Raw genomic sequence first — 72,089 nt, 5'->3', positions numbered from 1 at the left:
CCATACTGAGATGTCTGTCCCCACTGAGCATTGATGATTCATCATGTAGAAGCCGTAGAGAAGCCAGATATAGACATTGCATATAATTGAACAGTTTCATTTCACACCATGCTGTTCATCATAATTATTTATTTCAATTTACCTGTTTCTAGCAGTTATTTTTGGGGCGGTAAATCCCAGTAAATCTTGGTACCGGGTTCGTGCCATTCATCCCTAGTCTCTTGAGTGTAGTCTGGCCTGGGGGTGTGAAGGTGAAAGGCAAGGCACTGGAGTGATGAACGGCCCTTGCTGTCTCTGCCTGGCCGGCTCCCCTCTCTCCACCGGGATTCTCTGCATCTGACCCTATTACTAGTGCTCTCCCATGCCGTCTTTAGAAGGGGTGTGACACGTTGCGCAAGGCTTTTTTTGCTATTCTGAACTTGAGTGGGATGAGTCACTGACGTGAGCTTCCTGTCCAATTTTGCGCCCCCTCGAGCTCGTGCGATGGGGGAGACTATACTCAGCCTTGTCTCAGACGCTGGGCCAATTGTGCCTATGTAGTTCAGCCTGAGTGAAACAATGCAATAGCTCTATTTTAGACAATCATTGAGGGTTATAGAGAGAAGAGAGAGAGAGAGAGGATGGGAGAGATGAAGAGATTGAGGATCAGAGTATGGAGAGTGCATTCACCACAAATATTTGCCACTATCTTGCATGAGGATCAATCATTGATCCCATACCCAATTAAAACCCTTCAATGCCATCATTATCACATTATCATTATCAAAAACATTGGTTACTTACAGTTGGTTGAACCTTTCTATTAGGACCAATCTATGCATCTTGTCTCCACGGTTACACTACATGAATCTAATGATTATATCTATCCTTTATTACACAGTTTACATGCTTATAGTTTTCTGCTCTTGGTGGTGATCAAATATTAATGGTTGAATTATGTTTCTCCTCCTTTTAAAAGCAGGTACTGTGAAATGATGATCCTTATTATTTCCAAGATCATATTTCAGCTAGGGAAAAATAAATACCTAAATAATATGATTCAGAATAAAAACAATTACCCATAGCAACAGGTCTCAGAAGCCTTGAATTAAACTGCCCTTATCTTCTGCCATCAAAAAGGCCATATAGAGTAAATGGAAAATCTACAGGTAACTAACAGAATAATGGAAACGCTTGAGTAAATTAGGGATACAAACTATATTGAAAGCAGGTGCTTCCTGAGTTAATAAAGCAATTAACATCCCATCATGCTTAGGGTCATGTATAAAAATGCTAGGCAGGTCATTATTTTGGCTACCATGGCTAGGATGACAATGCCCACATTCACAGGGCACAAGTGGCCACTTAATGGTTTGATGTGCATGAAAAGTATGTAAAAAATATGCCATGGCCATCTCAGTCACCAGATCTCAACCCATTTCAACACTTATGGGAGACTCTGGAGTGGTGTATGAGACAGCGTTTTCCACCATCATCAACAAAACCCCAAATGACGGAATTTCTTGTGGAAGAATGGTATCGCATCCCTCCAATAGAGTTGCAGACACTTGTAGAATCTATGCCAAGCTGTTCTGTTCTGGTGTTTCCTTTATTAAGGCAGTTACATGGATATCCACTTTAATCACCACTGCCACCCTACATAAACCTGACCAAACTAACATTCCTCCTCTTTGTTCTGCAGTGCATGGCGTAATGACACTATTATGCTGTGCTTGTCTGTAATGTTCTTTTGAAAATGGCCATGTTCTGTAGGAGTAATAGTATGTTTGATAGGACTTTAGTACCTGCTGAGCCAATCCTTCTTTGAACATTTTGAAGGAGATCTGACACTGGTGACACTGACTGTGTCCTGGTGACAGGAGAAACTGAGAGCTCTAAAAGTTTTGGTCTCACTTTTTTTTTGTTGGCATAATGCAAAACGTATCATACTGTGAGACTTTCTGTATTTTGAAAGTTTTATATCTTGAAAACTTGATTGCTGACATGCAAAACATTTTGGGACTGTATCAACAGCGGACTAATGAAACAAATAACAAATGTTGTTTTTGAGTGGTATTGCCCTTTAAGTCATTAACTTTGATCAGAAGGATTTACATGTAGTCCATGTATCGTCTGTGTTGAAAGATGTGACATAAGATTACTTTTACAGTAAATATTCAGAAGTATAATAAAGATAGGGTAGAACTCCTGGAATATGTTTGATTTGATTTTGATTTTATTAGGATCCTCATTAGCTGATGCCATGATGAAAGCTGGTCTTCCTGGGGTCTGACAACAAACTGACATTACAGACAAGAAGACATTTACAATTTACATTTATATTTGCTAGGCTTTAAAGATGTGATAAAACCATAGATAGCACAAATTCACTTTCTTGCTTCCAACATTTATTCCAGTCAACTTTCAGACTCACACATGACAGAAAATCATCATTATCTTATTCAAAACACCCAAAAACTGTCTTTCAACAACATGCAGTGCAGTTTTCATAATCTAAACTTTGGATGCCACTTCAACTATGAAAACTTTTAAACCAACTTAAAGGGATACTTCGGGATTTGGGGAATTAAGAATGAACTCATGGATACCATTTTATATCTCTGCGTACAGTTTGAAGGAAGTTGAAAGTAGCATATCGTTAGATTAGCACAATTGCTGGAAGTCTCCAGAAACTACTAGCCAGTCTTCCCGCAATTGCACTAAGCTAACAATATAATACCTTCCACTTCCTTCAAACTGCACTCAGAGACATAGAAATGGCATCCATGAATTCAACTCTGAATAGAAAGGTTTTTAATTCCAAAAATCCTGAAGTATCCCTTTAATTTGTCATAGTTTGACATTCAAGGCTATTAAACCATTAAACTAAAGTAAGGAAGCAAGGTAATGGTGCTTTTGATCAAAAGGTGATGTCAGCTCGACCTTTATCACCCCCCCACACACTCCCTAACACAGTTGGCCCCGGCAACCCAGCTCTGTGTGCCACTATCAATAATTAGCCAGGTTTCACTTTATTAAAAACATTGGGGGTTTTTTTGTTTCAAAAAATCATTACAATCCACAGCTATCATTCAGCAGCCTAAAGCCTACAGCCATTAGTGCTGAATGGTGGGGAGAGAAAATGAGGGGGTTATGGGGTTCAAATGAACAGGCCATTACACAAGCACACATGCACACTCGTACAGAAGATGAAGGGGTTCAAATGAACAGGCCATTACTTTGATAAGGACAAGGGGTCACTGTAATTAAGGCAATGGTGGGTGGGTCCTGTGTTTAGAGGGAGAGACACACACACACACACACACACACACAGAGGAGAAGCAGTCCGGTAATGATGTTTCCTCTGGTCTCAGAGTGCTGGATGTTCTAATGGGGCTTTCAGCCCTGATTCTTCCCAAATTCAGGTACACTAATGACTACAATTAAGAAATTATATAAGGGAGAGTAGGAAGTGTATCCTGCTTACTGCTTTTCTATAAAAAAAACTATTGGTGGCTATTAACAGTCTAGACTGGGTTGAAGACTTGAAGCAGTACTGTGTGTAGTCCAGAGGAGGCTGCTGTCACGTTCCTGACCTATTTTTATGTTATTTTGATTATGTTTAGTTGGTCAGGGCGTGAGTTGGGGTGGGCATTGTATGTTGTGTGTGTTTTGGTTAGTCTATGGGTGTTGTATGTGTATGGGATAGAGTTTGTTAGGTTGTCTAGTTATGTCTATGGCTGCCTAGATTGGGTCTCAATCAGAGACAGCTGTCATTCATTTGTCTCTGATTGGGAGCCATATTTAAGGTAGCCATAGGCAGTAGGCTTTTGTGGGTAGTTGTCTTGTTTAACGTTTGTTGCTTGTCTGGGCACTTGCGTTATTTAGCTTCACAATCATTTGTTGTTTTGTTTGTTTGTAATAGTGTTTTCGTTTCATGTTCATCTTCGTTCGTTTAATTAAAAGAAGATGGCTTATTTTCCTCAAGCTGCGTTTTGGTCCGTCTCTCCTCCACACGATCGTGACAGCTGCTGGGAGGAGCTATAGGAGGACAGGCTCATTTTAATGGCTGGAATGGAATAAATGGAATGGTATCAAACACATGGCAACCACATGTTTGATGCCATTCAATCTATTCCATTCCAGACATTACAATGAGTCCGTCCTCCTACAGCTCCCCAGCCTCCACTGATGTACTGTTGTTCTTTCCTGTCTACTGCTAGGTTTTCCCCCTCATCCCACCATGTACAGTCGCTAATGAAAGTCTACCTTCAAATGTTATTTAAAAAAGGAATATATTGTATTTATTTTCCAATCGAATTTAAAAAGTGTACTATAATTTTTCTTTCACATGTAAAATGTGGAGTAAGTTGTGTACATCGGTATGATTTTTTTTTTTTAGTAATAAATGTTTTGACTTTCACTAGGCACTGTATGTCACTGACATGTCATGGATGGTCTTATGAAGGGAAATATTATCTCTGTCACGGTTGTCGTAAGAACGAGACCAAGGCGCAGCGGATGTTGAGTTCCACATATTTATTGCAAAGTGAAACTTAAAGAAAAAACTATAAATCAATAAACAAACAACTAAACGTTGTTTAGTTGACGACGTGGTGCACATGACGACGTGGTGCACATGCACAAACACAAAACAATATCCCACAAACACAGGTGGGAAAACCACAGGACCCACCCACCAATATCTACTTAAATATGATCCCCAATTAGAGACAACGATTACCAGCTGCCTCTAATTGGGAATCATACAAAACACCAACATAGAAAATATAAACTAGAACAAAACATAGAAATTATTAACTAGAATACCCCCTAGTCACGCCCTGACCTACTACACCATAGAGAAACAAGGGCTCTCTATGGTCAGGGCGTGACAGTACCCCCCAAAGGTGCGGATTCCGGCCGCAAAACCTGAAACCAAATGGGGGGGTTAGGGGGGTGACTAGTCTCGGTGGCAGCTCCGGTGCGGGTCGTAGCCCCACCCCCCAGACCCCAGAACCGACCATGGCGCCGGGCTGAACGCCGTGCCTGAACTGGGCACTGGCGCAGAGGAGGGCTCCGGCCCTGGGGCTGAGTTGGACGCCGTGCCTGGACTGGGCATCGGCGCAGAAGAAGGCTCCGGCCATGGAGCTGGGATGGACGCCGTGCCTGGACTGGGCACCTGCGCAAAGGAGGACCCCGGCCATGGAGCTGGGCTGGACGCCGTGCCTGGACTGGGCATCGGCGCAAAGGAGGGCTCCGGCACTGGAGCTGAGTTGGACGCCGTGTCTGGACTGGGCATCGGCGCAGAAGAAGGCTCCAGCCATGGAGCTGGGCTGACCGCTGTGCCTGGTCTGGGCACCGGCGCAGAGGAAGGCTCCTGCCTTGGAGCGGAACTGGACACCGTGCCTGGACTGGTCTACGGCGCAGAGGAAGGCTCCGGCCCTGGAGCTGAGTTGGACGCCGTGTCTGGACTGGGCATCGGCGCAGAAGAAGGCTCCAGCCATGGAGCTGGGCTGACCGCTGTGCCTGGTCTGGGCACCGGCGCAGAGGAAGGCTCCTGCCTTGGAGCGGGACTGGACACCGTGCCTGGACTGGTCATGGGCGCAGAGGAAGGCTCCGGCCTTGGAGTGGGACTGGACACCGTGCCTGGACTGGGCACTGGTGCAGAGGAAGGCTCCTGCCATGGCTCCTGCCGTTGACCCTCGCTGGAGGTTCCGGACCATTGACCGTAGCTGGAGGTTCCGGACTGTGGACCGTCGCAGGAGGTTCCGGACTGTGGACAGTCGCAGGAGGTTCCGGACTGTGGACCGTCGCAGGAGGTTCCAGACTGTGGACCGTCGCAGGAGGTTCCGGACTGTGGACCGTCGCAGGAGGTTCCGGACTGTGGACCGTCGCAGGAGGTTCCGGACTGTGGACCGTCGCAGGAGGTTCCGGACTGTGGATCGTCGCAGGAGGTATCGGACTGTGGACCGTCGCAGGAGGTTCCGGACTGTGGACCGTCGCAGGAGGTTCCAGACTGTGGACCGTCGCAGGAGGTTCCAGACTGTGGACCGTCGCAGGAGGTTCCGGACTGTGGACCGTCGTGGTGCACATGACGACGTGGTGAACATGCACAATACACAAAACAATATCCCACAAACACAGGTGGGAGAAATATCTACTTAAATATGATCCCCAATTAGAGACAACGATTACCAGCTGCCTCTAATTGGGAATCATACAAAACACCAACATAGAAAATATAAACTAGAACACAACATAGAAATTATTAACTAGAATACCCCCTAGTCACACCCTGACCGACTACACCATAGAGAAACAAGGGCTCTCTATGGTCAGGGCGTGACAATCTCCTGGTACATGACATGTTCAAAGGGAAAAGACAAATTACAGTAGAGATCAGTTTATGAGACAAAGTGCCCAGACAATGAGGTGACACTGTATTGTACAAAACTGTCACTGGCACTGCTGTGTTGTAAAAAAAACAGGGGGAATAGACACTGAAGCACCATCGATTACGACAGCACAAGGGAGAAATTGCGATGTAGATATTGGGGCGGAATGAACAGTAGATGGGTCCTCCCTGTATTTTTAAAAACATTTTACATGCACATTTTAGTCATTTAGCAGATGCTCTTATCCAGAGCAACTTACAGTTAGTGCATTCATTTTAAGATAGCCTGGAGGGACAACCACGTATCACAGGCATAGAAAGTAGAAGGGGGGGTTGTCAAGTGAAGGTGCTGGTTAATTTGTGTTTTTTTTAGGGGGGAGGGGATTGAGGTGAGGAGGAGGATTATTTAAAATACTGTTTGAAGAGGTAAGGTTTCAGATGTTTTCGGAAGATGGGCAAAGACTCTTCTGTTCTAGCTTCAGGGTGAAGTTGGTTCCACCATTGGGGTGCCAGGACAGAGAAGAGCTTATACTGGGTTGAGCGGAAGCTGCCCTCCCGTAGGAGTGGGAGGGTCAAGAGACCTGAAGTGGCAGAACGGAGTGCTCGGGTTTGGGTGTAGCGTTTGTGCATAGCCTGAATGTAGAGAGGGGCGGTTCCTCTTGCTGTTCCATAGGGAAGTACCATGGTCTTGTAGTGGATGCGAGCTTCAACCGGAAGCCAGTGGAGTGTGCATAGAAGCGGTGTGACATGAGAGAACTTGGGAAGGATGAAAAACAGGCGGGCTGCAGCGTTCTGTATAAGTTGCAGGGGTTTTATGGCACAAGTGGGGGGCCCAGCCAACAGTGAGTTGCAGTAGTCCAGATGGGAGAAGTGCCAGGATTAAGACCTGCGCAGCTTCCTGTGTGAGGTAGGTTTGCATGAACCTGCAGAAGTGGGTCACTGCTTCTATGTTTGCAGAGAACTTCAGGGTGTTGTCCAAGGTTCAAGGCACTCTGGGAGGGTGACAATGTGGAGTTGTCAACCGTGATTGAAAGGTTTTTGAGGGGGCAGTTCTTTCCCGGGAGGAAGAGCAGTTCCGTCTTGTCGAGGTTGAGCTTGAGGTGGTGGGCCGACATTCAAGTTGAGATACCTGCCAGGCACGCAAACATACGTATCGCCACCTGGGTTTCAGAAAGGGGTAAGGGGTTATAGCAATAATAGGAGGGACCATGTGATGATATGACGGAGCCAAGTGACTTGGTGTATAGAGAGAAGAGGAGAGGGCCTAGAACCGAGCCCTGGGGGACACCAGTAGTGAGAGTATGGGGTTTAGACACATATCCACTCCACGTCAAATGGTAGGAGCGGCCTGGCAGGTAGGATGCAATTCAAGAGCATGCAGAGCCTAAGATGCCCAGCCCTGAGAGGGTGGAGAGGAGGATCTGATGGTTTACTGTGTTGAAGGCAGCGGATAGATCTATGAGGATGAGTACAGAGGAGAGAGAGTCAGCTTTGCCAGTGCGGAGAGCCTTCGGTTGAGTGATCCATCTTGAAGCCTGACTGGTAGAGTCAAGAAGATAGGTCTGAGAGAGATAACAAGAAAGTTGATCAGAGACAGCAAGCTCAAGTGTTTTGTAAATAAAAGATAGAAGGGATACAGGTCTAGAGTTTTTGGAGTCAGATGAGTCGAGTGTTGGTTTCTAGAGGAGGGGAGCAACTCGGGCCATTTGAAGTCAGAGGGGACACAGCCAGTGGTCAGGGATGAGTTGACGAGGGAAGTGAGGAATGGAATAAGATCTCCAGAGATGGTCTGGAGAAGGGAGGAGGGGATGGGTTCAAGCGGGCAGGTTTTTGAGCGGCGAGACCTCAGTAGTCGCTGGATGTCATCTGGAGAGAGAGGGGAAAAGGAGGTCAAGGCGTAGGGTAGTTCTGTGTGAGTGAGACCAGTGGACTCAATAGGCTGAGTGAATGAGTAACGGATGTCATAAACCTTTTTTCAAAGTGGTTGACAAAGTCATCTGCAGAGAGGGAGGATTAAGGAGGGAGTAAAAGGTGGAAAACGCTTCCTATGTTTAGAGACAGAAACTCGAAATTTACAGTGGTAGAACGTGGCTTTAGCAGTGGATACAGAGGAAAATAAGGTATAGAGGAGGGATGATGGGTCCTCAGAAGTTTAGTTTTCCTCCATTTTTGCTCAGCTGCCTGCAGCCCTGTTCTGTAACCTCGCAATGAGTCACTAGCCATGGAGCATGAGGGGAAAGGGAGGAAAGGGAGGAGAGTAGGTTCGAAGAGGCAGAATCAGGAGACAGGAAGGAGAGGGATTTAGCAGAAGGAAGAGATGATAGGATAGAAGAGGAGAGAGTAGTGTCGCCAAGTACGAAGAGCGGTGAGCCATCGTCAGGAAATTAGCTTATCAAGGTGTCAAGCTCATTGAGGAACTCTCCAAGGGCACCTGGTGGGTGATAGACGATAATGTTAAGCTTTAGTGGACTAGTGACAGTGACAGCATGGAATTCAAATGAGGAGATAGACAGGTGAGAGAGGGAGAAAAGAGAAAATCTCCACTTAGGAGTATCATGATGCTAGCCCTTTTAGTGAATTGGCTAGCAGAGATGTGAACAACCCCCCTCTCCTGTTAGTAGGGGGAGGAGGGGCAGTTTTACAACTCAACCCCCACGTCATAAATTCCGTAAAGAGACTCTCCCTGGCCATGCAGTATGGAGATAGAGAGTTTCACAGTAGAACAAAGGATTTCCCGCCAAATTCTACTACATTCCAGAATTTGAGAAATGAACAATATCCATATTTTGGAGAATGTGTAAACGGTCGGTGGAGAAGCCAGCTACCTTCCAGTCCATTTTGTTTCATGTTTGTGACCTCATGAAAGACAATACAGCCACATTACCCTAACTCTGTTTATACAGATTCAGTTATGAGGCTTGCATCTAAATCTTGTATGAAACGAATGAGTAAAGATGAAACTATTTGTGAAATGATGTAATGTGATGTTAAACCTTTAATGTGAGAGAATTGTATTCCCTTTAAAGTTTAACTAAGTCATTGGCCCGCCCCCGTGAACACAGACATGATCTGGCATCATGGAACCGCCTTTTCTACTGTTATGAATAAAAACCCCTCCTGAGGAAATCGTCTTTAGACCACGCATACCTCGGTGTAATCTGGGGTGGCGCAGGTTCGAGTACCAAGACTAAGCAAACCCACTGTGTGAGCTGTGATTGCGAATAGTTATTGAATTCCTAACCATACCACGTGGAGCATTGGTTACACAGCTGGAAATGGTTAACTTCTTACGGCTGAGATCGGCTGAGATCCCGTTAACTTCTTGACGCACGGATCCCTTTAGCGGGATCATTTTCATAAACAACCGCTGAATTGCAGAGCGCCAAATAAAAAAATAAAAAAATAAAAACATGAAATCACAAGTGAAATATACCAAAACACAGCTTAGCTTGTTGTTAATCCACATATCGTGTCAGATTTTGAAAATATGCTTTACAGCGAAAGCAATCCAAGCGTTTGTGAGTTTATCAATCACTAGACAAAACAGTAAGAACAGCTAGCCGCAAATTACCTTGGTCACGAAAGTCAGAAAAGCAATAAAATTAATCGCTTACCTTTGATAATCTTTGGATGTTTACACTCACAAGACTCCCAGTTACACAATAAATATTATTTTTGTTCGATAAAGATTAGTTTTATAACCAAAAACCGCCATTTGGTTTGCGCATTATGTTCAGAAAACCACAGGCTTGTTCCGGTCCTGAAAGACAGACAAAAATTCCAAAAAGTATCCGTAATGTTCGTAGAAACATGTCAAACGTTTTTTATAATCAATCCTCAGGTTGTTTTTAACATACATAATCGATAATATTTAAACCGGACGGTAACCCATTCAATACTACAGAGAAAGAAAATGTCGAGCTACATCTCTCGCGCGCAGGAACTAATCAAAGGACACCTGACGCGTTTTGAAAAATCTCGCTCATTTTTCAAAAATAAAAGCTTGAAACTATGTCTAAATCCTGGTCACAGCCTGAGGAAGCCATTGGAAAAGGAATCTGGTTGATACCCCTTTAAATGGAGGAAGGGCAAGCAATGGAACAGGGATTTATTTTTCCAAATAAAAAACACTTCCGGGTTGGATTTCCTCAGGTTTTCGCCTGCAAAATCAGTTCTGTTATACTCACAGACAATATTTTGACAGTTTTGGAAACTTTAGAGTGTTTTCTATCCTAATCTGTCAATTATATGCATATTCTAGCATCTGGACCTGAGAAATAGTCCGTTTACCTTGGGAACGTTATTTTTCCAAACATAAAAATTCTGCCCCCTAGCTGAAAGAGGTTAACAGGATCGACTTGACAACAGCCAGTGAAAGTGCAGGGCACCAAATTCAAACAACAGAAATCTCATAATTAACATTCCTCTAACATACAGGTATTTTACACCATTTTAAAGATAAACTTGTTGTTAATCCCACCACAGTGTCCGATTTCAAAAAGGCTTTACGACGAAAGCACACCATATGATTATGTTAGGTCAGTACCTAGTCACAGAAAAACACAGCCATTTTTCCAGCCAAAGAGAGGAGTCACAAAAAGCAGAAATAGAGATAAAACGAATCACTAACCTTTGATGATCTTCATCAGATGACACTCATATGACTTCATGTTACACAATACATGTATGTTTTGTTCGATAAAGTTCATATTTATATCCAAAAATCTTAGTTTACATTGGCGCGTTATGTTCAGTAATGGTTTGCCTCCTAAACATCCGGTGATTTTGCAGAGAGCCACATCAATTTACAGAAATACTCAAAATAAACATTGATAAAAGATACAAGTATTATACATCGAACTTTAGATAAACTTCTCCTTAATGCAACCGCTGTGTCAGATTTCCCAAAATTTTTTACGGAAAAAGCACACCATGCAATAATCTGAGTACGGCGCTCAGACACAAAACAAGCCATACAGGTACCCGCCATGTTGTGGAGTCAACAGGTACCCGCCATGTTGTGAAGTCAGAAATAGCATTATAAATATTCACTTACCTTTGATGATCTTCATCAGAATGCACTCCCAGGAATCCCAGTTCCACAATAAATGTTTGTTTTATTTGATCCTTACTTTGATATACTTTGATCTTCAGGGAAACAGAAAGAGAGAGAGAGACTCGGATGAACTCTCCAGCAGACGGACCGGATTCCAACAGAGATCACAGCGACACATGGGCGTAAATATATATTGATTGCAATTATTCCCGAATGAGTGAGCTGTCACGCCCTGACCTTAGAGAGCCTTTTTATGTCTCTATTTGGTTTGGTCAGGGTGTGATTTGGGGTGGGCATTCTATGTTTTTTTTCTGTTTATGTTTTGGCCGGGTATGGTTCTCAATCAGGGACAGCTGTCTATCGTTGTCTCTGATTGGGAATCATACTTAGGTAGCCCTTTTTCCCTCCTTTCGCTGTGGGTAGTTAACTTTGTTTATGGCACTATAGCCCTGTAAGCTTCACGGTTGTTTTTCGTTTGTTGTTTTGTTGGCCACATTTTAAATAAAAAGAGAAATGTACGCTGACCACGCTGCACCTTGGTCTTCTTCCAGCAACGGCCGTGACAGAACTACTCAACACAAACGGACCAAGCAGCGTGGTCAGGCGGAGAGGACAGGACGGATACCTGAGAGGCAGCCCCAAACATTTTTTGACGGAAGGAATTCTTGGACCGTTTGAGCGAGGAGTGGTTGGCAGTGGAGAGGGACGAAAGAGTTTGGAGGGGTTGGAGTCTGGAGAAAGATAGTCGCTTTGAGGAGTGTGGTACTGGTCAGGCACCGTGTTATGCGGTGAAGCGCACAGTGTCTCCAGTGCACGTCCACAGCCCAGTACGTCCTGTGCCAGCACCCCGTAGTTGCCGGGTTAAGGTGAGCCTCCAGCCAGGACGGGTTGTGCCAGCCCTGCTCTCCAGACCTCCAGTGCGCCTCCTCGGCCCAGTATATCCTGTGCCGGCTCTACGCACAGTGTCTCCGGTGTGTCTGCACAGCCCAGTGCGTCCTGTGCCAGCGCCCCGCATGTGCAGGGCGAAGATAACCGTCCAGCCAGGATGGGTTGTGCAGGCTCTACGCTCGAGACCTCCAGTGCGCCTCCACCGCCCAGTGGATCCGGTGCCTCCGCCAAGAACCAAGCCTCCAGTATGTCTCCCCAGCCTGGTGAGTCCTGTGCCTGCTGTCAGAACCAGGCCTCCTGTATGTCTCCCCAGCCTGGTGAGCCCTGTGGCAGCTCCACGTACCAGACTGCCCATACGTCTCCTCACTCCAGTGATGATCCATGGCAAGAAGCCTCCAGTGATGATCCATGGCACAAAGCCTCACAAGAAACAGACGCCTCACAAGTCCTCAACTGGCAGCTTCATTAAATAGTACCCGCAAAACACCAGCCTCAATGTCAACAGTGAGGAGGCGACTCCGGGATGCTGGCCTTCTAGACAGAGTTCCTATGTCCAGTGTCTGTGTTCTTTTCTTTTTATTGGCCAGTCTGAGATATGGCTTTTTCTTTACAGCTCTGCCTAGAAGGCAAAGTACAAAGACAGGTGAAACAGATCAGGGTGTGACAGAAACACCTGCATTTTTAATTTAGCATTTTTTGCATTTTGGAGCTGCCTTACTCAAGAAAGCCAAAAAGAGACCATGTTAGTATGAGGCGTTATTAACTCAATACATTTCTATTTTTTATAGCTTTTTTTTTTATTGCTTTCCGACTGGAGGTCGGCAATTGTGTAGTCTGTCTGCAAGGAGCTGTTGTTACATTTCATTGTTACATTTAATTTCATCATTATGCCAGTTCTGTGTTCTCTAATTTGAAAGATAACATATTTATAGCGTCAACCCATCCAATTAAACCAGGTAATGATGCGGGTGGAACAGTTTTATTTGCGTATTTAGTGTGAGTGTGTGTGTGTTGTTGAGACATAGTGGAGATCTCTATGTGGTAATTAGAAGATCAATATCTGTTTGTTTAATAAATAAATAATACATACATTTTATCAGGAACCAGTCTAGACTGGGTGAGTCAGAAACCAGGCGGGAAGTGAAATGTGGTAGCGAATTCTCTCTCTTTCTCTCTCTCTGTCATACGTTATTATATAAGCTTAAGAGTTGGCTATCAGATGATGATGTGCTTGATAAGGATGGTCTTGCGTCACTTTGCAAAGTTTCAGAAATAAACAAGAACTATTGATTGATGACTCTGCCTCTGCAACTTGTTCCACAGACAAAACATTGATTAATGTCATCACAACAACAAGACAAGCTTCTCAAAAAGTATACTTTTCTGCAAGGCTCTTAGGTGTAGTTTGTCATATGCATATTACATAGCTATAATGCATATCTTCGTTATTCTGTTTAACTAAACCAGCCTGTGGCCACATTATGTAGGCACCCCTTTAATCTTTAGCTGAACCTGGTTAACCCCTCTATGTGTTAACCCTGCTAAACCCTCCAGGGCCAGAACTGAAACAGACAGCCAGGTGGCCAGTAGTAACAAACAGTGTCCTGCCCAGAAAGCAGCTTGACAAGCCAAGAGATTTCCCTTTGGTTATATTCAAGCCACCTGCAGTGTTTGAATTCAAGAAGGGTCTCCATACAGCGATATAGAGAGAGAGACATAGAGACATAGAGACATAGAGACATAGAGAGAGACACAGATAGATAGAGAGAGAGAGAGAGAGAGAGAGAGAGAAAGAGAAAGAGAAAGAGAGAGAGAGAGAGAGAGAGAGAGAGAGAGAGAGAGAGAGAGAGAGAGAGAGAGAGAGAGAGAGAGAGAGAGAGAGAGAGAGAGAGAGAGAGAGAGAGAGAGAGACCAACAGACTGCTGCCAGACCTACCGAGTCTTTGGTGCTGACGTGCTCAGGGTTTGGATGGGCATTTTGTTTTTTTTACAGACAACTGGTGAGAGTTTTGTTAATAATAAATTAAATAATAAATAATAAATTACTGTAGCACCAATAACAGCTCTGTCAGAGGGTTGCAGTGTCAAGTTTAAAAAGTTTGTACATTTGCTATAACAAAATATCGGTAAGTGTTTGAGAATGAGACATGGTTCTCTGTGGATTTCTATCAATGCAAACAGGTTAGTATTGATATGACTATCCATCCCTGTCCAGTCGAAATTGTGATTTCTATCAAATGACATCAAACATTTATATTTCTGTACTATATATCTGTACTGCATGCAATACTTACTCTCAACCTCTTGTGGTACATGGACATCTACAGTGCTGGTGAAAAACCTCCCTCAAGAAAGAAACTGAAAGGACCGACGGTGTAATAAGACAACATAGATAACAGGAACAGCGCCAACACACGGGTAACAACGACATACTAACATAAATGCAGCCGCGGGGAACGGAGCTGGGGAACTGACAAATATAGGGGAGGTAATAAACCCGGTGATTGAGTGCAGGTGAGTCCAATAATACGCTGATGCGCGTGACGGGGAAAGGCAGGTGTGCGTACTGATGGTGGCAGGTGTGCGTAATGCTGGAGAGCCTGGTGCCGTCGAGCGCCAGGGAGGGGGAGCAGGCGTGACAGAAACAAACATTAGCTCACTGTTGCCTTGAGGTGCGTCAAACAGACAGGCGGGACATTTTTTAAAAGAAGAAAGAGAGACAGACAGAAATGTCACACATACATACACATACACACACACATTCTAACTCTGCCTGAGGCCACCTCCATTACCCACAATTACACGTTGAGTACCTCAAACTGCCCAGTGGAGCTGCTGACAGATTGGGCCTGTTGAGAAATGAAAGCCAAAGCATTGTCTTAGTCCCAAATGGCAGACTATTCCATATTTAGTGTACTACTAGCGCTTTGGTCAAAAGCATTGCTCTAAATATAGAATAGGATACTATTTAGGACACAAAAGGGAATTTCTGATATTTGTTACATGAGGGGTTAACCAGGTTCCCCCTCAGCACTGCCTGGACTGCGCCAAAATGCAAACTCCTTCCGTCTGAGTTGTGTTATATATTTTTATCTATCTATTGTGGTTAGATAGAATGAGCAGTTATGGGGTCGGTGGTAATGAATAGTTATGGGGTCGGTGGTTATGAGTAGTTATGGGGTCGGTGGTTATGAGTAGTTATGGGGTCGATGGTTATGAATAGTTATGGGGTCGATGGTTATGAGTAGTTATGGGGTCGGTGGTTATGAGTAGTTATGGGGTCGGTGGTTATGAGTAGTTATGGGGTCTGGGGTTATGAGTAGTTATGGGGTCGATGGTTATGAATAGTTATGGGGTCGATGGTTATGAGTAGTTATGGGGTCGGTGGTTATGAGTAGTTATGGGGTCGGTGGTTATGAGTAGTTATGGGGTCGGTGGTTATGAGTAGTTATGGGGTCGATGGTTATGAGTAGTTATGGGGTCTGTGGTTATGAGTAGTTATGGGGTCGGTGGTTATGAGTAGTTATGGGGTCGATGGTTATGAATAGTTATGGGGTCGATGGTTATGAGTAGTTATGGGGTCTGTGGTTATGAGTAGTTATGGAGTCGGTGGTAATGAGCAATTATGGGGTCGGGGGTAATGAGTAGTTATGGGGTCGGTGGTAACGAGCAGTTATGGGGTCGGTGGTAATGAGTAGTTATGGGGTTGGTGGTAATGAGTAGTTATGGGGTCGGTGGTAATGAGTAGTTATGGGGTCGGTGGTAATGAGTAGTTATGGGGTCGGTGGTAACGAGCAGTTATGGGGTCGATGGTTATGAGTAGTTATGGGGTCGGTGGTTATGAGTTGTTATGGGGTCGGTGGTAATGAGTAGTTATGGGGTCGGTGGTAATGAGTTGTTATGGGGTCGGTGGTTATGAGTAGTTATGGGGTCGGTGGTTATGAGTAGTTATGGGGTCGATGGTTATGAATAGTTATGGGGTCGATGGTTATGAGTAGTTATGGGGTCTGTGGTAATGAGCAGTTATGGGGTCGATGGTTATGAGTAGTTATGGGGTCGATGGTTATGAGTAGTTATGGGGTCGATGGTTATGAATAGTTATGGGGTCGATGGTTATGAGTAGTTATGGGGTCTGTGGTAATGAGCAGTTATGGGGTCGATGGTTATGAGTAGTTATGGGGTCGATGGTTATGAGTTGTTATGGGGTCTGTGGTAATGAGCAGTTATGGGGTCGATGGTTATGAGTAGTTATGGGGTCGATGGTTATGAGTTGTTATGGGGTCGATGGTTATGAGTTGTTATGGGGTCTGTGGTAATGAGCAGTTATGGGGTCGATGGTTATGAGTTGTTATGGGGTCGATGGTTATGAGTTGTTATGGGGTCGGTGGTTTTATGAGTAGTTATGGGGTCGATGGTTATGAGTTGTTATGGGGTCGATGGTTATGAGTTGTTATGGGGTCTGTGGTAATGAGCAGTTATGGGGTCGATGGTTATGAGTTGTTATGGGGTCGATGGTTATGAGTTGTTATGGGGTCGGTGGTTTTATGAGTAGTTATGGGGTCGATGGTTATGAGTTGTTATGGGGTCGATGGTTATGAGTTGTTATGGGGTCTGTGGTAATGAGCAGTTATGGGGTCGATGGTTATGAGTTGTTATGGGGTCGGTGGTTATGAGTAGTTATGGGGTCTGTGGTTATGAGTAGTTATGGGGTCGGTGGTTATGAGTAGTTATGGGGTCGATGGTTATGAGTAGTTATGGAGTCTGTGGTTATGAGTAGTTATGGAGTCTGTGGTTATGAGTAGTTATGGGGTCGGTGGTTATGAGTAGTTATGGGGTCGATGGTTATGAGTAGTTATGGGGTCGGTGGTTATGAGTAGTTATGGGGTCGATGGTTATGAGTAGTTATGGGGTCGGTGGTTATGAGTAGTTATGGGGTCGGTGGTTATGAGTAGTTATGGGGTCTGTGGTTATGAGTAGTTATGGGGTCGGTGGTTATGAGTAGTTATGGGGTCGATGGTTATGAGTAGTTATGGGGTCGGTGGTTATGAGTAGTTATGGGGTTGGTGGTTATGAGTAGTTATGGGGTCAATGGTTATGAGTAGTTATGGGGTTGCTGGTTATGAGTAGTTATGGGGTCGTGGGTTATGAGTAGTTATGGGGTCGATGGTTATGAATAGGTATGGGGTCGATGGTTATGAGTAGTTATGGGGTCGGTGGTTATGAGTAGTTATGGGGTCGGTGGTTATGAGTAGTTATGGGGTCGGTGGTTATGAGTAGTTATGGGGTCGATGGTTATGAGTAGTTATGGGGTCGGTGGTTATGAGCAGTTATGGGGTCGATGGTTATGAGTAGTTATGGGGTCGATGGTTATGAGTAGTTATGGGGTCGATGGTTATGAGTAGTTATGGGGTCGGTGGTTATGAGTAGTTATGGGGTCGGTGGTTATGAGTAGTTATGGGGTCGGTGGTTATGAGTAGTTATGGGGTCGATGGTTATGAGTAGTTATGGGGTCGGTGGTTATGAGTAGTTATGGGGTCTGTGGTTATGAGTAGTTATGGGGTCGATGGTTATGAGTAGTTATGGGGTCGGTGGTTATGAGCAGTTATGGGGTCGATGGTTATGAGTAGTTATGGGGTCGATGGTAATGAGTAGTTATGGGGTCGATGGTTATGAGTAGTTATGGGGTCGGTGGTTATGAGTAGTTATGGGGTCGATGGTTATGAGTAGTTATGGGGTCGGTGGTTATGAGTAGTTATGGGGTCGATGGTTATGAGTAGTTATGGGGTCGATGGTTATGAATAGGTATGGGGTCGGTGGTTATGAGTAGGTATGGGGTCGGTGGTTATGAGTTGTTATGGGGTCAGCTTCAAAGACTTCAGATTAACACATGCACTCATGCATGTACACACACGCACACAGCTATCCCTTTCAAAAGATCAATCCCACCTCAGAGAGTCATCACTTCAATTTCCACATCACACTTTGTGGTTTTTCCAATTTTTTGGCTGACAGGCAGCATTCGATCTCCCTCTATCTAGTTCTGACTTGATATTCCTCTGGACAATATAAGGTATGTCAAGTTTCCATAGAAGGTGGGTAACAGCCTTCAAAGTCAAGGTGATGTCAAAGCGGCTGATTGGACTGCCAGACAGAGTGATACAGAATGGGCAAAGGATATAAATAACTCCCATATCATCGCAGCTATGTTCGTCGTCATCAACAGCAAGATAAGAAACTGACCATGGCTTGAGTAGAAGCACAAGTCTGGACAAACAGTACAGTAATAGTGGTATTACATTCAGAATAATCTTGACCTTTTTCCCCCAATAAAGTGATATGTCATATGATGTGAGAACTTCTACACTATATAATTCTGTCCAGCAACCCGTCATTGTGTTAGCCTGGTCCCAGTTTGTGCCGTCTTGCCAACTCCTATGATTATTAATGTCATGCCAGTGACCACAGGAGTTGGCAAGAAAGCACAAACAGATTTCGGGCCAGGCTATAGGTTAACCTTGTATATTCATGCTTTGTTCTTGGTTCTTTCCTGTTAGACAGCCTACATCTTCCCTTCATCGCTCTCTCCCTCACTTACTCCCTTGCTGTGTCTCTCTGTCCCTCTCTTACTCCCTCACTGTCTCCATCTCTCCCTCCCTCTCTTGTCCTCTCTCTCTCTCGCCCTTCTTCCTACTCCCCCTTCTTCTGCGAGGCATCAGGAGACCAGCATGGAGGGAGAAGGAGAGAAGAGGGACAATTGGCTAGTAATGAGATGAGATGGAACAATATGTTTGTTTTTTCTTTCAGTTCTCGCCTCCCTTCTGTTCACGTCCTGTCAGTTCTCATGAGTTAAAAACACATGAGCGCACACACAGGCACACGGACACACACAAACACCGACGCACATGGATGCAGGCACACACAGACACTGTAGCCCATCCTGCTTCATAACACTGTCTCCATCCATAACCACAAATACATCACATTCCTGTGAACTTCGTGCTTCTTTCAACCCCTTCCCCCAAAAATTGGTCCCTCACTGGATTGTTCAACCTTGTTTGCAGAACTACTCCCTTTATATGTAATTCTAAAGTCCATCCCTTGTTAACTGCAATTATCTAAGGTCAAAACCATTCCTCCCTACTTGATCTCTTACTCATATCAACAGCCAGCCATTATTTGTGAGCATCTGTAGGGTGATATACAGTATAGTTCAAAGCTGTTATGAAGGAAAGGGAAAGGGGGATACCTAGTCAGTTGTGCAACTGAATGCATTCAACTGAAATGTGTCTTCCGCATTTAACCCAACCCCTCTGAGTCAAGCCACAACAAATGTGTTATTCTTTCACACTGAAGTGTGTGTGTGTGTTTGACAGAGCTTGCCATTATCCTGAGGTTGCCACAGTTACTACCATTTGTTGGATGTTCCTTAATGAGCATGCAAAGCAATCACTACCGTGTTCACACACACGATTGTTACAGTCTTCACTGCTGTTCATATCACATCTACCATAACTCTAACAGTCATTAAATCCTGTTGAGTCCCTTACATCAAAGAATGGATGTCATGCTTGTCAGCCACAGTCATAGTAGAATGACGGCCAAGTAGAGAAGAGAAAGAGAGGTGAGAGGTGTATCACTGATTCAACAGAAAATATACAATGTTACATTACAACGGGATGAAGAGAAGAATGAGGAGGTTACGTGAGGGAGGGAGAAAAGGTACAATGTTACGTTACAACGGCGAGGTAGAAAAGAAAGAAAGGCAGAAATGGAAGTATGACTGATTCTATTGAGCATCACTGGGGTGGAACAGCTGTGATCATACAAGCGGGGGAAAGGTGAAATAACAGCTTTCTATAGATGCTGCTGTTTTCTGCCAGTCAGCCTGAGCCTGGTGCTATATAACATCTTCTGATGCAAAACTGAACATGTTCTGCATTTTCACTGGACCATGCTGTGAAATGTAGAAATAATGACCTCATGAATTAACATGTTTATTTCTAGCATCTAACCAAGAGGAACCGGAGGAAGAAAGAAAGATTCAAAGACAACAAAGGAAAGAAAGAGATTATGTTAAACTTTATTATGTTGTCTAAAGCAGCATTTCTCCTGTTATTTTGAAGCAGGGAAGATACCCAACCAAGCCAAGGGCAACCATATGGTTAGAGGTAGCAGTATCCAGTAGCTGTAGCTGTATCCAGGAGAGTGTGAGGACTCAGGGGTCTAAATAATGTGCTCCATCTGCTCTTGCCCTGTTGAAGAGGCTGTATGGTTCAAACCGTCCCATTTGGCTGCTTCAGAGGGAGATTTAATAGACTTCAAATGAGTCACTTGCCAGTTGCCTGTTACCAACTGGGCGAAGGGGAGAAGCCATTGGCATAGTCATGTTCTACCAACTGGGCAAACGGCGAAAGCGATTGGCACATCCCCTGTTACCAAATGAGCAAAGAAGAAATCAACTGTTATGAATTGGTTGAAGGGGGTAAGCCATTGGCACAGGAACAATATGAACCAAAGGAACACTTATATGTGCCAAACACCAACCACTGCCATGTGTCTCCTAAAAGTGCCACCATCAACATAAAGGTGTCTCTCATGACAGATTGGGCTCTGAGATGATCAAAATAAAGACAAACATCTATTCAATCTGTTTAGCTGAAGTGTTACAGATTGCGCAATAAAAATGTTAAGGTAATTTACCATTGAGCCGATATATACAGCTTTTACTGTGAATGTATTCTCCGCATACGCGGGAACATTGACATTTAAAAGCAGTCACGCTGTAACGCTGAACTTCCGCGACATGGATTAAATAGATCCCCTACACAAGCAAACACTGAAGAACAACTAGGCCTACAGTTACATCAATCTAGAAACAAAGAGCGTTGGTGATCAATTCTAAATAAATTTCTCGCTGTACATGTCTGCAACAGTAAAGTGATGACAGTTAGTCAGAATAATACCAAAGTGAAATATATATTTTGTTCCAGTCCAAAGTGAATGTGGCTCTGTGAATCATTGCCTGAAATTGCTTCTCTGCTGCTTGATATTTTGAGCTACAGAACATGACACACACACATCTCCTCAGTCAAACAAGCATAGACGATAAACATTTTTGAGATTACTTAATCAAATGAAGACGATAAAAAATGTCAAGATTTAATTTAGAATTCATGTTTTATTCAAGCAATGTTGATTGATCTCTCGAGCTTGGGCATATGACCCAAATATTTTTTTTTATGAAACGTAACGTCTAGTAGGGCTAAAAAGCACAGTACCAAAAACAAGATCCCACAAACTAAGGTGGAAAAAGGCTGCCTAAGTATGATCCCTAATCAGAGACAACGATAGACAGCTGCCTCTGATTGGGAACCAAACTCGGCCAACAAAAAAATAGAAAACATAGATTGGATCATCACTGGAGGCTTCGTGCGTGGAGCAGGCACAGGACGTACCAGGCTGGAGACACGCACTGGAGGCCGGGTGCATGGAGCTGGCACAGGATATACTGGACCGTGGAGGCGCACTGGAGGTCTGGAGCATAGAGCTGGCACAAAGCGTCCTGGACCAAGGACCACCTTCGCACGGCAAGTGCGGGGAGCTGGCACAGGATGCCCTGGGCTGTGAAGGCGCACCGGACATACAGCGCGTAGAGCTGGCGCAGGATATCCTGGACCGAGGAGGCGCACTGGAGACCAGGCGTGCTGAGCCGGCACCACCCGTCCTGGACAGATGCCCACTTTCGCACGGCAAGTGCGGGGAGCTGGCACAGCACGCACCGGGCTGTGGATGCGCACTGGAGACACAGTGCGTATAACCACAAAACATGCTGCCTGCCCGGTCACACGCTCCCCACGGTGAGTACGGGGAGTTGGCTCTGGTTTAAATGCTGGCTCCGCCAACCACCCCGTGTGCCCCCCCCCAAAAAATTGGGGGGCTGCCTCTCGGGCTTCCGTCGTGGTTGCGAACCCCGGAGTCATTGTTGATCCTCCTTCGCTGCCTCCGCCTGCTTCCATGGCAGGCTCTTGTCTCCAGCCATGATCTCCTCCCACGTCCAGGAAGTCCTCCACTCCCTTCTCTCCCGTGCCCAGGATCCCTGCTCCTCCTGGCCACGCTGCTTGGTCCGTTTGTGGTGGGATCTTCTGTCACGTTCGTCGATGGAAGGATCGGACCAAGGTGCAGCGTGTTAGGCGTACATTTTATTATTTAAATGAACACCGAAAAAACTGATTGGGAACCATACCCGGCCAACAAAGCAATAGAAAACATAGATTGCCCACCCTAGTCACACCCTGACCTAACCAAATAGAGAATTAAAAGGATCTCTAAGGTCAGGGTGTAACACCTTTGATGATCTTCATCTTCATGGTTGCACTCCAAAGACTCCATGTAACACAATAAATGTTTGTTTTGTTCGATAAAGTCCCTCTTTTTATTCAAAAACCTCAGTTTTGTTGGTGCGCTTGGTTCCGTAATACATTGGGAAAAAAGCGCGGTCATAACATACAGACGAAAAAGTACCATAAAAGTTCGTAGAAACATGTCAAACGACATTTATAATCAATCCTCAGGTTGTTTTTGTCATAAATAATCGATTATATTTCAACCGGACAAAAGCTTGGTCAATAGAAAAGGAGAAACAAGAAAGGCACACTCCCGGTCATGCGCTGGACTCATGTCTGGAAATTTCCACTGTCCACTCATTGAAAGTGCTGTTTCGCCCTCATTTTTCAGAGTAAAAGCCTGAAACAATGCCCAAAGACTGGCCACATTTAGAGGAAGCCATGGAGATAGTTGTGCTTATAGTAGTGTGTGTGTTTTTCTTGTTTTAGTGTTGGTCAGGACGTGAGCTGGGTGGGCATTCTATGTTGTGTGTCTAGTTTGTCTGTTTCTGTGTTCGGCCTAATATGGTTCTCAATCAGAGGCAGCTGTCAATCGTTGTCCCTGATTGAGAATCATATATAGGTGGCTTGTTTTGTGTTGGGGATTTGTGGGTGGTTGTTTCCTGTCTCTGTGTTTTGTCTGCACCAGCTAGGACTGTGACGGTTAGTTAGTTTGTTATTTTGTATAGTGTCTTGTCTTCGTGTATATTAAATCATGGAAACTTACCACGCTGCACATTGGTCCTCCGATCCTTCTCGCCTCTCCTCGTCCGAGGAGGAGGAAGAGCTAGACTGCCGTTACAGAACCACCCACCAAACTCGGACCAAGCAGCGTAGCAACGGGCAGCAGCGGCAGCAGCAGCAGCAGCGGGACCAGGAGAAATGGACATGGGAGGACGAGCTGGACGGTAAAGGTCCCTGGGCAGAGCCAGAGGAATATCGCCGCCCCAAAGCAGAGCTGGAGGCAGCAAAAGTGGAGAGGCGGCGTTTTAAGGAGCTAGCTCGGCAGCAGGAGCCGGATCTGGGTTACACCACTTGGGAGGAAATAAACAGGTGGTCGGTTGACCCAGGGAGAGTGCCGGAGCCCGCCTGGGATTCGATGGAGCAATGTGCGGAGGGATACCGGCGAATGAGGTTAGCACGACGGCGCGGTAAGAAGCCCGAGAAGAAATTCCCAAAAATGTATTGGGAGGGGGCTAAAGGGTAGTGTGGCGAAGTCAGGTAGGAGACCTGCGCCCACTTCCCATGCTTACCGTGGAGAGCGGGAGTACGGGGAGACACCGTGTTATGCGGAAGAGCGCACGGTGTCTCCTGTACGTGTGCTTAGCCCGGTGCGGTACATTCCAGCTCCATGTATCGGCCGGGCTAGAGTGAGCAGTGAGCCAGGTGCCATGAAGCCGGCTCAACGCGTCTGGTCTCCAGTGCGTCTCCTCGGGCCGGCATACATGGCACCAGCCTTACGCATGGTGTCCCCGGTTCGCCAACACAGCCCAGTACGGGTTATTCCACCTCCCCGCACTGGTCGGGCTACGGGGAGCATTCAACCAGGTAAGGTTGGGCAGGCTCGGTGCTCAAGGGAGCCAGTACGCCTGCACGGTCCGGTATATCCGGCGCCACCTTCCCGCCCCAGCCCAGTACCACCAGTGCCTACACCACGCACCAGGCTTCCAGTGCGTCTTCAGAGCCCTGTTCCTCCTCCACGCACTCTCCCTATGGTGCGTGTCTCCAGCCCAGTACCTCCAGTTCCGGCACCACGCACCAAGCCTCCTGTGCGTCTTCAGAGCCCTGTACGCACTGTTCCTTCTCCCCGCACTCGCCCTGAGGTGCGTGCCCTCAGCCCGGTACCACCAGTGCCGGTACCACGCACCAGGCCTATAGTGCGCCTCGAGAGTCCAGTGTGCCGGTACCACGCACCAGGCCTATAGTGCGCCTCGAGAGTCCAGTGTGCCCTGTTCCTGCTCCCCGCACTAGCCTTGAGGTGCGTGTCTCCAGTCCGGTACCACCAGTGCCGGCACCACGCACCAGGCCTACTGTGCGCCTCAGCAGGTCAGAGTCGGCTGTCTGCCCAGCGCCGTCTGAGCTGCCTGCCTGCCCAGCGCAGTCTGAACTGCCTGCCTGCCCAGCGCAGTCTGAGCTGCTTGCCTGCCCAGCACCGTCTGAGCTGCCTGTCTGCCCAGCGCCGTCTGAGCTGCCGCCAGAGCCGCCAGCCAGTCAGGAGCCGCCAGAGCCGCCAGCCAGTCAGGAGCTGCCAGAGCCGCCAGCCAGTCAGGAGCTGCCAGAGCCGCCAGCCAGTCAGGAGCTGTCAGAGCTGCCTGCCAGTCATGAGCTGCCCTCCAGTCATGAGCTGCCCTCCAGTCATGAGCTGCCCTCCAGTCATGAGCTGCCCTCCAGTCATGAGCTGCCCTCCAGTCATGAGATGCCCTCCAGTCATGAGCTGCCCTCCAGTCATGAGCTGCCCTCCAGTCATGAGCTGCCCGCCAGTCATGAGCTGCCCTCCAGTCATGAGCTGCCCTCCAGTCATGAGCTGCCCTCCAGTCATGAGCTGCCCTCCAGTCATGAGATGCCCTCCAGTCATGAGCTGCCCTCCAGTCATGAGCTGCCTTCCAGTCATGAGCTGCCCTCCAGTCATGAGCTGCCCTCCAGTCATGAGCTGCCCCTCAGTCCGGAGCTGCCACTCAGTCCGGAGCTGCCATTCAGTCCGGAGCTGCCATTCAGTCCGGAGCTGCCATTCAGTCCGGAGCTGCCATTAGTCCGGAGCGACCATTCAGTCCAGAGCTGCCTCTCTGTCCGGACTTGCCCCTCTGTCCTGAGCTACCTCTCTGTCCTGAGCTACCTCTCTGTCCTGAGCTACCTCTCTGTCCTGAGCTGTCTCCTCTATCTAGGGGGGACCTTTGTGAAGGTTCCTAGACCAGGGTCGGGGGCGAGGGTTGCCACTCAAAGGACGCTAAGGAGGGGGACAAAGACAATGGTGGAGTGGTGGCCTCGTCCTGCGCCGGAGCCGCCACCGCGGACAGATGCCCACCCAGACCCTCCCCTTGAGTTTTAGGGGTGCGTTCGGAGTACGCACCTCAGGAGGGGGGTACTGTCACGTCCTGACCATAGTGCTTATGTGTTTTTCTTGTTTTAGTGTTGGTCAGGACGTGAGCTGGGTGGGCATTCTATGTTGTGTGTCTAGTTTGTCTGTTTCTGTGTCCGGCCTAATATGGTTCTCAATCAGAGGCAGCTGTCAATCGTTGTCCCTGATTGAGAATCATATATAGGTGGCTTGTTTTGTGTTGGGGATTTGTGGGTGGTTGTTTCCTGTCTCTGTGTTTTGTCTGCACCAGCTAGGACTGTGACGGTTAGTTTGTTTGTTATTTTGTATAGTGTCTTGTCTTCGTGTATATTAAATCATGGAAACTTACCACGCTGCACATTGGTCCTCTGATCCTTCTCGCCTCTCCTTGTCCGAGGAGGAGGAAGAGCTAGACTGCCGTTACAATAGTGACCTGCGTCATAAGTCTTTGTATGGTGGATAGGATTTCAATGGAAAAACAGGCATTTAAAAAAATAAGCACTTCATGGATGGATTTTCCTCAGGTTTTTGCATGCAATTTACAGTTCTGTTATACTCACAGACATTATTTTAACAGTTTTAGAAACTTTGAAGTGTTTTCTATCCAAATCTACCAATTATATGCATATCCTAGCTTCTGGACCTGAGTAGCAGGCAGTGTACTTTGGGCACTCTTTTCATCCAAAATTCAGAATGCTGCCAACTACCCTGGTGAGGTTAATTAGAGCGGAAATCCCGTTACCGTGATCAAATTCGACAACATCCGGTGAAATCGGAGTGCGCCAAATTCAAAATACAAAATCGTAATATTAAACATTCATGAAAATACAAGTGTCTTACATCGTTTAAAAGCTTAACTTCTTGTTGATCCAGCCGCTTTGTCAGATTTCAAAAAGGCTTTACGGCGAAAGCATACCATGCGATTATCTGAGGACATCGTCCCTCGTACAAAAGCATTACAAACATTTTCCAACCAAGCAGAGGCATCACGAAAGTCAGAAATAGCAATAAAACAAATCACTTACCTTTGAAGATCTTCCTCTGTCTGCAATCCCAAGGGTCCCAGCTACATAACAAGTGGTCATTTTCTTCGATAAAGTCCTTCTTTATATCCCAAAAAAGTAAGTTTAGTTGGCGTGCTTGATTCAGTAATACACCGGTATTCCCTCATTCAAAATGCATACAAAATGAATCCCAAAGGTTACCAATAAACTTTGTCCAAACAAGTCAAACAACGTTTCTAATCAATCCTCAGGGCAATTACACGGTAATAAGTATTTTAGTTCATTTAAACCCATTATTACACTGTAATAACATGTAACTGGTGGTAATTGCAGTCTGTAATTACGGTGGTGTAACAACAAATGCATGTTACAATGGTTGTTACAAATGGGCAAGTTTCCACTAAATTAAGTTTTAATTTCTTCTCAGCTGCATTCCAATTCTGAAATAACTGTCACAAGGTTGTAATCTCTTGTGCACCGATGCGCTGGGCGTAAGAGATTAACCTTTCTGAACCACCCATCCCGGATCCGGGATAATTGTAATCAGAAATGCTGACTAGCATAGCCTAGCCTAGCGCCACAGGTATATAATATAATATAATTTCATGAAATCACAAGTGCAATATTGCAAAACACAGTTTAGCCTTATCCATCTGTCTTCTCAGATTTTGAAATTATGCTTTATAGCGAAAGCAATACAAGCGTTTGTGTAAGTTTATCGATCGCTCGACAAAACAATAAGTACACCTAGCATCAGGTAACTTGGTCACGAAAATCAGAAAAGCAATCAAATTAATCGTTTACCTTTGATGATCTTCGGATGTTTTCACTCACGAGACTCCCAGTTAGACAACAAATGTTCCTTTTGTTCCATAAAGATATTTTTTATATCCAAATACCTCCGTTAGTTTGATGCGTTATGCCCAGGAATCCACCGGAAAGAGCGCTCGCGACAACGCCGACAAAAATCCCAAATTATATCCATAACGTCTACAGAAACATGTCAAACGTTTTTTATAATCCATCTTCAGGGTGTTTTTCAAATATCTATTCAATAATATATCAACCGGGACAGTTGGCTTTTCACTAGGACAGGGAGGAACAATGGCCGCCTTTCTCTGTTACGCAGAACTCACTCTGAGAGCCCCCACCTATCCACTTACGCAATGTGCCCTTTCACGCTCATTCTTCAAAATAAAATCCTGAAACTATGTCTAAAGGCTGTTGACACCTTAGGGAAGCCATAAAAAAAAGAAGTCTGGTTGATATCCCTTTCAATGGGCAATAGGGATGCATAGGAACAGAGAGGTTTCAAAAACAGGGTCACTTCCTGATTGGATTTTCCCCAGGTTTTAGCCTGCAATATCAGTTCTGTTTAACTCACAGACAAAAAATTTACAGTTTTGGAAACTTCAGAGTGTTTTCTATCCTAATCTGACACTTATATGCATATTCTAGTTTCGGGGGCTGAGAAATAGGCAGTTTCAAATGGGTACGTTTTTTAGCCAAAAACGAAAATGTTGCCCCCTAGTCTTAAGAAGTTTTAAAGGTTGGAGGCTCAATAGACTCTAATTACCTACCTGTGAATGCGCACTCTTCAAAATCTCAACTCTATGTTGCTGCTAGCACTTGACCCCCGAAGTACATGTAATATCTGCATAAGTACAATGTAACTACTAGGTGTTAGACAAGTTTTATCTAATTAAAATGAAGTGTATCTTGAAAGGTACTTACAGTACTTGTAGTTAATGTGTACTTAGTTAGTACATTACCCATCCTGACAACCTGGCACTTATTTGAAGGTTTCCGGAAGCACCATCCAGGTGGGAGGATAAACACATTAGTACACCTCGGGGTACATGTAATATTTGCATGAGTACAATGTAACTACTAGGTGTTACACAGGATTTAGCTACTTATGTCACGCAGAGCGGAACAGGTGAATCCAAGAGCAGACTCAGACGAGGAGACTGGGATGAGGTAACTAAGGTATTTATTGAAACACGGGGGGAAGATTGAGTGCAGGCCCGGGGAAGCTCGAGGGGGTTGCTGGAAACCAGGTGCGGGGGCTGAGGCTGGAGTGAAAGGTGTGGGGACAGGGTAAGCAGGTCCGGAGGGGAATCAAAGGGAGCGTAAAGTAGGGAATCCAGGACAGAGTAGCAGGACTGACGAGAAGTCGGACTGGAGACAGGGACCAGAGTCAGAGCGAGCAGAACTGTAGCGGAGAGGAAAACAGCGTCAGGCAAGGGAAAACAGGCACAACAGGAACAAACGGCTAGAAACATGGACTGACTGGGCAGAGATTACAATCTGGCCCACGTGGAAGTGGCAGGACTGAGTATTTGTAGAGGTCTTGATTATGGAATAAGTTGCAGCTGGTGGGGATCTGCTCTAACTCCAGCTCACCTGTCTCCTCCCACACAATCACACACACACAGAGAGAGGGGGAGAGGGAGATAGCACTGGGGGAGTGGCGGCAGGTCAAGGAGACACCGAATGAGCACTAGAGAGCGTGGCAGGAGCAGATGTGACCATTTAAAGTGAAGTGTAACTTTATACAGTAGTTACCAATGAGCAATTTCTAGATAATTAGTTATTAATCATTACCAAGTAAAAATACATACAAGCAAAAGATGATCTTCTACTTTAGTCAACTTCATTGCAACATTTAAAGACATTTAATTTGATACAAAATAATAAGGATTTTTATTGTTAGATTAATAATTTGATTAAATAGATTAAACAAATATATAGGCCTACTCAATAACAGAAAAATAACTAGTGGTGACTCATATCTGCAGCCTATAGCTAGTATGATGAGTAGCCTTGATATTACAAGGAACAATGGAAATTGACAACTCTGTCTTCCTCTATTTCTTTCTTGTAAGCATTTTTACATCCTGTAGTCTGAGACCTGTGGTAGACAAGAAGAATGTATGACAATTTATCATAGACACTGTACATTACCCTATACTAGTTATCATCATTATCATAATCATAATTTCTATAGTTTAGGCTAGGTCTAGCTAGTAGTTGTTGTGTTATCCAACTAGCATTAATAGTGCTTGCTAACACTAATAAGCTACATTTAGCTACATTGAAAAGGAACTAGCTAACATTACTTGCCATAGTGTGTTGACACAAGTAGCTAGCAAGCTAATGTAAACATGCTGGGTGTTTCTCACGTAATACCTTTGGGGTACAGACACACTGAGATTCAGGTTCAGGGAAGATAAGACCACAAATAATTGATAAGACCATCGAGCCCAGCTAATGTTAGCTATGAATTTAGCCAGCGAGTAGCGACCATAGCATAAGCTATTAGCCAGATTTAGTCGGTAGCTAGCTAGTCAAGGTTAGAAAAATAATTGAAAGGTTTGCTAGCTAGCTAGCTAGCCAACACTAGGCTAGCTAGCTGGAAAACACTAGCTAGTTAACTAACTATCTATGCTAAATTTTCCAGCAGAATTCATGTCTCCAAAAAAGCAAAACAAATTGCATGTAAAACTTACTTTCTCTCTCCTGTGTTGACGTTTTTGTCGAGTTCACAACAGTGTTTTTTATTTTAATTTTAATTTTACAGCAATCTCAATTTTGCATACCGACCTTCTTCTCGACACTGTTCTTTGCTCACCGTCACATGATGTCAGTGTCAACACATGTGGGCACGTTCAAGGTCGTCGTGTGGCACAGATGGGCAGATCTTGACATGATGTCTTAATTCCTGGGATAAAGAAATAATTGCACCAATGCATCCCTTCCAAAAGTAAGAATGTTCCTCAACAGTGAAACTCTTGCAAGGTTACATGATGGAATTAAGAGTCTGTCGTATGACCATTTAAGTACATTTATAAACCATTATTCAACCAAGCTTAATAGGCTTACAATTTGGGAAGCACGAATGACGATCTCACAATTTTATCCATAACTGTTTATTAATGTGTCTAATATCTAAATGTTTAATTGATGGTTAAGTAATTTTTTATGTCAACCGTTTGTAAACCCATTTTTGCCATTGGGCCTGGGCAGACTCCATAGCCCTTTATTGCACAGATGTGTCAATGAGATGGTCAGTAATTACATATGTATTTACACTGTAATTAGGATCCCTTAAAATGAAGAGTTACTGAAAGGAGGAAAAATAAAGGGTGTGACAAAAGGGATCTACGCTGTCATGATATATTATGGTGAGGAGGAAGCTTACTTCTCTGATTGTGGCCTGCATCTCCCACTCTCTCTCTAATTGGTAGAATGATGTCATTAGAACAAGTTTACAACGAGAACTGCTGCTGGGCTTACTGTGGCTTACTGTCTGTCAATACCTCACTCAACGATTGGCCTGCCTGGTTGTGGCCCCTCTACCTGTTGTGGGCCTGTCTCCCTTTCTCTTTAATGGGGAAGGCTTTCCCCTCCTCTCAGCCAGGCCCAGATGGAAAGCTGCTCTGGAGGAGCCCATCCCATCCACAGGCCTCCGAAGTTCAGCAAGATGTGTTTGTTTGTCTAGCTCTCTGTCACCATGAGAGGTGGAGGAGCAAACCTTCATAACACGCTTTGTTCTGCTCTGTGTTTTAATGAGAATACATTTCTATTTGGATATGTGGATGTGGAGGTGGTTGTCAGACAGACACAGAGAGATAGGGAAGGGATAGGAGATTTAAATTGTGAATACGGGGTCTTATTTACATGTATGGGAAGCGGCAAGACAATAGAGCCTATAGAGACCATAGCATTTATGACTATAAACTAGTGATACTATGGATGCTGAGGGACTGTAAATGCTGAGGGACTAAAGATGCTGTAGGGACCATAGATTCTGTAACTATAGGGACTATGGATGCTATTAGGACTATTGATGCTCAGGGACTACAGATCCTCAGGGACCATGGATACTGTAGAGACTATAAGAGGAACCGTTGAAATACATATGACGTGGAAGAAGGCTAGAGCTAGTCTTAGAGAGAAGACTAGAGCGAGGGTAAGTATTGGTACCATGCCCCGCTGACAGCTGTCTGTAGGCATTTAACAGAAATGTCTACATAGCCTGCAGCCACTGGTAGAGAATAGCAAAAGGTGCACTCTGTGCTATTTTATATGTATAGTGAAGATACAGTGGCTTCCGAAAGTATTCACCCCCTTGGCATTTTTCATATTTTGTTGCCTTACAACCTGGAATAAAAATGCATTTTTGGGGGGTGTGTATCATTTGATTTACACAACATGCCTACCACTTTGAAGATGCAAAATATATATATTTCTTTGAGAAACAGACAAGAAATAAGACAAAAAGACAGAAAACTTGAGAGTGCATAACTATTCATCCCCCCAAAGTCAATACTTTGTAGAGACAGCTTTTGCAGCAATTACAGCTGCAAGTCTCTTGGGGTATGTCTCTATAAGCTTGGCATATCTAGCCACTGGGATTTTTGCCCATTCTTCAAGGCAAAACTGCTCCAGTTCCTTCAAGTTGGATGGGTTCCGCTGGTGTACAGCAATATTTAAGTCATACCACAGATTCTCAATTGGATTGAGGTCTGGGCTTTGACTAGGCCATTCCAAGACATTTAAATGTTTCCCCTTAATTCACTCGAGAGTTGCTTTAGCAGTATGCTTAGGGTCATTGTCCTGCTGGAAGGTGAACCTCCATCCCAGTCTCAAATCTCTGGAAGACTGAAACAGGTTTCCCTCAAGAATTTCCCACTATTTAGCGCCATTCATCATTCCTTCTGACCAGTTTACCAGTCCCTACTAATGAAAAACATCTCCACGGCATGATGCTGCCACCTCCATGCTTCACTGTGGGGATGGTGAGGTGTTGGATTTTGAGCCAGACATAGCGTTTTCCTTGATGGCCAAAAAGCTCAAGTTTAGTCTCATCTGACCAGAGTACCTTCTTCCTTCTTTTTCTTTAAGCAACAGCTTTTTTTCTGGCCACTCTTCCGTAAAGCCCAGCTCTGTGGAGTGTACGGCTTAAAATGGTCCTATGGACAGATACTCCAATCTCTGCTGTGGAGCTTTGCAGCTCCTTCAGGGTTATCTTTGGTCTCTTTGTTGAATCTCTGATTAATGCCCTCCTTGCCTGGTCCGTGAGTTTTGGTGGGCGGCCCTCTCTTGGCACATTTGTTGTGGTGCCATAATCCTTCCGTTTTTTGATAATGAATTTCATGGTTCTCCGTGGGATGTTCAAAGTTTATTTTTATTATCCCAACCCTGATCTTTACTTCTCCACAACTTTGTCCCTGACCTGTTTGGGGAGCTCCTTGTTCTTCGTGGTGCCACTTGCTTGGTGTTGCAGACTCTGGTGCCTTTCAGAACAGTATATATACTGAGATCATGTGACAGATCATGTGAAACTTAGATTGCACACAGGGGGACTTTATTTAACTAATTATGTAACTTCTGAAGGTAATTGTTTGCACCAGATCTTGTTTAGGGGATTTCCTAGCAAAGGGGGTGTATACATATGCACGCACCACTTTCCGTTTTTAATTTGTTTTTAGAATTTTTTGAAACAAGTAATTATGTTCATTTCACTTCACCAATTTGGACTGTTTTGTGTATTTCCATTACATGAAATCCAAATAAAAATATATTTAAATTATAGGTTGTAATGCAAAAAAAAATGAAAAATGCCAAGGGGGATGAATACTTTTTCAAGGCACTGTACATATGGTGCATAGGAGGTGACGACATATAATTGTTGAAGATGCACGTGGGTAATAAGGGAGATTACTGAGTGTGTTTGGGAATAGTACTAAGTGAATGTGCATGTAAAAGTTGTGTATGGTTGTGTGGAAAGGACATGTTAAGCTGATTGAAATTTGGATAATAAAATGATTGATTGACATTTGGATGTTAAGAGATTGAAATGTGGTTATTAAACTGACTGTACAGAGTGAATGAGAGCTGTCAAGGGACTAGCTCCAGTGTGAAAGAGGATTACCGAGTGCGTGAAAGAATGGATACCCCAACCATTCTGAGCTGAGTTTTTAGATCTATAACGTTATCTAGGGGTTCTGTCCACCACCATCCATCCATCTACAGGTAGTGAGCACTGACAGGAGAAGCCATTGAAAGATATGAGTACCACTCGTGCTGCTGTGCTGTGATTGTTGCTGCGTTGTGGAGGTGAAAACCTTAATATTTATAATGTTATAAAGGTATGGAGATTTTCAAGGAGAAAGTACTATTTCTGAGGATACTGTTAATACTCCGTTTGATTTTGAAGTGTGGACATAGAGAGAGCTGTAACTAGTCTATTTTACCGTTACCTTATGGGATAGTTATTTCCTTATGGAGTTATCAAGAGATCATTTGATTTGTTATTCTAATTTGTTTATTTTAGATGTATTCTTTTTTTGGATGCATGAATCACGATGTGAGTCATGTGTCCAAAGGGGGAATTACCAGTGCCCTGGGGCCCATTGGTAAATATGCAAATTGATTTTCTTCATATGTCTGCATGTAAAAGCAAAAAGGAGATGTTGGTAATGGATGACAGTTACTCCAAATGGTTTGTAGTTTCCCCACATCAAGTGATATATGTGTATTGCTGTTGTTGTTTTCTTTTCTTGTTTTTGTCTTGCTTCAATAACAAATCTAACTAGATTGGGTCTGCTGGATGGTCTGGATTTCTCCCTAAGGATTAGCCCTCTAACCCCCTGACCTGTAACTCTGCAGTGAGATTGCCAAGATGATAGGGTAGTATCAGCCAATTTGGGAGGGGGGGGGTGGTCAACTGTGTGTTGTTATTGTTTTAGTAGTCTGGATTTCCTGAATTACAAATGCCCTAAACTAAACTGTTGTTCTGGTCTGTCCTCTCTCAAGGTTTTGGCGAAGGGGACCACAGATGGTATCAGATGCATGGAAGATAATTCGGTCAAGCACAGTGTGAACCTCAACACCACCTCTAAGCATCTGAAAATGTAAAAAATGCGGTTCAGTATGGTCCTTCACCACTTCTACAGTGAGACCTGAGTCCGAGCCAGTGACCTGTACACAGCATCCAGTCGAAGCTTTCAACTGCCTTTCTCACATGCTTTTTATCCCAGCAATGCAACATGGGTCCATGTGGAGTGAGCATGGAGAGAGATCCAGTCCAAACTTCTCTCATGCTGCTGGTGTACTGGTAGGAAAATTGACAAAGACATAATGGACTGTAAGGTGAGAGATATTATCAAGGGCCATCCACTTTGAACATGTGCCATTAAAAGTACAAACTGAAACACTATCTGAAGAAGAACATGAAGAAACGCCAGGAAAGGAAGGATGAGTGCCGGGGACGGAGGCGGGTGGTCAACTGTGCCCGTAATTGATTTAGGATTGTCCAAAACAGTTTATTTGGGGTATCAGGTTGATTGTGGAGGTCTGCACTCTGCGGAATGTATAGTAATTTAGACTAAGAATGCATTGAGATACCAATCTATCATTACCACAAGTGATTACAAAAGTGAAGGTCTTAAATTAAAGTGATAGAACCAACGTGAAGCACTATAGACTGTCATTTGAAATTTGGGTTAGATAATTTATCAATAGTTATAATTATGATTTGGAAAAGCAAAGCTTCTATAAAATGTGAAGAGAGCCACTAGATTGTAGCTTGGGCTAACCTTGCCCCAATCTCGTTCTTAGCAAGGTTGGTGTGAAACTAGTATAACATGTGTTCTCTTTCTCTTCCCTGTGAAATGTTATTAACATGTTGTTAGGCTATCTGTGCCTCTCTGGCTGATAAGATTTCAGCAGCAATCATGTTTTCTGCTCCTCCAGAGGATGGTGAAACGAATGAGCTGCAAACTCTGGATGAGCCCCCATTTCCCCCTGTAGATACGGACGATGAGTAATGATTGAAGGTTTTCTTTTAACAAGTTGAGGGTAAGGTCATCTAAACCCTTAACCCGTTTACATTATATGGAACACTGAGCTGATGAGCAAGCACCAACCTTTTGAATGTCTTAGCATAATTGTTAAACTTCTTAGGGCTGCAATCCCATTAACGGGATCGATATGACAACAGCCAGTGAAAGTGCAGGGCGCCAAATTCAAAACAACAGAAATCTCATAATTAAAATTCCTCAAGCATACAAGTATTTTATAGCATTTTAAAGGTAATCTTGTTGTTAATCCCACCAAAGTGTCCAATTCCTCTTTTTCTATGCACAATTCTAGTCTTATGATTCAAATACATCTCACACCATTATCCAGTGACAGGGTGGAATACTGTTAGTTATTACCTTAACATTAATTTGAAATTATAAATAATTTAGTCATTATCTTACCATTACCTTAAACATATGAATCTCCATAACAATCCACCCTTTGACTAAATATTATACACACACAATTACACATCTATTTTTATTAAAATGATCAATGTCACTCAAAATCAACCACACAAAACCAATATATGTATTTACATCTTATCCTCATTAATGACTGTCCTAGATCTTCAACAAAAAACAGTTTAACCTGTTTGGGATAGGGGGCAGCATTTTCACTTTTGCATGAAATGCGTGCCCAGAGTAAACTGTCTGCTACTCTGTCCCAGATGCTAATATATGCATTTTATTAGTAGTATTGGATAAAAAGACTCTGAAGTTTCTAAAACCTTTTGAATGATGTCTGTGAGTATAACAGAACTCACTCATATGAGATAAGTCCAACCAGGAAGTGGGAAATCTGAGGTTTGTAGTTTTTCAAAGCTTGGTCTACCGAATACACAGTGTCTATGGGGTGAAGTTGCACTTCCTAAGGCTTCCACTAGATGTCAACCGTCTTTAGAAACTTGTTTCATGCTTCTGCTATAAAGGAGGGGCTCATGAGACCTGTTTGAGTCAGTGGTCTGGCAGAGTGTCTCGGGCTCGTGACGCACGCTCACGACAGAGTTAGCTCTCGTTCCAGTCCTTTGCTACAGACAATGGAATTCTCCGGTTGGAAAATTATTGATGATTTATGTTAAAAACATCCTAAATATTGATTCCATACATCGTTTGATATGTTTCTACGACCTGTAACAAAACTTTTTAAGTTTTTATCAGGACCTAGTGCTCATGAAGATGGATTATTGGGCTGAACACGCTAACAACTAGTGGCTATTTGGACATAAATTATGGACTTTATGGAACTTTATTGGACAAATCAGTCATTTATTGTCGAACTGGGATTCCTGGGAGTGCATTCTGATGAAGATCATCAAAGGTAAGTGAATATTTATCATGTTATTTCTAACTTCTGTTGACTCCAACATGGCGGAAATTTCTTTGGCTGGATTGGGCTCTGAGCGCCGTACTCAGATTATGCTTTTTCCGTAAAGTTTTTTTGAAATCTGACACAGCGGTTGCATTAAGGAGAAGTCTATCTTTAATTCTGTGAATAACACTTGTATCTTTTATCGATGTTTATTATGAGTATTTCTGGGATTTCTGTGGCTATCTGCAAGATCACCGGATGTTTTGGAATCAAAACATTACTGCACGTAATGCGCCAATGTAAACTGAGATTTTTGGAAATAAATATGCACATTATCGAACAAAACATACATGTATTGTGTAACATGTCCTATGAGTGTCATCTGATGAATATCATCAAAGGTTAGTGATTAATTTTATCTATATTTCTGCTTTTTGCGACTCCTATCTTTGTCTGGAAAAATGGCTGTGTGTTTTTTGACTTGGCTCTGAACTAACATAATCATATGTTGTGCTTTCGCTGTAAAGCCTTTTTGAAATCGGACACGATGGGTAGATTAAAAAGATGTTTATCTTTCATTTGCTGTATTGGACTTGTTAATGTGTGAAAGTTACATATTTCAAAAAAATATTTTTGAATTGCCCTCGCTGCCTTTTCAGCGGAATGTTGTCGAGGGGTCTCGCTAGCGGAACGCCTGCGCTAGAAAGGTTAAACATGAAAAATGGTCTCATCCAACATGGGCTCCTCGTAAGTGAAGGAACCAGAATCATCTACTAGGTTTGGGGGCATGTATTCATCATTCCACTGGTCAGAGCTCGGAATTGGTCCGTATCTCACCATCTGTTGCGTCGTCGACCTCTCCAGGGTCCTGGAAATGAGACCTCTCACACAGGGAATCAAACAGCAACCACATAATACCAACACAGTCATACAGGTGAAAGTTGCCCATAACACAGTGATTATGACATTTTTCCATTCACCAAACATACTGTCAAACCAATTTGTCAGAGAATTATCCACCCCAGAGTTCTCCACTAATTCGTGAGCTAATGTAGTTAAACCAGCCAGGGCCTTGGTCACTGATCTGTCTGGAGCTGTGTTATTTGGGATGAAAGTACAGCACATTGTTCCAAATATCACACATACACCTCCCTTCTCAGCCAGTAACATATCCAATAATATTATATTCTGCCATGTCACCAAACTAGTTGCCTCTGTCTGTTCTGCTAATCATTTTATTGCATCTCTTGTATAATTGATGAAACACTGTTGGTTATAATAGATATAATTCATCCAGTCTACATTTTTATTGAGAGTTGATCACCAGAAGATGCTTGATTCCAATCTAGCTAATATCTGATTCCTAGCTTTAACATATAGCTTCAATAAAGTTCCAACCGGAGTATTCTTTCTTGTCTTCGTGAGCAATGGAACGCAAGTGACTACCATGAGGAATAAGCATGATCAGAAAATGGCTGACTGCCAGACACCTGACGGATTCTGCTATCATTCACTCCCACAACACCATAGAAGTCTCATTATAATTTCTATTGATGGTTGACATCTAGTGGAACCCCTAGGCAGTGCTTTATAACAAAAAAACGCCATTTGGGTTGCGCGTTATGTTCAGAAAACCACAGCCTCGTTCCGGTCCTGAAAGGCAAAAGAAAATTCCCTAAAGTATCAGATTCAAAAATATTACTAAAAATATTTATAATCATGCAATCACAAGTGAAATATACCAAAACACAGCTTTGGTATTGTTGCTTGTTGTTAATCCACCTATCGTGTCAGATTTTGAAAATATGCTTTACAGCGAAAGCAATCCAAGCTTTTGTGAGTGTATCAATCAATGCTAGAACAGCTAGCCCCAAATTAGCATGGTCAATAAAGTCAGAAAAGCAATAAAATTAATCGCTTACCTTTGATAATCTTCGGATGTTTGCACTCACGAGACTCCCAGTTACACAATAAATGTTCTTTTTGTTCGATAAATATTACTTTTATAACAAAAAAACGCCATTTGGGTTGCGCGTTATGTTCAGAAAACCACAGCCTTGCTCGGTTCAACGAAAATTCCAAAAGATATCCGTAATGTTCGTAGAAACATGTCAAATGTTTTTTATAATCAATCCTCAGGTTGTTTTTAACATACATAATCAATAATATTTCAACCGGACCGTAACCTATTCAATAAAAGAGAGAAAGAAAATGGAGAGCTACCCCTCTTGCGCGCAGGAACTAATCAAAGGACACCTGACTAGTTTTGAAAAATCTCGCTCATTTTTCAAAATAAAAGCCTGAAACTATGTCTAAAGCCTGGTCACAGCCTGAGGAAGCCATTGGAAAAGGAATCTGGTTGATACCCCTTTAAATGGAAGAAAGACGGGCAATGAAACACAGATTTAAAAAACAAAAACAATTCCGGGTTAGATTTCCTCAGGTTTTCGCCTGCAAAATCAGTTTTGTTATACTCACAGAAAATATTTTGACAGTTTTGGAAACTTTGGAGTGTTTTCTATCATAATCTGTAAATTATATGCATATTCTACGATCTGGACCTGAGAAATAGTCTGTTTACCTTGGGAACGTTATTTAAAATAAATAAAAATTCTGATCCCTAGCGTCAAGAAGTTAAACTCATTATGCACCCCCCTTGGAATCCCAATGCTATCAAAGTAAACTCTATTGTCAAAAGATTCTGGCGGAGCACTCCTTCTCTCTCTTTTACCTGGCACTAGGTTTTTGTGTTTTATAAGAGTGAAGGTTATGCCTAACTGTACTAATGCACAAATACCGGTCCAATTTGTAGGCAGGTTAGGCCACAGCTTCATACCTCCAGACAACCACCAGACATCTGCTCTAGGCCATTTTATCTTACTAAAGTCCACGGAACTCAACCACCCAGTCAGGTCCCTCATTGTCTCATCGGTTGTAACATTCTCTGTCCTATTGCATGTTCTTACCTCCCCTAAGTCCCATCCGTGTGTGCTGTATCGAGCCATACAATAATAGTTTCCTTCTGCTACTGTGAAACGGGGAAGTCCGGATATAATGGGTACATGGGGATACAGATAATGCAGATCAGTGCAACTGTCATTGTCTGGCTTCCCTGCCTTCATGAACAGCTTTACCATACAGGCCATTACCCTGGGTGAATTAATTCCATCGAGTGGAAAGAGGATGCTTGTCAACTGAGGTTTGGCTGTGTCGCAGGCATAACATTCTTCTTTAGCTACTGATCTGGCCGTATACTGAACCCATTCCAACCATAGGTTGGAATCCCCAAACCCAGTCTCCACCTCAATCACTTCCTTAACTTCTCTAGGGTAGGGGGCAGCATTCGGAATTTTGGATTAAATGCATGCCCAAATTAAACTGCCTGCTTCTCGGGCCCAGAAGATATGATATGCATATAACTGGTAGATTTGGATAGAAAACACTCTGAAGTTTCTAAAACTGTTTGAATCATGTCTGTGAGTATAACATAACTTATTTAGCAGGCGAAACCCCGAGGACAAACCATTCAGATTTCTTTTTTGAGGTCACTCTCTTTTCAATGAGATTTCATTGGGAAACCAGATTTCTAAGGGATCTGCTTGCAGTTCCTACCGCTTCCACTGGATGTCAACAGTCTTTAAAAATTGGTTGAGGTTATTCCTTTGTGTAATGAAGAAGTACGGCCATCTTGAAGGAGGGTCACTCAAAGTGTCCTGTTTGTTAGAGGCGCTTATATTAGTTATAAGAAAAGCACAAACATTAAAATTCATGTTTGCAAATTAATAAACTGACCCTGGAACAGAGCCCTCGATTTCAGATTTCTCACTTCCTCACAGGAAGTTTGCTGCAAAATTAGTTCTGTTCTACTCACAGATATAATTCAAGCGGTTTTAGAAACTAGAGAGTGTTTTCTATCCAATAGTAATAATAATATGCATATTGTACGAGCAAGAATTGAGTACGAGGCAGTTTAATTTGGGAACGATTTTTTACAAAGTGGAAATAGCGCCCCCCCTATTGAGAAAAGGTTAAAGAAAAACTAACAGGTCTGTGAGAGCCGGAATTCTTACTGGATGGTAGGTGATCAAATACTTATGTCATGCAATAAAATGCAAATTAATTACTTAAAAATCATACCATGTAATTTTCTGGATTTTTGTTTTAGATTCCGTCTCTCACAGTTGAAGTGTACCTATGATAAAAAATTACAGACCTCTACATGCTTTGTAAGTAGGAAAACCTGCAAAATCTGCAGTGTATCAAATACTTGTTCTCCCTACTGTATAAGACAACTGCTGGGACTGGCCAGGCAGAGCTCCTGATTGACATGTGTACATGGTGCATTGAGTTGGTTGAAACCTCTCCAGCACTGTGACAATAAACAATGATTCATTTAAGATTGACTTTGGGTGTCCCTGTATAAGAACTTCCACGACATGTGCCCGGGTTGTTTTGATGTAATGTTTTACAATAAGGATTTATCTCTGCCCCATCAATCAATGTGGTTGTGACACTTAGGATTAGAGATGATTAAGGGGATATCTAGGCGCATCATCAACGTAGGCACATCATTACTGTGCTTGCATCCAAAAATGCCACCCTATCACCTATATAGTGCACTACTTTTGTGCACTACCCATAGGGCTCTGGTCAAAGTAGGGCCCTATATAGGGTATTGATTGCCATGTAAGATTCAACCTGTGTGAACTCCAAAGGTCCATGAAGCTTATATTACTAATAATGAACTGGACCTCTAAGCCCTGCGGACAGAAGAGTGTTGTATATTTCCTGAAGGGTTTAGTTGTGTGTGAACAAGAGTTTGTATAGCCACTTTACATAGCAGGAAATGAAGGGCCATTATGGAGCCTGGTAAAGTGGAGAGTAATGAGGAGAAGGACTCAGAGAAAAGTAATCAACACAGTAGGAGAGGAATCAATTAAATTATGAAATGAAGAAAGTGAGTGGGAGAGAGAGAGGGGGAGAGGGAAGAAGCGAGTGAGAGAGATAGAGAAACAACTAGCGACACAGAAACGAAAAGAAAATCTGTACCTCTCTCTGATATAAAATATTAAGCTCTGAGTCATTTGCATCAATCTAGTTTCCAAATACTGGTACCGTAGCATATCAAGCCTTGTAGCTCTGCTAGCTCTATCAATCTCAAGCGTTGAAACACAGGTAGTACATGTACAGTGCCTTCGGAAAATATTCAGAACCCTGTAATGTAACAAAATGTGGAAAATATCAAGAGGTCTGAAATTTTCCGAAATCACTGTATGAGCCATGTTACAATTCCCACCAAGAGGGTTAACCCTATTGGCTCAATGGTAGGGTGTTGGGGTAGTATTCCACAGGTGATATTCATCTGAGAAATATCAATGATTATAAAGAACATTAGCAAATGTAGGCTATCTAATGAGGAGCAGTTTTTCCAGAAGCATTTTCCATTAAGATGAAAATTGCCACATCAAAACCAGCTGAGGCACCGTTCAATTCCTTTTTAGATTATTTTCTCTATGTGCTTGCCAAGCACCAAGCCTAGAACTACACATCTAGACAAAGGCTAATTCTATCACTAATAGGCCTAGGCCCAGTATTATTTCATTCAAAGTACTGCATTTGGTTATTTATTCAAATGAACTTGCATCATCATGGTATTGTCTGTGAACAATATGTTTATCATATGTTCTGTCGCATAGTCTACGATAAGTGTAGACATTAATTGGCTTCTTCAGTTCAGCTGAATAGGCTAAAACAATTATCAGCCAACTATGCACATCTTTGATCTCGACATATAACGTTGGTTATAAGAAATCACATGCAGGGCCGGATGGGGTAACATTAGACGTTTGGAGAGCGAGACAAATCACTATGTGCACCTTTTCCACTAATGGCTACCGGCAACACTACACAGACCGATCCTCCTGAGAACAGGACTCCTGTCTTTCAATTGGACACATGAAGGAACAGTTATTGGATCATCATTTTCTGTGAAATCTAAACAATAGTGAAAACACTTTTGCTTTCTTATTTTTTCGGTGGTAAAGTCTGTCATCATTCTGTTAATCAGGATCGACCGTTTGGTGAGACAGACCAACCGACCAACTCGCCCTTTGGCGCGTAAGGATAAGTACACACCTTCCAACCAATAAAACGCCCAGTAGGCGAAACAAAAGCGCAAGTCGTGCCCTCCTAGCCGACCAGTAGTGCTTGGTGAAGTTTTCAGAACCACGAACCAGATAACAGAGACAGTCACAGACGCGAGCGACAATAGTATAACCATGGAGCCATCCACTGCCCCCGGTGATGAACCGGCTGATTTCGAGTTGTACTCGGTGATTCCATCCAATGTCACCTACCCGGACGACGAGATGGGGTTCGAGCCCAACGGAGGAAACTACACCCATCAGCTCCCGGTTCAGAGCGCCTCCAATATTATAGTAGCCATCTCCATCACGGCGCTCTACTCCGTTATCTGCGTGGTGGGATTGCTCGGGAATGTCCTTGTGATGTACGGTGTGGTGAGGTAAGGGCTTTCTACTGGAACTCTACTTAGCCTACTATTATTGGTGACAACTTACTTTTGATATTGTATGCCTATTATTGTCCGTATGAAAATGTGTGAATGTATATCCTTTTGGGGAAATGCATGATTGAAAAAGTACTTTTCTCCCCAAAACTTTTAGGCTATAAGGGAATCGTGTATTCCGTATGGAAATTCCGTTTTTTTATAGTACAATATTTTATGTGTGCCTCACCATGTTAGCTAAGCATAACGATGATTTGTCAAATGTAAGCACTGAAAGTCAATCTTCGGTAACTTGACGTTGCTACACTGTATTATATATTGTTTGACAAAAAAAATATACAAATACTTTGCTTTCGTTCAACGATGATACATTTTTGCTGGTGAAACAGTGAATCAATGTTTACTCGCGCTTGAGAACCAGAGGAAAGATATGGAGTCTGGTGGAGTGTGTGTGCGTTTGCGTGTGTGTGCGCGCCTACTAGCTTGCGTGCATGCTTCGGACTCGCTTTCATATTTCACATCCATTCGTCCTCAGTTCAGGCTGATTCCACAGTGCCCTGCGCCCGCGCGCGCACACACGCACGCACGCACGCACGCACGCACACACACACACACACACACACACACACACACACACACACACACACACACACACACACACACACACACACACACACACACACACACACAGCATATGGCTAGAGAGCTGGGCCAGGTCAAGCAGGGAGTCTCTTTTACCTCCATCTCTAGCTGGTAAATATGACGGCTTTCTTTCGTTGGATTTGGTTTGAAGTGAAAGGATTATACTTAAAATAGTCCTCAAATTGGGCTAGCTTTAAAACATATTTTATTTTAAATTCTCCAACTGTACAGACATTAAGATCAACATGATTCAAATTGCAATTACTGCCATTATTATTGGCTATTCCCGATCTGCACCCTCCCTTAATTTAAATAGTATTGATGTCAGTGATGTGGTTACTGTTTACGATGACCTTACCATGCTGAGTGTACCCTTAAGGAGAATAATTATGCCCACATCACTGCCAAACTTTGGGGACTGAACCCTCACAGTGTACTAAACTGAACCCTATTAGTCTACTAAACTGTCTGGCATTATAAGACAATGAGTGTCAAGTCTAGTAAACTGGATGTCCAGTCTAATGCACTTACTTCCTCTGATGTCTACTAATAGCTTTATTGCCCACTGCAGTCAGACATTATAAAACAGTGACCAGTCTAGTAGCTCTGAATCCACTGATAGCTTTAGGGTTGTGGTCAATTCGGATTTGTTTTATTTAATTCAATTCCAACAATGAATTTGAATTGAATTGGCTACATCCCACAGGAAGCAGAATTTGAATTGAAGGAAGTATAATTGGATTAAAACCAATTAAAACAAATTCAACTGAGATGTGAAACATGAGTCTCATTCATTTAAAAAATATTTTATCAAAAGGTTATGCCACTTATTAAAGCAAAGAATAGACATACCATTTCAAATGTTAATTAGATTTTAACTCAAAGATGTCAAGCACTATTTTTCTTTGCTGTGAAATGTTAGATTGTTCCCTTCCATACTGCAGTGTTTAACCTAATGCATTCTGGGATTTTTCTTTCTTTCTAACATTTAGAACATTAAGGGAATTATGGATAATTATAGACAACCCACAACACAATTGTAGAATATTTCCAGACCACTATAATTATTTAAAATTATTTTACGAGAATGAGTTTTGAAAATGAAAATGTTCAACTTTATGCTATGCGGAGTGGAACAGGGGAACCCAAGAGCAGACTCAGATGAGGAAACTGAGATTAACTTCTTTGGGACAGGGGGGCAGTATTGAGTAGCTTGGATAAAAAAAGTGCCCAGAGTAAACTGCCTGCTACTCAGTCCTAAAAGCTAGAATATGCATATAATTAGTAGATTTGGATAGAAAACACTCTGATGTTTCTAAAACTGTTTGAATGATGTCTGTGAGTATAACAGAACTCATATGGCAGGCAAAAACCTGAGAAAAAATCCAACCAGGAAGTGGGAAATCTGAGGTTTGTAGTTTTTCAACTCTTTGCCTATCCAAGATACAGTGTAAATTTGGTCCGATTGCACTTCCCAAGGCTTCCACTAGATGTCAACAGTCTTTAGAATGTTGTTTGATGCTTCTACTGTGAAGGATGAGGGAATAAGAGCTGATTGAGTCAGGGGTCTGGCATGAGCTGATCACGCGCCCTCACGTGAGAGTTAGCTGCGTTCCATCGCATTTCTACAGAAAAAGGAATTTATTGCATGGTGGGCTTTTCAGTAAAGCTTTTTTGAAATCTGACACAGGGGTTGCATTAACTTCTCTAGGATAGGGGGCAGCATTTTCACTTTTGGATAAATAGCGTGCCCAATTTCAACTTCCTTCTACTCATCCCCAGAATATAAGATATGCATATTATTAGTAGATTTGGATAGAAAACACTCTGAAGTTTCTAAAACTGTTTGAATCATGTCTGTGAGTATAACAGAACTTATGTAGCAGGCAAAACCCAGAGGATTAACCATTCAGATCTTCTTTTTTTTTAGGTCACTGTCTGTTCAATGAGATTTCATTGGGATACTAGATTTCTAATCAACCTGTTTGCAGTTCCTACCGCTTCCACTGGATGTCACCAGTCTTTGGAAATAGGTTGAGGTTATTCCTTTGTGCAATGAAGAAGTACGACCATCTGGAATCAGTGTAACGTTATGTGTACTGTTTGAGAGTTGTGCAAGACTAGAAAAGTAGCGTTAGTTTGTTGTCCTCCTGTATTGAAAACAGATAGACCCGTCTTCAATTTGATCGATTATTAACGTTTAAAAATACCTAAAGTTGTATTACAAAAGTAGTTTGAAATGTTTTGGCAAAGTTTAGAGGTAATTTTTGAGATATTTTGTAGTGACGTTGCGCAAATTATAAAGACTGTTGACATCTAGTGGAAGCCTTAGGAAGTGCAATATGACCCCATTTCCACTGTATCTTGGATAGGCAAAGAGTTGAAAAACTACAAACCTCAGATTTCCCACTTCCTGGTTGGATTTTTTTCTCAGTTTTTGCCTGCCATATGAGTTCTGTTATACTCACAGACATCATTCAAACAGTTTTAGAAACTTCAGTGTGTTTTCTATCCAAATCTACTAATTATATGCATATTCTAGCAGGCAGTTTACTCTGGGCACCTTTTTATCCAAGCTACTCAATACTGCCCCCCTGTCCCAAAGAAGATAAGACGGCAGCCCTACCCTCCTGCAATGGTGACCAGGCCACTGTGGATCCTGCAGATGGACTGAGTGTCTTTAGAGTTGGGCTCAGTGACCAGAGGAGGGATACCAATCCACACTACCAGGACGTCTCCTCTCCTCTCGTCTCCTCTCTATATCAGGGCTGAGGTACAGTAGTTGCGGACTTCGTTCAGAATGAAGTTGATGTCTTCCTCTCTGGGGATGGTGTAGGCAGTGACGTCAGTGGGCGTGTCCGTCGTCCGTGATGGTCATCATGTCCCAGGGCAGGAAGAAGATGACACGGCCGTTGCTGGTTGCCGGGTCCAGGAGACCCATCATGTCAGGACTGTAATAACCAGGGATGACTATGTGAACCCCAGCACTGGGCTGACAGATTTTAGCGTTCTTCCCGTCATCCATTTTCCTCAGAGAGTCAGTGAACAGTCCCGTGGAGTTGATGATTTGGCTCTGACGTCAAATACATTTCCTGTGATAACGTCTCTTCAGCATGCCCCACAGATCTTCTCCTTGCCCATCTCAGCACTTGTCTTCTTCAGCAGGTGGACCACCTCTGTGTACTGTAGTTAGCAAATCCAGCAGTGTGTCTGGCTGCTGTCAGGGCAATCTGCATTGTTATGCTGTCCATCATAGTAGACGATGGCTCCCACCAGCTTGTCTTTCTTCAGCACGGGGAAGAGTTCCAGGGCCTTGTTCTTACTGAGGACATAGCTACTCTTCAGACACTGGCCTCCAGCCACCAGGTCTTACATCTGTATACTAGCTCAGTAGTATGGCAGCTGCCACCATTTGTAAACATGGAACATAATGGGTAGTGGGGCGATGAGGGGCGATGTCTAGCAGGTTGGAGCGTTCATGGAGAGCATCTTTCACCATCATGTATTGTTCATAATCGAATTTAATAATGGCCTTTTGGAGGTAGTATACTCCTCCGTGGCTGAGCTTGGTGCTCCGGCTGCTGGTCCCCGATGAGAAATCATTCCTCTCCACCAGGGCAGTCTTAAGGTTGCGTGTGACAGCACATCCGGAGCCCGCGGCCCGGCCCTTCTGACAAGAACATCAAACTCCTCAGTGTCTTGCAGGGTGGAGAGCTGAGCTTTTCTGGTTGGGAGCTCATCTTTAAATGGCTGCTGTAATTGCCCCTTCCGCTGCTACATACGCCAGCCTGTGCCCATGTATTCTGTGGTTTTCTGTATTCCGACAGTTGTGTTAGGCCCAGAAGAGCAGCGGCCGTCCCGGTCCGCATGATAGCTGTCCCTTTCAAGGCCTTCCAGAAGGCCATTGATCCTGATCCTGCAAGGATTTTCAATGTTCAATTGACGATAACAACACCAGGAGAGCCAGGGCGTAAACCGAAAACAATGATACAATTCACAATATGATGTGATTTAAAAAAAAAAAAATGATGGTGATGTGTAGAATAAGTAAGCCATTTGAATTTCAATGAATTTCTTTGAATTCAATTCCACTTCCTTTCATTCAAATTCTATTTAAATTCTGCTTCCTGTTGAGTGTATCCAACTCAAATTCAATTCAAATTCATGAATTGAATTGGAAATAAAGAGCAATCTGCATCTTAATTCAGAATTGTAATATATGTATAGTTCAATGGAGCTTGACTGTAAGAGCCAGTAGGCTACCATCAGTACAAACCTTTCTCTCTGGTTGTCAGGAAAAATATACATCTAATGGCCTCTTCTGCTGTCTACTGTCAGATAATGAAAGGGGTTTTCATGACAAAGGACATTAGTTGGTTTCTGCCAGAGCCATATATTAAGAGAGTTCGGCCAGGTTTTAGAACGGACGCCATGTTTATAATACATGCCCAATACATTGCGTCTTTATTCTGAAAGTGTTGGCAATGTAACAATGTGAGAGCGCCTCCAACAGTTCCCTATGAAATGACCCGCTGTAAACAAGCAAAACAGAGCATACCATCTAGCCACAACCACTTTAATGCCTTATGCCTTCTGCATTCTTCTTCTTCTTCTTTTTTGCGCATGGGCTGTCGTTACCATGACAACCACCCCAAAATGTAAGGAGACAGAGAGAAAAAAAAGAGAGAGAAAGAGTGAAGGGAGAAAGAGAACGAGGAAGATAGCAAAAAACAGAGACAGACAGGCGGAGAGATAAACAGTGAAAGAAAGAGAGAGAGAGAGAGAGAGAGAGAGAGAGAGAGAGAGAGAGAGAGAGAGAGAGAGAGAGAGAGAGAGAGAGAGAGAGAGAGAGAGAGAGAAACAGACACATTTTGTATTTTATTAGGATCCCCATCAGCTGTTACTGAAGCAGCTACTCTTCCTGGGGTCCACACAAAAATCTAAAGCATGACAGAATACATAACATCATTAGACAAGAACAGATCAAGGACTGAACTACACACATTTAAAATGGATAGGAAGAGTGTGGAGAAAGCGGTGACGTCGAGTTGGGATCGATGCATTCTAATTGTCTGGAACACAGGAAATAAAACATTGACTAGTGGAGTAAAACTAATGTGTTAGCCACCACAGTGAGTTGCTAATGTTCATTCACTGTGAATCGTGATTGGCATTGAACATCCATTTTAAAAGCACAGCATAGTGAGTAATTCAGCTTTTTATGAGTGTACAGTATATCCCCTCTCTCCGTTCTAGAGAGCTGTTGCCTGTATCCATCTGGCTTTCCAGGCAGGCTAAATCTCACACTCAAAGTATTTGAAAGAAAACTAATACTATTTGAACCCAGGTGTAGCCTGCTCCAGATTGAGAGCTAACTGGTGTGGATGTGAAGGTTATTTTCTAGTATCCACGTTAGCATCACTTATAATGCATGCCCAATACATTGCTTCATTCTGAGTGGTATTCTAGTGTGGATATTGGAACAGAGCTGAAGAAGAGTCCTCTGTGATCACTGACTAAGGGGACTGAGAGCTGGAGCTGAGAGCTGGAGCTGACACCACCACTGCTGTGGATCATCCATTGTAACACAGCCCAGGTCAGCAGCACTCCTCTGCTTGACAGTCAGCCATCCAAGTCTCACACACACACACACACACACACACACACACACACACACACACACACACACACACACACACACACACACACACACACACACACACACACACACACACACACACACACACACACACACACACACACACACACACACACACACAGAGAGAAGCAGTATGAGTGTAGAGATGATTGTACCCAATGTACTATGCTATGACTTACATCTTACAGTTTTTTACAATCACTAACATCCTTTTGTCCAATCTGTAGTCACATTTTCAAAACGCTAAACACAATTAGCCGTCTGTTGTGGACCATACCATAAACACAATTCATCGTGTTTTCACAGAATATGCTGTCAATTTTATTTATTTTGTAATACATTTCTAAAGGGCAATATGCAGTCAATTAACACATTTCTAAAATGCTTACATTTTCTTTACATACAAGCTTACCCAATACCTAAGTTATGGATCTTTATTTTGTTATTTACAAATGCTGGCACACAGCATGCCAGAAATGAAGACCTAATGTTCAAAACCTTAAATATAGTATAAAGTAGAGGTCGACCGATTAATCGGAAAGGCCGATTAATTAGGGCCGATTTCAAGTTTTCATAACAATCGGTAATCAGCATTTTTGGACACCGATTATGGCCGATTACATTGTACTCCACGAGGAGACTGCGTGGCAGGCTGACTACCTGTTACGTGAGTGCAGCAAGGAGCCAAGGTAAGTTGCTAGCTAGCATTAAACTTATCGTAAAACAATCAATCTTAACATAATCACTAGTTAACTACACATGGTTGAGGATATTACTAGTTTATCTAGCTTGTTGCATATAATCGATGCGGTGCCTGTTAATTTATCATCGAATCACAGCTTACTTCGCCAAACGGGTGATGATTTAACAAGCGCATTCGCGAAAAAAGCACTGTAGTTGCACCAATGTGTACCTAACCATAAACATCAATGCCTTTCTTAAAATCAATACACAAGTATATATTTTTAAACCTGCATATTTAGTTAATATTGCCTGCTAACATGAATTTCTTTTAACTAGGGAATTGTGTCAGATCTCTTGCGTTCAGTGCAAGCAGAGTCAGGGTATATGCAGCAGTTTGGGCTGCCTGGCTCGTTGCGAACTGTGTGAAGACCATTTCTTCCTAACAAAGACCGTAATTAATTTGCCAGAATTGTACATAATTATGACATAACATTGAAGGTTGTGCAATGTAACAGCAATATTTAGACTTAGGGATGCCACCTGTAAGCATTCATTCAAACAGCACTTTCCTGCATTTGCCAGCAGCTCTTTGCTGTGCTTCAAGCATTGCGCTGTTAATGACTTAAAGTCTATCAACTCCCGAGATTAGGCTGGCAATACTAAAGTACCTATTAGAACATCCAATAGTCAAAGGTATATGAAATACAAATGGTATAGAGAGAAATAGTCATATAATAACTACAACCTAAAACGTCTTACCTGGGGATATTGAAGACTCATGTTAAAAGGAACCACCAGCTTTCATATGTTCGCATGTTCAGAGCAAGGAACTTAAACGTTAGCTTTTTTACATGACAAATATTGCACTTTTACGTTCTTCTCCAACACTTAGTTTTTGCATTATTTAAACCAAATTGAACATGTTTCATTATTTATTTGAGACTAAATTAATTTTATTGATGTATTATATTAAGTTAAAATAAAAGTGTTCAATCAGTATTGTTGTAATTGTCATTATTACAGGAGTATTTGGACCAGGGAGAGGAGTAGCTGGACCAGGGAGAGGAGTAGTTGGACCAGGCAGAGGAGTAATGGGACAGGAAGAGTAATTGGACCAGGCAGAGGAGTAGTTGGACCAGGCAGAGCAGTAGTTGGACCAGGCAGAGGAGTAGTTGGACCAGGCAGAGGAGTAGTTGGACCAGGCAGAGGAGTAGTTGGACCAGGCAGAGGAGTAGCTGGACCAGGCAGAGGAGTAGTTGGACCAGGCAGAGGAGTAGCTGGACCAGGCAGAGGAGTAGCTGGACCAGGCAGAGGAGTAGTTGGACCAGGGAGAGGAGTAGTTGGACCAGGGAGAGGAGTAGTTGGACCAGGCAGAGGAGTAGTTGGACCAGGCAGAGGAGTAGCTGGATCAGGCAGAGGAGTAGTTGGACCAGGGAGAGGAGTAGCTGGACCAGGCAAAGGAGTAGCTGGGCCAGGCAGAGGGTAGTTGGACCAGGGAGAGAAGTAGTTGGACCAGGGAGAGGAGTAGTTGGACCAGGCAGAGGAGTAGCTGGGCCAGGCAGAGGAGTAGCTGGACCAGGGAGAGGAGTAGTTGGACCAGGGAGAGGAGTAGTTGGACCAGGCAGAGGAGTAGCTGGGCCAGGCATAGGAGTAGCTGGACCAGGGAGAGGAGTAGTTGGACCAGGGAGAGGAGTAGCTGGATCAGGCAGAGGAGTAGTTGGACCAGGGAGAGGAGTAGTTGGACCAGGCAGAGGAGTAGCTGGGCCAGGCAGAGGAGTAGTTGGACCAGGGAGAGGAGTAGTTGGACCAGGGAGAGGAGTAGTTGGACCAGGCAGAGGAGTAGCTGGGCCAGGCAGAGGAGTAGCTGGACCAGGGAGAGGAGTAGTTGGACCAGGGAGAGGAGTAGTTGGACCAGGCAGAGGAGTAGCTGGGCCAGGCAGAGGAGTAGCTGGACCAGGGAGAGGAGTAGTTGGACCAGGGAGAGGAGTAGCTGGATCAGGCAGAGGAGTAGCTGGACCAGGCAGAGGAGTAGTTGGACCAGGCAGAGGAGTATTTGGACCAGGACAAGGGAAAAGGAGAGGTAGGGGGAGAGGAGTGAGAATGTGTGGTGATGTTCAAAGGAGAGTAAGACCTGTTGTCACTGATGAAATAAGAGCCACCACCACGGACCATGTGATAAACCAGGGTCTATCACTGAGAGATGCTGGTGAAAGAGTCCAGTCTAATCTCAGACGGTTAACCGTGGCTTCCATTATCCATCATTTTCAACAAACCAACAGGTTAGTAATGCATTTCACAAGGGCTTCTTCTATCATTACTGTTGCTATGTCCCACTGTAACTGTAGACCACCAGACCCAATGAAAATACATATGTTGTTTTTTGTTCCTCTAAAGGACACAACGTCTTCCTCCCTCTGGAGGAAGAGGAAAGCTCCTCAGTGAAGACCAAAACCATGCCATTGTAGGATTGGTCATTGCTGACAATGCAGTAAAACTGAGAGAAATTCAGACCAGAATTGTGAAGGACAACCTGGTATTGAACAATGTGGAAGCATCAGCCTGACTACCATTGCTCGGACTCTGACCAAACACAGAGTTCGAATTAAATAGTTGTACACAGTTCCTTTTGAAAGGAACAGTGAGCGGGTCAAGGAACTCCGGCACCAATATGTCCAGGTATGATGTCTATCCAATATGTCTTGTTCTATAGTGAGTTTTACACTATGCTACTCTACATGTAAACATGGGTTACAGTACATACAGTAGGACATACTGAAAAGCATTTACACATACTGTGTTTGATTTCTTTCAGAGAGTCAAGGAGTTGAAGGCTAATCAAAACCCACATTAAATAATGTATGTAGACGAGGCAGGGTTTAATTAATTAGGCCCCTTTTTTCTCAATTTCCGCCTGAATGACGTGCCCAAAGTAAACTGCTTGTTGCTCAAGCCCTGAAGCCAGGATATGCATATAATTGGTATCATTGGAAAGAAAACACTTTGAAGTTTGTAGAAATGTTAAAATAATGTAGAACTTTATAACACAACAGATATGGTAGGAGAAAATCCAAAGAAAAACCAACCTGAATGGTTTTTTTTGACAGCCGATGCTCTTACAATGGAAAGTATAGGAGCATACTGAATTCTAGCTCCCAGGATGCAATTCCCATGGCTTCCACAGGGTGTCAGCAGTCTATGTTCAAGGTTTCAGGATTGTAACTTGCAAAACGAATAAGAAATATCAGTTTTAGTATAGGGACACAGTCTTGGAAATGTGTGCGCGAGCGATGAAGACAGAATGCACCTGCTAAAATCGGTTTCCTATTGAACATACTTCTTTCCATAAGAAATATTATAGTTTGATTACATATTACGGTATCTGAGGAGTAAATTGAAATGTATTTTGACTTGTTCAAACAAAGTTTAGGGGTAGATTTTCGGATTCCTTTCTCTGCATGTTGAACAAGTGGATTACTCAAATCGATGGCGCCAACTAAACAGACTTCTTGGGATATAAAGAAGGATTTTAACTAACAAAATGACACTACATGTTATAGCTGGGATCATTTGGATGACAAATCAGAGGAAGATTTTCAAAAAGTAAGTGAAAATTTAATTGCTATTTCTGAATTTATAAAAACTGTGCCGGTGTAAAAATATTTTGATGTGGGGCGCCATCCTCAAACAATCTCATGGCATGCTTTCGCTGTAATGGCTACTGTACATTGGACAGTGCAGTTAAATTAACAAGAACTTAAGCTATCAACCGATATAAGACACTTGTATGTACCTAAATGTTTAATATCCATCATTTTTATGATTATTTATTTGAATTGCGCGCCCTCCAGTTTCACCGGAAGTTAGCGGGACGTCTAGCCCTAACCTGGCAAAAACATGTCGGAGGGGAAGAAACGTCATCGGGAAAAGGGTCACCGTTGATATGCCGGGTCAGAGAGGAGCAAATATCACAATGTGTGCTGCAATCTGGAGTGCTGGTTTGTTCCTGCAGAAATGTCAGATTGAAACCTACAACAAGCTTTTGTTTTTAGATGACCTCCACCAACAGCTGGTGCCAGAAGCAGAAAGGGAAAAGGTGGGGGGGGGGGGACATGAGGACATTTGTGAATGGGACAATGTAGCATTCCACCATTCACATGCAATCACAAACTGGTTTGCAGCCCATCCAAGAATGGTTTCCCTTTTCCTCCCCCCCTACTCGCCTTTCCTCAACCCCATTGAGGAATTTTTTTCTGCCTGGAGGTGGAAAGTGTATGATCATCGGCCACATGACCAAATGTCCCCCCTGGATGCAATGGATGCCGGCTGCTGACACATCTCAGCTGAAGACTGCCAGGGGTGGATAAGGCATGCCAAGCATTTCTATCCAAGGTGCATAGCGAGAGACGACATAAGATGTGATGTGGACGAGAACATGTGGCCAAATGCTGAAGATCGTATAGATTAGAACAGGACTGTGCATTTTTGCATTTTTTCCCTTCTGTGCTTTTTTTACTGTAATTGTTTTTTAATTTTTACACATTTGGAACCTATGTTGGATTTTTTGCTGATCACTGGCAGCAATTCTGTCACTTACAATTTTTTTCTACTGTACATTCTATGAAGTAAAGATGACTCATTCTTTTAGATAGTATATTGCCAAAAATGCACACATTCGACACTCAACCAAAAAAATGTGGAGTGGTTTACAGTAAAAAGAAACTGAATTAAGAAAAACTATGGATTTAATTTTGTCTATTGTATGCAGGTACAACTGAAACATGAAAAGTAATGCAGTTTTTGTAATGCAATCAACTGTTAGTATTTTGAAAGCCGTTGTGCTATAATTGACTACATGTTCCTCTTGGATAGAAAACGTGCTAGTGTTTTGACAGAATGATTAGATAGTGAGTCGGGTTTGGCGTGTTTTGATAGAATGTATGTAGAGAAAGTTTTTTTGCATTTTGAAATGTAGAGTTGGTATTCAATGAACAAAATGTGGTTTTGAGCAGAAATGAACTATTTGGCTAATTGTGTGATGTAGGTGTGTTGCTGTGTTAAGAGTTTAGAAACAGTATCTTAAGTATAGGTAAACGCTTGTTAGCAATTGTTAAAACTGTAATGGCTAATGTTACGAATGTGTGGGGGTGCAGTTGATAAAATGTCTTGCTTGAGTCGTGTAGCTGGGGTACTACAGTAGGTGGTGTGCTTGGTTTATCCATACGTAGGGCATTAGTAGAGCTGTCTCAGGGGGAAAGCTCTCTCCAAAACTGGGGAGAATCATCCCATAAGCTTGAGTAAGATTACCTTCAAACTCTGGTATACACCATAAACTGACATCGTATAACTCTGATTAGGTTGAAATCCTTTCTTTGGAGAAGTGTTTACTCAAACACACAAAGATGATAAATTCCAACCTGAAATATTGTACCCAGTGGAGTGGAAGCTTTATTGGGGTGTTTTTTAGGATGGGTGTGAGTCAACACCAGCTCCCGTGTCTTGCTGCATGTCTCCTCTCTTACTCGGTAGTGTGCCTGTGTTCTACTTCTGTCCCGACAGCTTGAAGAACACAGCGAGAGCTCTGTGATGAGTAGTGTGTGTTTGGTCAGGGAGGCGGTGGGAAGCGATGAGGGGTAGAGGGCACTGCCGCAGAGTATGGAGAAAACAATGGGGTAGAAATGATGACAGATCAGACTTCCTGCTGCAAATACAAATTGTTACACCTTTCCTATATTCAAGTTATTTGAAACATATTCAAGCTATTAGCCTCATGAACATAGAAAGTTGGTTGCAGTTTCTGTGCCACAACTGTTACATTTTTTAAATAGGTCTTTACTGGTAACCAGAATGTGTTAGGTGTTATATGGCTACAATTTGAATGTTTGAAGTGTGCTTTTATGATTGCTTACTAAAAAGCTATTGTTTACCTTCTATATTTCTAAATACATAATGTATATTTGTTTGGCTACCACTCAGATCATATTTTGGCCCACCAATCCCCTGGTCTAAATGCTGATGTCTCCAATTCGTAGTAAACTGGCTGATTGAAACACCCTCACAACAGAGTGTGTACTCACAGAGGATGTCTACAAGCAGTGTGCCTAACTAGGGTTCGAGTCTGCGTCTCCAATGAACCACACGACTCTGCTAGCCTTCTGAGCTAAACCTTTAGTAATAAGTCATGAAGCAAACACAACTCTTCCTCAACTCATCTGAGGCAAGGTTAGTTATCAAGCAAGAATGGTTCACTATACCACTTCCGTTACAGCAGCCAGATATATTTTCATGTTGTGCTGCCTCTTAAACTGTCGGAAAGTTACACACTGGACTGGAGCCCAGCGAACATGGTCAATATTGGGACGAGTGATTAGCTAGTGGTGACAGACTGTGATCAATGACTCTGGGTGTACGTGCCTAACACACAAATGATGCCTGTGGTCCGATGAAGCTGTGATCAATAAGACAGTAATCAATATTCACCAGCGTCAAGAGAAGGAAGCGCTCCATCTCCATCCCGTTTCTCCTGGAACCAAGGCCACTGACTGACATTTTTAAAATGACCCTCTGTTCCCTGCAGCAGTGAATCTAACACGCGCACACACGCACGCACACACATGGCCCTCTGTAGCCTGCAGCAGTGATTCTAAGAATCTGCCTCCTCCATATGTTGGTTACCCTCTAATTTTTGGGGCTTATTAATGATATTATTTAAAAAATATTTTCACAATGCAAATTGTTTATAATAATAATAATAATAATAGGCCTTAAATCATTCACTGATAAAAATGTACTCTAAATTTGTCCGCCAAGATATTTTATGTTAAAAAAAATGTCATGACTCTGCGAATGGTGGTCCTCAAGATGTTTTGACGGTGATTTGGTGGTCCACGGAATGGAAATGGCTGTGAACCGCTGCTCTAGGGACACAGCAATAACAGCTACACAGCTACAATCCCCAATTAGACATGGGGTCTATGATACTATCAGAGTTCATGTTTCTCGTTTTGAACAGCACGATTTAATACGACGTTGGAACAAATATCCCACTGTTTTTTTTCAAGCTTCCAACAGGGAGGATGGACATACAAAACCACCCCTATAAACTTGTGACATTAGCTAACTACTACAGGTCCAGAACCAGTTAAAAGGATAGCATTAACAGAGTGGGCACTGTGGGCAAATATCAAAGCTCATCTTCTCCCTCCTTTTCTGTGATTAATGCATGCACAGCTGTCATCAACATAGCACGTTGTGATGAATCCTGCCTTGATGCTGAAACCTGCTGAGAAAATGCTTCGGGTTGGCAGCTGCACCCCCCGTAAAAATATCCAAGCCAGTTCCCTGAACCGACTGTACCGTACAGTGCTGTACAGAACACCGTATCCTTTTACCATCCTGCCAGTACTGGTGTGTTTCAGCTCCTGTGTGTGTGACACCGTGCATATGACATCATGGCTCTTCCCCCACCACCCACCCACGTCTTCTCTCCTTCTCTAGCCACTTCATCAACATCCACCCACAGAGCCCAGAGGCCACCCACTCGATGCGTCTCTCGTCGCATCTCCGTCTCAGTGTGCGTGTGTGCAAGAGTGTGTGTCTCTGTGTGTGTGCATCATGTGTAAGCCCTGGCTCCTGTAACATTGGCTCAAGGCAGATGGAAGTAGGCCATGGTTTGGACAGTTAACACCAGAAGGGACTTGGTGGTGAAGGAGAGGTGTGTGTATGTGTGCGTGTGCGTGTGTGTGGAGGGTGTAGTGTAGGTGTAGTCCTGATCACGCCAGCTTAGTGCTGGCGATGATGATTCTACATATGCAGAGAGCAAACCCATCCAAGGGGTATAACAACTGCCTCTGATTCACTATTGTTTTATAAATACGATAAATATGAGACAGTGCTGACAGTGGAGCTAGGAAGCACAGATGGATTCATAGATGAAGTTATGCTGAATCAAAGGGTTCTAACAGACGGATTCATAGATGAAGTTATGCTGAATCAAAGGGTTCTAACAGACGGATTCATAGATGAAGATATGCTGAATCAAAGGGTTCTAACAGACGGATTCATAGATGAAGTTATGCTGAATCAAAGGGTTCTAACAGACGGATTCATAGATGAAGTTATGCTGAATCAAAGGGTTCTAACAGACGGATTCATAGATGAAGTTATGCTGAATCAAAGGGTTCTAACAGACTGATTCATAGATGAAGTTATGCTGAATCAAAGGGTTCTAACAGACGGAGAAAGAAACCTCCCATCAAGAACAATAAAAGTGTCTGTATCCTGCTATATTCTGCCTCAGAACATATCTGAGCACCAGAAACTCCAGGCAATAGTTTTACTCTGGCTCTGACTCGCACTTATAGCCTACTGCCGTTTGCGTATTGCTGCTCTTATAATGTCTACAAGTATGTGAAGAAATAGCCTCTCTGTTGCATTAGCCTCATTGCTTTTAAAAGTTTTTTTGATGCGAGTGGTTATATTAATTTGGGATCTATCGCATCCCACAACTGTCCCAGTGTACGTATGGAATATGTTTTTCTCGCACAGAAGGACAAGTTGACCAACAGGTTAGGTAAACTTAATGTACTATGGGGCATAGTAGATTGACATACCTGTAGGCAAGTGTTTTTGCTGTTCGTCAGGCATACTCATCTTGTTGGCTGGTGAAAAGTAAATGTAGACAGTTCTAAGATCTTCAATATGCACCTCAGAATTCAGTAAGAAGGACACGTGCAGTTGCATCCCCGGTGTGTCTGTCTTCACTTGTAGCCTACTTTGGAGCTGAGATGCCTGTGAGAAGGACCCCATCACGTGACGGGCATTGGCTAATAAGATTTCAGATATCTCCCATGATTGACAGGTCTTTCAGCCATCCGTCATGCATATACAATAGATCGCCCTCCACCTAATTAATAGAAATGTGTTATTATGTCTCGGGAAACTGAGATGATATGTATGCAATAGGCCATTTTGATCGTCTCAGTTCATCTCTCCATGATATTAGGCAGAATAAGAACAGCGATGAGACTTTTGTGTGCAAGAGAAGCACAACGAAAGATAAATCCACCCCAACTGAGAGCTCAGAGCTCTGTGTCTTACCATACTACATATTGATTAGTTCCTTAACTACAGGGATAATTCATTACAGAAAGGAGGACATTTATCAAATTCCAACTCCAAAACCAATTGTGATTAAATCGCAACACTCCCCTGATCGAGATTGAGGACTAGAGCATCCAGTTGTCTGGTAATTAGATGTGTGTGTCTATGTGTGCATTGGCATGCGTGTCTGTTTGTCTTGATGAGACGTATTTTGACCGAAATGAATAGCAGGTCAAGTGCAGAGTCAGTCGGGTTTAACAGTTCTTTGGGAGCCGAAGGAGCAGAAGAGAAAACAGCAAATGACCAGCAGCTCTCAGCAGCAGGTACTCGACAGCCCTGCCCCTTCTCACCCCTAACCCACCATTAGTCTCATACGCAAATGGGATGCCTAAACATGGGATGGTCATCACAATTCTGGCTCTAGGTCTCTTTGCTGACTTCAATTATAGCCCCAGTCCCAAGAGGGAATTAGCTGGTAGTGTTTATGCAGAACGAGCTGTAAGTGCACGGACTGTTAATACATGTTATCGACCAAGGAGAGGAAAATCAACAGGCTACAATGTATTTATTAATGGGCGACAGGGAACAGTTAGGTTTGGAGCTTACAGTCACTGTCAACAACTGACCAGCGCCCAGAGCTGATTTCCTTATTCCAGTAAATGTTGTTTACTTCATTCTGAGTGTTGTTTGGTTTAATTTTGTTGTCATTTTGGCTTTTGAAAGGCAATAGCTTTTATGGTGAACACACACATCTGGACCATTGACTAAATGACCTTAATTTATCCACAAAGCCGTTCAGCGGAGTGCAAAAATGTAATCGACAAGCAATGTACTCTTTTAGGCAAACAAATGACAACACTAGTGTAGTCTGTACTTCTACAGCCTTTTACATACAGACCCATGGGCTATGACTAACAGAATACTGTTTTGAAGACAAAGTCAGTTAAGATAGACTACACAGTTGAAGTCGGAAATTTACATACACCTTAGCCAAAGACATTTAAACTCAGTTTTTCACAATTCCTCACATTTAATCCTCGTAAAAAATCCCTGTCTTAGGCCAGTTAGGATCACCACTTTATTTCAAGAATGTGAAATGTCAGAATAATAGTAGAGAGAGTGATTTATTTCAGCTTTTATTTATTTCATCACATTCCAGTTGGTCAGAAGTTTACATACACTCAATTAGTATTTGGTAGCATTGCCTTTAAATTGTTTCACTTGGGTCAAACGTTTCGGGTAGCCTTCCACAAGCTTCCCACAATAAGTTGGGTGAATTTTGGCCCATTCCTCCTGACAGAGCTGGTGTACCTGAATCAGGGTTGTAGGCCTCCTTGCTCGCACACACTTTTTTAGTTCTGCACACACATTTTCTATGGGATTGAGGTCAGGGCTTTGTGATGGCCACTCCAATACCTTGACTTTGTTGTCCTTAAGCCATTTTGCCACAACATTGGAATTAGATTATTTCACTTATAATTCACTCTATCACAATTCCAGTGGGTCAGAAGTTTACATACACTAAGTTGACTGTGCCTTTAAACAGCTTGTAAAATTCCAGAAAATTATGTCATGGCTTTAGAAGCTTCTGATAGGCTAATTGACTAAATTTGATTCAACTGGAGGTGTACCTGTGGATGTATTTCAAAGCCTACCTTCAAACTCAGTGCCTCTTTGCTTGACATCATGGGAAAATCAAAAGAAATCAGCCAAATCCTCAGAAAAAAATGTGTAGACCTCCACAAGTCTGGTTCATCCTTGGGAGCAATTTCCAAACGCCTGAAGGTACCACGTTCATCTGTACAAACAATAGTACGCAAGTATAAACACCATGGGACCTCGCAGCCGACATACCGCTGAGGAAGGAGGCGCGTTCTGTCTCCTGGAGATGAACGTACTTTGGTGCGAAAAGTGCACTCCCAGAACAACAGTAAAAGACCTTGTGAAGATGCTGCAGGAAACAGGTACAAAAGTATCTATATCCACAGTAAAACGAGTCCTATACCGACATAACCTGAAAGGCAAGGAAGAAGCCACTGCTCCAAAACCGCCATAAAAAAAGCCAGACTACGGTTTGCAACTGCACATGGGGACAAAGATCGTACTTTTTGGAGAAATGTCCTCTGGTCTGATGAAACAAAATAGAAATGTTTGGCCATAATGACCATTGCTATGTTCGGAGTAAAAAGGTGGAGGCTTGCAAGCTGAGCAGCATCATGTTGTGGGGGTGCTTTGTTGCAGGAGGGACTGGTGCACTTCACAAAATAGATGGCATCATGAGGCAGGAAAATTATGTCGATATATTGAAGCAACATCTCAAGACATCAGTCAGGAAGTTAAATCTTGGTCGCAAATGGGTCTTCCAAATAGACAATGACCCCAAGCATACTTCCAAAGTTGTGGCAAAATGGCTTAAGGACAACAAAGTCAAGGTATTGGAGTGGCCATCACAAAACCCTGACCTCAATCATATAGAAAATGTGTGGGCAGAACTGAAAAAGTGTGTGCGAGCAAGGAGGCCTATAAACCTGACCCAGTAACACCAGCTGTCAGGAGGAATGGGCCAAAATGCACCCAAAGTATTGTGGAAAGCTTTTGGAAGGCTACCCGAAACGTTTGACCCAAGTTAAACAATTTAAAAGCAATGCTACCAAATACTAATTGAGTGTATGTAAACTTCAGACCAACTGGGAATGTGATGAAAGAAATAAAAGCTGAAATAAATCCTTCTCTCTACTATTATTCTGACATTTCACATTCTTAAAATAAAGTGGTGATCCTAACTGACCTAAAACAGGGAATTTTTCAAGGATTAAATGTCAGGAATTGTGAAAAACTGAGTTTTAATGTCTTTGGCTAAGGTGTATGTAAACTTACTACTTCAATTGTATATTGTGCCTTCAGAGAGTTGTCCCCATTAAGCCAATATCTCTGTAACTAGTGAGTCAACCAACATGCTCATGAGAAAGTCTAATTAATAAACGCTAAAGAAAACTTATCTTTGGGGGAGTTACGGAAATTCTAAATTGGCCTATTTTAGAGGAATAGACCCCAAAAAATCAGAAGTAGTTATGATCTAATACAGATCCATAGTGGGAAATGTTATCAAGAAAATGTTCATCTTAAAACAGTGATCATGATCTGCTCATGACAATGCTTTACAAAAACCATACACTGAAGTATGTGGTCAGAGCTACTTGTAGCTCACTAATGCTTTAATGTCTAATCACTCATTCAGATAGAAATAGAAATGTTTCTGAAAACAATTAGAATAGCATGTTTTGCTGTTCCACGCATGTTCAACACACAGCATGAGATCAATTATCTTTACTCATCTTCGAAGAAAACAACAGACGCTTTTATAGCAACATCTACTTAACTAATTTCTCTGCCTCTGTCCACAGATACACCAAGATGAAGACATCCACCAACATCTACATCTTTAACCTGGCTCTAGCGGATGCCCTAGCCACCAGCACACTGCCCTTCCAGAGCGCCAAGTACCTGATGGGGACCTGGGCGTTCGGAGAGGTCCTCTGTAAGGTGGTCATCGCCATCGACTACTACAACATGTTCACCAGCATCTTCACCCTGACCATGATGTCTGTGGACCGCTACATCGCTGTGTGCCACCCAGGTAAAGGGAAAGAAGCATTCCACATGGCACCCTATTCCCTTTATAGTGCACTACTTTTAACCAGAGCCTAGGGAGGCTCTGGTTAAAAGTAGTGCACTTAATAGGGAATAGGGTGCCATTTGGAAGGTATGCTGATCAACTCCTATCCTTTCGCGTAAATAAATGAAAGGTGCTTAGAACCAATAATCCACCACATAAAAATGAAAAAAGGCCAGCAGTCACTGTAATATATGTTGCAATTGAACCGTAATTTTCTGTGTCACCCAGTGAGAGCCCTGGAGTTCAGGACGCCTGCCAAGGGTAAGATCATCAACGTTCTGATCTGGGTTCTGTCCTCTGCCATCGGAGTGCCCATCATGGTCATGGCTGTGACCAAAACAACAGATAGTGGTGAGACAGCATCGTTAAACTAGATAGCACGTTTTTTTACACTTCTTTCAAAGGATTTCTTGTATAGCCTCACCCATGTTGGAGTTTTCATCATTTGAAACTCAACATGTTTTGGGGAATTTGTCTGTTAAATTCATTGTTTTTTAATCCCATTAAATAAGGGGATAAATCCCTCTTACTGCAAAAATGTACAGTATATTAAATCTTTGGTCAAAACCCCTCTCTACGCCTCTTCACCCCTCTCTCCACCTTTCACCCTCTCTCCGCCTCTTCACCCCTTTCGCCGCTTCTTCACCCCTCTCTCCTCCCCTTCACCCCTCTCTCCGCCCCTACACCCCTCTCTTCCTAGGTCAGACTATGTGCACGCTGATGTTCCCTGACCCTGACTGGTACTGGGACACGGTCACTAAGATCTGCGTGTTCATCTTTGCCTTCATCGTCCCTGTCATGGTCATCACCATCTGCTATGGTCTGATGATACTGCGTCTGCGCAGCGTCCGCCTGCTCTCTGGCTCTAAGGAGAAGGACCGCAACATGCGCCGCATCACCCGCATGGTCCTTGTGATCGTTGCGGCCTTCATCATCTGCTGGACACCCATCCACATCTTCATCATCATCAAGACCCTGGTGGAGATCAACTCTAGGTAAGAATGGGGAATGTGGACCGCTACATCGCTGTGTGCCACCCAGGTAAAGGGAAAGAAGCATTCCACATGGCACCCTATTCCCTTTATAGTGCACTACTTTTAACCAGAGGCTCCCTTATGTTTTGTGTACTTTTATTTTCTTGTTAATTTTACTGTGTGCTTGTATTGCTTTTGTATTAATCTTGCTTATTTTATTAGGTCAAATTACTTGGAAAAAGTGCATAAAATAAAATGAATTATACATCATTTATCATTGCTTCTTATTAACAGGAACCCCTACGTGAAAGCCAGTTGGCACCTCTGCATTGCGCTGGGCTACATGAACAGTAGTCTCAATCCCGTTCTCTACGCTTTCCTGGACGAGAACTTCAAGAGGTGCTTCCGAGACTTCTGCCTGCCCTGCCGGACCCGCGTGGAACGCAACTCTCTCAACAGGGGTCGGAATGCCAACAGGGAACCTGTGTCAGTCTGCGCTCCGACTGTAGCTGGGAAGGAAAGGAAGCCTGTATGACTAGGCATGGACCAGATCCCTTGTGGTTCTGGTTCTCAATCCAGGAGGGCCCAGCAAGACTTGCAGTCTGAGGTCACCCAGATATCCACAACAGAGTTCTGACAGGATAAACAAAGATTTAGTGAGACCCACAGAGTTGTCAGTAAAGAGGGGTCCAAACCACACCATAGGTTTTTGATATTCCTCCCAGTGAGATTTAGGAATGTTCTTTATTGTTGCTCAGAAGGAGACAGATTCAATGTTTCACCATAAATCGTTTTCCTCTATCCAGAGACAATCTGTGATGGTGCCAGGGCTTTTTGAGTAGCGCATTTCTGGTTTGTAACAAATGGATGTCTGGCTGCAGAGAGAATACACAGGATGTTGTCAAGGACAGTGGTCCAAAGAATGCCACATGGTTTCATCAATTAGTCATCCTTGTTTGTGACTGATGACAAGCTGCACAAATATGGGACTGGGGATGTTTTTAAAATATAGGCAACAGGGTAAGGGAAACCACCAAATGAGTAGAAACAGTGCATTCGGCAACTATTCAGACCCCTTTTCTACATTTTGTTATGTTACTGCCTTATTCTAAAATGTATTCAATTACAGCCTCAAGTCTTCTTGGGTAGGACGCTACAAGCTTGGCACATCTGTATTTGGGGAGTTTCTCCCCTTTTCTCTGCAGATCCTCTCAAGCTCTGTCAGGTTGGATGGGGAGTGTCACTGCAGAGGTATTTTCAGGTCTTTCCAGAGATGTTTGATTGGGTTTAAGTCCAGGCTTTGGCTGGGCCACTCAAGGACATTCAGAGACTTGTCCCAAAGCCAGTCCTGTGTTGTCTTGGCTGTGTGGTTAGCGTCGTTGTCCTGATGGAAGGTGAATCTTCACCTCAGTCTGAGGTTCTGAGCCCTCTTGAGCAGGTTTTCATCAAGGATCTCTCTATACTTTGCTCCGTTCATGTTTCCCTTGATCCCGACTAGTCTCCCTGTCCCTGCTGCTGAAAAACATCCCGACAGCATGATGTTGCCACCACCGTATTTCACCGTAGGGATGTTGCCAGGTTTACTCGAGACGTGACGCTTGGCATTCAGGCCAAAGAGTTCAATTTTGGTTTCATCAGACCAGAGAATCTTGTTTCTCATGGTCTGAGAGTCTTTAGGTGTCTTTTGGAAACTCCAAGCTGGCTGTCATGTGTCTATTACTGAGGAGTGGCTTCCGTCTGGCCACTACCATAAAGGCCTGATTGGTGGAGTATTGCAGAGATGGTTGTCCTTCTGGAAGGTTCTCCCATCTCCACAGAGGAACTCTGGAGCTCTGTCAGAGTGACCATCGGGCTCTTGTTCACCTCCCTGACCAAGGCCCTTCTCCCCCAATTGTTCAGTTTGGCTGGGCGGCCAGCCAGCTTTAAGAATAGCCTTGATTGTTCCAAACATCTTCCATTTAAGAATGATGGAGGCCACTCTGTTCTTGGGGACCTCCAATGCTGCTGCAAAAAAAATTATACCTTTCCCCAGATCTTTGCCTCAACACAATCCTGTCTTGGAGCTCTACGGACAATTCCTTTGACCTCATGGCTTGGATTTTTCTCTGACATGCACTGTCAACTGTGTGACCTTATACAGACAGGTGTGTGCCTTTCCAAATCATGTCCAATCAACTGAATTTACCACAAGTGGACTCCAATAAAGTTGTAAAAACATCTCAATGATGATCAATGGAAAGGGTCTGAATACAAAGGGTCTGAATATTTATGTAAATAACGTTTTTCTGTTTTAAAATTTTAATACATTTGCAAAAAATATCAAAAAAACTGTTTTTGCTTTGTCATTATGGGGTATTGTGTGTAGATTGATGAGGACAAAAAAATAATTTTTATACATTTTAGAAAAAGGCTGTAACAAAATGTGGAAAAGTCAAGGGGTCTGAATACTTTCTGAATGTGGACATCTGAAATATGGACTTTTGGCACTGGAGGGAGAAGAGAAAACACCCAACACAGTTCGGTGAAAATGACAGTTACAGCTAATGCACTTGGCAAAGATTCCAAATACTAAGCAGTGGTCGATGTGTATCTCATGTACCAGAAACTGCATCATCCATCTTGAAGTAGTGAAAAGGACAGACTTTAGTTTGGGTACAGTACACTGAGTGTGTGATGTCAATGCTCCTCACAGTAGCCTTGTGCTTTGACAAACTGAGGAAGTGGAGAAGCATGAATGTTCAACCTTGGTTGATCTTCTTTCTATTCCCTGGGAAGCAAGCACCTGTAATCTAACATTGATGAGGAACTTTAAAGATTGCTGAGGCATATTCTAAGCATCACACTTCTCTACTTCCATAGAGTCAAACTACGATCTAATGGGAAAAACAAAACTTTATTTTCCACTTTCCCTTCTACTTCAAAACAAAAGGAAAAACAATTACATTTCACATGCTATGGAAGAAGAAGAAACTACATATTATTTTTGACAGGTTGGATGATGGATGAAAGCATACTTTAGTGCAAAGCACTAGGGCACGAGACACAGAAACAAAATGGGAAAATGGGGCTGATAGCTATGTGATTCTGTAGCCAACATAATTTTTTATACTATATACTGTAAATAAAAACATTGCTTAGAGTTCCTTACTGACTGAAAATACGCTCCGACACCGCCGTTGTTGTCAAAGTGAGATAATGTTAGAACACTCAATATTTTATATTTTATGACATTCGCAACATGGAACATTTCTACATTGAAATCTACCACAGAGCTCTGTACCTGCTTGTGCCCTATAGCTGAGAATCCAGGAGGGTTCAAACTACTGTACCATAGCATTTCCTTTCCAATGACACCTTGGCAGTCGGTTCCAAGCCTACTTTCATGGGTAGGTTTTATCGGTTGGAGCAGAGAGGTGGAAGGGACCACTGAGAGGAATAACTAAATAGTCATAGACCACTGATTGATGTTGGAGGAGAAGACGGAAGACGCTGGAGCTGCATAGTCCAATCTTGATCTAGACTCTTTGTGAATGCATTACTACTCTGATGAATGTGAAAATTGAACAACAACTGCAGAACCCTCACTGTGGACAGCAAAACAACTTTAAACTGGAAGAGTATGGCGGCTTGTGAAACCGAAACCTCTTGAGAATCACTGAGCATTTATATAGCTGAACCAAGTGAGATTTGAATAGGACTCACTATCTGTGTTACTGTGTAATTGGAGAGATTTTTTTTTGTCATCTGTCAAATAAAATCTATGGCAGATTAAACTATGCTTCAATAAGGATGCATTGAAAAGGCATCCTATTCTCTATATAGTGCACTACTTTTGAACACACAGTAGGTCCATTCTGCTCTGGTCAAAAGTACACTCTTAGAAAAAAAGGTGATATCTAAAACCTACAAAGGGTTCTTTGGCTGTCCCCAAAGTAGAAGCCTTTAAATAACCATTTTTGGTACCACGTCGAACCCTTTCCATAGAGGGTTCTACATATGGAACCTAAAAGGGTTCTACCTTTTTGGGACAGCCAAAGAACCCTTTTGGAACCCTTTTTTTATAAGAATGTAGTGCACTATAGGGAATAGGGAGCAATTTGGCACGCAGGCTGTATGGAACTGTGCAGTTGGAGAGAAACATTGTGTCATCTGTCTAGATAAATCTATGGCAGATTAGAGAGACTTAACTATGGCATTAAGTCAAGATAAGATTCCTAAAATAGCTGATCGCAGCGCTCAATTAAACTTTGAGGGCATCAATCAATGATAGCCATTAAGTTGAAAATCACCCTTCGTATTTCATAGGCTATAATTTGAGTTTATTATAGGGTATACATTCTCCCGGTAACCTTGCAAAAAATCAATGCTGATGAAATATCCAGCCTGTAAATCCTGCCATAGATTGCATCCCACATGGCACCCTATTCCCTATATAGTGCACTACATGTGACCAAGTGGTGCACTATGCAGGGATTAGGGTACCATTTCAGACGCAGTTATAGTTTTGAATGACCTTGGACACGATGCTATGTCACGAACCACTGTGACAAACCCCAAAATGGTGACGAAAGTTTTGTGAATCATTTTGCCAAATGATACTAGCTAGCACAGACTAAAAAAGAAAATATTATATAATTACTGCTTATGTCGATTTCATTCTTACAGATGTAGGATCTTAATTGTTGCTGGGAATTTTCCTGCACAGTAGGAAATGCAAACTTGTACAGTATTTGAGTTTTGAAAAAGGTTTCCCAAAGTTTGTAATTTCCAATTTGAAATTTCTAACTTAATTTGCCCTAAAGAAAAATGTATCAACTCCTACAAAAATGATCATTAATTATAAACCACATAATCATTTCCCTTTCCTATTGCTGCATGATTATTTTCTTGTTGTAGCCAACTGGCTCAAATTAAGATCCTCCATCTGTAGATTACATATAACTACTATGGTTCGATATTTCTAATGATATGTATCTGTATGTCTATGGACATACTGAAGTCAGAAGGATACAACAGCTGCCAAAACAAAAAATCACTTAACATGACTTTTAAGAACACCTGCTCTTTCCATGACATAGACTGCCCAGGTTAAAGCTATGATCCCTTATTGTTGTCACTTGTTAAACCCACTTCAATCAGTGTAAATGAAGGGGAGGAGACAGGTTAAAGAAGGATTTTTAAGCCTTGAGACAATTGAGACATGTGTGCCATTTAGAAAGTGAATGGGCAAGACATAAGATTTAAGTGCCTTTGAACGGGGTATGGTAGTAGGTGCCAGGCGCATCGGTTTGAGTGTGTCAAGAACTGCAACACTGCTGAGTTTTTCACGCTCAACAGTTTCCCGTGACAAAAATGGGCCAGCATCCCAGTGGAACTCTTTTGACACCTTGTAGAGACAAACTGAGGCTGTTCTGAGGTTAAAAGTTTGCTAACTTTTTCAGTTATAGGTGAAACAAATGGTGTATGTGATTCTGTATGCTTTCTTTATGATAACTTTATGATATTTTCATAGTGATATTTGATCACATAGTCTACTGCTGAGGCTAGCCCTAAATGCTAAAAAAAAAGAAGAAAGAAACTGATTCAGTCGGACTTAAACTGTAAAAATGTAATTATAGACTGAGACTATTTTATTCCTGGTCTGATTTGCAGTATATTTCCTGGCAGTGAGTAAAAATGCTTCAGCACTAAGAACACAGACTACTGAATTATTTACAGCTGAATCAATTTCTGGTTTATGTTCTCTTCGCTTTTGTCAGTATTCCTGAGACCCACCTTATATGTGATTCTAAAATCATGTATTTACGTGGTAGCAACAAAGGAAGATAGTATATTAAAATGTGAACAGCCTACACATCGTTATGTATTACAGATATGATATTGACATGTTGACATGCATTAGCTTTGCAAACAAGCACAAATCTGCCGGGTAGAGATATTTAAGTACTTTTCTACAGTGTAACAATGTTCACACCTGTAAATGAACTGTACATGGCAATATAATGGCCATCTAAGTATGGTTTTAACACCCTTTAATACACAGTGGGACCATAATGGTAAAGAGTACAGTACATCACACTGAAAAAAGCGTGCTAATGTGACAAAATAGAAAATGGCCACTACAACAGAAACTGTTGCTAATAGCCTACTATAGCCTTCTTGCCTCTGAGTGTCTGCTATAGAATAATGGATGTTATTTTGATTAAGGTTAACTCCTGCATAATTTTTCTCGAAACCCGCTGTCAATAGCTGCAGTATTGTACCTTTCCGTACTCTCTTGATGTGAATCACTCTTTGTGTTGAATCTCCTATCTTCTTTGTTCACAATCTATCGTTCATGTTTTTATACTTATATTTTGGTAACACTTTATATAATAGTCAATCTACAGATGTTCAACAAACTATCTGTAGACAATCAGCAGCATTTCAACAGCTTGTCTTTAGCCTACAGATTGACTATCTAATCCAAACAGTGTTTCCTATACTTTTTCTGTCCCTCTGCCGTGCTTTGGATATTGCGGTTAGCTCATTTTGATATGGAACTCCTTTAAAAACTATGAAATATTGGAACATTTCTGTAACATTAATAAAAAAAGATGTATGTTTGCTTGTATTCAATGTATTGCCAGAGACTGTAAGGTATTTGTGCTATTCATACTTGAGTCCATCATGGTTAACCTTGCAGTGGTCATGCAGTAATCCTTGTAATTTATAGTTTAAGATAGATGAGCATCTATTGTAAAATGCATTGATGAACGAACAGCAAGCCAAGATGTTTTACAAGAAGCCTGTCTCGGATTATTGATAAAAACAACACAAATCAATAAAATGAACATGGAAGCAAATTATGTGTCCCCAATTTGTAAAAACCATGGAACGATTTGTAGAGCCAATGGTGTCTCACACCCATTCACATTATATTATGTTTTTTCTTGTGTCCCTCCATTTTATATGATATGTTACATTGTCCATTTTGTATGCTGTGTTACGTCCTCCATTTTCTATGATATGTTACGAATGGTCTGGTGGCGGAATATAGGTAGTACAGTATCATACGTCTTAGCGGTCGTACAGTATCATACGCCTTGTTGCGTTAGCGTTTGTGGCTAGCATTAGCTAGGTAAGGGGTTAGGGTCAGGGATGTATTATGTCTAGTTTGAGGAACTGTGGATGGATAGCTAAACTATTAGTTGCTGTCCTCACAGTACATTGTAACAGTCAAAAGCCGAAAACAGAAAAACAAAGACAGATAACACTTTATTTGGACAGTCCATCTGTAGATGCTCTACAGACTATCAGTAGCATTTCAACTAACTATCTAGTATCCCTAACCCTAGCTCTAACCCTAACCTTAACCTTTATCCTAACCCTAAACTTAATTAACCCTTACCCTAACCTTAACCCTTACCCTAAACCTTATTCTAAACCTAACCATAACTCTAACTTTAGCAAGCAGTTGCTTATCAACAGATCGTTTGTTGGTAGTATGTTGGTAGCAGAGCAAATGGATAATCTGGACTATCCAAATCAAGTGTGACCCAAAGACCTTCCCTACATAATTCCTTTTGAACCAATAAGTCTATGGAATTCACATAAATGGGCAGTGAAGTCAAAATGATTTTCCTTTATATATATATATATTTCCACACTGTGAGGTTGAAATAACACTCTGAATTTATGAAAAATTGCCTTTTATTGTAAGAGCTTTTTGTAAGAGCTTTTTTTTTTTTTTTTAACTGTTCAGGTGGGATGGAGTTTGTGGCCCACAGCATGACATCACAACCTGATCTGATTATTCTGAACAATGACCAGTCATCTTTTATTTGCAAATGTATCTTCCTACTTTGAAGGGGTAGGCTAGAGTGTAGACAATCCTGTTCGCCAATC

At 42.9% G+C, this 72,089-nt stretch overlaps 1 protein-coding gene and 1 pseudogene across 2 annotated transcripts; one reads left to right on the top strand and one right to left on the bottom strand.

Moving 5' to 3' along the window:
- Nucleotides 1-42,836: 42,836 nt before the first annotated feature.
- LOC139554706 (delta-type opioid receptor-like) lies at nucleotides 42,837-71,047 on the top strand. 2 transcript variants are annotated; one of them, XM_071367763.1, is made up of 5 exons: nucleotides 42,837-43,465; nucleotides 62,957-63,189; nucleotides 63,457-63,579; nucleotides 63,929-64,223; nucleotides 64,497-71,047. In XM_071367763.1, the coding sequence occupies exons 1-5, from the start codon at nucleotides 43,221-43,223 to the stop codon at nucleotides 64,735-64,737; spliced, it is 1,137 nt and encodes a 378-aa protein (XP_071223864.1). In that variant the 5' UTR covers nucleotides 42,837-43,220; the 3' UTR covers nucleotides 64,738-71,047. The 2 variants fall into 2 exon arrangements, with proteins under 2 accessions (XP_071223864.1, XP_071223866.1); XM_071367765.1 differs by lacking the exon at nucleotides 42,837-43,465 and adding an exon at nucleotides 52,281-53,129.
- LOC139555374 (glycerol-3-phosphate dehydrogenase, mitochondrial pseudogene) lies at nucleotides 46,733-48,015 on the bottom strand (annotated as a pseudogene).
- Nucleotides 71,048-72,089: the final 1,042 nt, after the last annotated feature.

The sequence above is a fragment of the Salvelinus alpinus genome, chromosome 26 (genome assembly GCF_045679555.1).
Source record: "Salvelinus alpinus chromosome 26, SLU_Salpinus.1, whole genome shotgun sequence".
NCBI classification, from domain to species: Eukaryota; Metazoa; Chordata; class Actinopteri; order Salmoniformes; family Salmonidae; genus Salvelinus; species Salvelinus alpinus.
The sequence above is the reverse complement of the archived record's forward strand: the minus strand, read 5'-3'. Positions and strand labels throughout refer to the sequence as shown.

What these genes read in the sequence shown, in the direction of transcription:
- LOC139554706 (XM_071367763.1), top strand. Translation starts at nt 43,221, where the DNA reads ATGGAGCCATCCACTGCCCCCGGTGATGAACCGGCTGATTTCGAGTTG. An exon ending in CATCGCTGTGTGCCACCCAG is followed by an intron (nt 63,190 to 63,456) that starts GTAAAGGGAAAG and finishes TGTGTCACCCAG; the next exon opens with TGAGAGCCCTGGAGTTCAGG. An exon ending in GACCAAAACAACAGATAGTG is followed by an intron (nt 63,580 to 63,928) that starts GTGAGACAGCAT and finishes CTCTCTTCCTAG; the next exon opens with GTCAGACTATGTGCACGCTG.